This window comes from Magnolia sinica, chromosome 10, assembly GCF_029962835.1.
Source record: "Magnolia sinica isolate HGM2019 chromosome 10, MsV1, whole genome shotgun sequence".
NCBI lineage: Eukaryota > Viridiplantae > Streptophyta > Magnoliopsida > Magnoliales > Magnoliaceae > Magnolia > Magnolia sinica.
Window position 1 is genome coordinate 71779616 of NC_080582.1, and position 72089 is coordinate 71851704.

The 72089-nt window shown below is 40.1% G+C and overlaps 1 protein-coding gene across 2 annotated transcripts; it reads right to left on the reverse strand.

Moving 5' to 3' along the window:
• Positions 1–10587: 10587 nt before the first annotated feature.
• On the reverse strand, positions 10588–44342 carry LOC131216962 (FIP1[V]-like protein). Of its 2 annotated transcripts, none has more exons than XM_058211609.1 (9): positions 43212–44337; positions 41037–41275; positions 33525–33651; positions 33356–33424; positions 33118–33267; positions 32783–32884; positions 32353–32699; positions 18852–20559; positions 10588–12108 (listed from the first exon to the last, which is right to left on the reverse strand). In XM_058211609.1, exons 1-9 carry the CDS (start codon positions 44196–44198, stop codon positions 11404–11406), a joined length of 4434 nt encoding a protein of 1477 aa, XP_058067592.1. In that variant the 5' UTR covers positions 44199–44337; the 3' UTR covers positions 10588–11403. The 2 variants fall into 2 exon arrangements, with proteins under 2 accessions (XP_058067592.1, XP_058067593.1); XM_058211610.1 differs by lacking the exon at positions 10588–12108 and adding an exon at positions 12135–12347 and having other exon boundaries at positions 43212–44342.
• Between the last annotated feature and the right edge of the window lie 27747 nt (positions 44343–72089).

The following is a 72089-nucleotide window of genomic DNA, read 5'->3' on the forward strand; positions in this document are numbered from 1 at the left end:
ATGTCATCAGTTGAGACATTCTTTGTTTTTTTTTTTTGGTGTTGCTTTAATATGTTTTATTCTTCGTTTCATTTGTCAGGAATGTTACGAGCGGAATCCAGGTATTCCGGCAATTGTATGCACACAAAGAAAGGATAAACGCTATTAACTTCCGATCACGAATCATCTTGCATGACATTTCACTTCATAATTCACATGTAAAGTGTATATTTCATATTCAACTATAACCAATGACCATTTAATAATCAGAAGAAGCTACTAATCATATACTTTATTTCATAATTCAATGAGAGCAAGTACCCCCCACCCCACCACACACACACAGAGCAAAGAGTATGTGGTATGTGTTCTTTCCTTGCTGTTAGTTTTGGTATTTTTGGATAATGAAATTCATGTTTTTTGTGTTTATATTTTGGATTATTATATTCATACTCTTTTAGTTATTTATATTTGTTTCATACTTTCATATGAGTTTTGATGGATTTGAATAGTTCGTCTGTGGGTTTAATGATTTTTTTGGAATGTATTTATGTTTTAATTGGTGCTACTAATCATATACTCTATCTGCTTCATTGAATAGGAATTATGCACATTGCTATTAATTTTCTTAAGCAAGAACATGTTAGGGAGATTGATGTCATGTTTAACTGAAAAATCTATACTACTAGCGAGTCTATATTGAAATGATTGATTGATATCTAATCGCGAACAACTTTTATTTATGCCACGTAAGTCTTAGTTCGTTGTCATAAATTATTTCTATGATTAATTTAATGTTTGTTGATTTATTCACTCATAAACATTCTGTTCCTTATAAATGTTAGAGATAAAGAGTTGAAATGTATAGAGTAATCCAGATATTTATTTATGTCGTTTCCAATTAAATATATGCTTTACTTAATAATAAGTATTTATGTCTAACGATTAATGGGTACAACCGACATATGTAGTGAATAAAGTAGACATGTGGTAGGAGGATTACTTGCGATACGTAGTAGGTGACGACCTCTTCGAAATATATGAATCACTTGTTACATTATACGGGATGTATTTTTACAACCATTGTATTTTACCTTATTTCACAAATCAATGATTATTCGATGTTGAGGCATTACCTATGAAGTGGACTTGACAGTGCGTTATACGTCGATGAACTTAAATTCAGGGGACTTCATATTCTTGCGCAAGAAATATAGCAATAGAGGTCTTTAACGATAGACGGAGCTTCAAAAATGTTGTCAGGTCACACATGAGAGTTGTTCATTTACATGTTTGAATTTTTATTTCTTTGCATTATTTTTTTTGTAAGGCTCATTTGATGTAATGATAGTGTGTGGATGTTTTGTTAATACAATTGAAGAGTTCTTGTGAATTGTATTTTCTTCCATCCATTTTCATCGTCTCTGCAAAAATTCAGACTCTAATACACGCACATGTAGTTTGTGTTACACAAACTACTCAGTTGACCATCCTTGTATGATACACTGCGGAAGCCAGATGCATGTACGCAAGATCTCGGATGTATGTTTTACACACAATGTCCAATATTAGTAAGCATTTTTAAAATGATGGTGAGTCATCTAAAAAATGTATAAAAGGCCAGAACTTCCAAATTACTTACCTGATTGGGGATAGAGCATAGCACAACAATTATTAGTTCATAATTGGATTTTGGAGTACTCGCCCGCCCATTTTCAACCAGCCATTTCATAGACGTGTAAACTTAGGTGGCAATTGCACATTCAGTTTGAAATGGATGGGACAATCTATCCACCATGTATCACCATGTTGTTTGGATGGTTAGGATTTCTGTACGCATGTGGCAAGTCTTCGTAGCATAATTCATCAACTTTTCAAAATCGATGGTCAACTATTACCCACAGGTAGTGAGGATACAGTCATATGTAGTAAATCAAGTAGTCACTGCAGAACCACACATTTCAACTAGCCGAGTTTCCAAACAAAACGTAAATTTGATTACAAAGTTTGATGACTTATGCAAATCAGTTTCTAAAAAGCCTCTTCTACTGTCTTATGTTTTCCAATGCAGCACACCTCCACTCCAAACGTGACTGCATGCAGAAGTCTCGTGCATATATGACTTCACTTATGTAATCCAAACATGAATCATGCATAACTATATTCCAACAATTTCACGACAAAGCCTAATAGGTAACAATTATATTTTTTAAACAATTCCATCACATCAAATCCCACTGTAGTTGGCGCGCCAAACATCTCTTAATAGCTAACTAAAACCTTTACTTAAATACATAAATTTAACTTTAATTAAAACGACTTTGGTCAGCCTTCTTTGAAATGATTCCCTGTCTGCACCATCGAATTCAAGATATCTCCATCATAGCCACTCATTAAGTAAGCCACACAGGTGCAATGAATGTGGCCCATTGAAATATCTTTAAATAATTTATTATTTTATTTAAGCATGACCTTACTAATTAGGTACTATCCTAAATTTTTCATATGCTCATCTTAAAATTGGGGTCATTGCAAATACTCTCGGAAGTGATATTTTGATAGGTTAGATGTGTGTTGTGAAAGTATTTGTACATAACAGAAGTGAAATTAATAAAATTATGTTTCTAAGCATATATGAATGAACATGAACTTAAAACCAAATGTACCTTTTATTAAGAGCAAAAGATGATTGACACTTGCTCTTTCTCTAATTCTATTTTCAAATCGACCACCTGTAGACACCCCACCCAGGCTAATATCTTGAGAAAGCTAAGGTGATCTGAGAATCATGATCATATCCGAACCAAAACCCCAAACCTTAGCCTAAACCTCAAGCCTTACCCTAAACCCTAAACCCAGCCTAACCCTAGCTTAACCTAAACCCCAAAACATCTTCACAACCGAAACGTACATACAAATTAGTACAAAACTACATCATTTGAGCCCAAAAGCCCGAAAGAAGACTTCCTGACGAGCCAGAGCACCAACGAAATCCCACCGATCAAAGACCAGCCCGAACCAAGCCCAGGCGGTAGTCAGACTACCGCGGGCGATAATCTGACTGCCGCTCCAGAAACAGACAGGTGTCTCCTTCGAGCAACAGTTGTCTCTCGTCCTAAAGTCAACTTTCATATAGATTTATCCCTCCAGCCTACCTTATTTACCGTTTTACCAATCCCCAAGAGCCAATGAGAGTGCGCCACATGACAATCCCCTCTCCTCAACCAATCCCAAGCTGCCGTGTTAACTTTTACTGCTCTCAAACTTAACAATCACAGCAATACCATTGGAGAAGGCCATAAATAGCTTCTTCTCTTCACATTTTACACAACAAAGAGAAACCCAAAAGCCAAGTGAGAGAGAGGGAGAGAGAGGAAGAGAGTGAGGGTGAGAAGGAGCTCCCAAACCTCTAAGTTCAGATTTTTCAGCCACCCTTTAGCCTCCTTCCAACTTTCTTAACCCCAAGTCCAACCCGAATTGATCATGGTGCAACCCATGTCTTAGCTTACTCAAGATCAAGCCAAGGATCTTTTCATTTTACATACAAACATTCATCATCATGACATCTATTCCCTCCTCAACCCCCCTACTTCTCTAAATATCTAGTGAACATATGCTTTGTGACTTGCCGTACCTCGGATCCTTTTACATCAGAAATTCTTAGTGTCTAGTCCATTTTTCTTTACCTTTTTGCGCAAGCATCATCACATCTGCTCTCTGGACACATCATTGGATGTATGCCGTGGCTTACCAAAATTTTGGATAGCGTTACATCAGAAATCCACATATGCCTAGTCCTATTTTGGCCACATCATCCAACCATTGAGATTGCCTTATCATGCTAAGTAGAGATCGTACATTTGTACGGGCAGAGAGGGTAGACTGAGGTTCCTTACTCAGAATCTCTAAAATCGCAAATCCGGAGTCAACTTAAAGTAAGAGAGTATTCAGATTCTCTAACTTTACACATTCCGTAGGATTTTGAGTCAAGTGGCTAGTGGCCAACTCCAAGTCCACATCACACCACCAATCCAAATCATCCAAAACACCCCACCATAAAACATAGACCAGTGTGGGCACCGATTTCCAACGTTCACACTACCCTAGCATTTCTACTTTATGTATTATGGAAGCTTTCTTGGAGTATGAAACTCTATAGGGCTTCATAGGTTGCTTTTATGTATTTATTGACTTGTAAGTCTTTAACACCAAGCTTTCTTTATTATAGAGGAATCCTTACAGGTTATTTAAACTGTAAGTAATACCCGTAATATATTTTCCTAAACATATAAGAACTTTAGCTAAGTTAAATTCATCCAAGACATTTTCATGTGTATACTGGACAGATGTACTCGATCACTATCTTATGTTATCATACACATATCCTTTTACATACAAATTTAAGGTCCATTGTCCTAAGCTTATCGTATCACACGAACATGATTGATCATCCAAAAATAAATTTGAATCGTTAATTTTACAAGACTGCATATAATGATTTTGAAATCAATTATTTAATCAAAACGATTTGTAAAGCTAATTTGGCCGGTTATGTTGACCAATCATTTTGATGCTTGATATAAGATTAAACCCATAAGGGTAGTATATCTTTTGTCGAGAATTCTAATCCTTAAAATAATATGATCAATCAACCAATTCACCACAATCCACGTAAGAGGTCCATATATTGATGAATCAAAACAATCAATTAAATCTCCACTAGAACCTTAAGTCCCCTCAAGTCTAACAATAAGCATAACAAGCATAAGAAGTGTAAGCTGAAACTGGACAATTACATCCAACTTGACTTCCTAAATCTAGTCAATGTGTACATATAGACATACTTACATTTGAATTAGGACAATGTCACACAGTAGAGACTTACCATAGGCTCCTTACTCTTCCTCTGATGGTAGACTCTAAGGAGTTTTAACACCCGGTCAAAGGTTCGAGTACCTATAGGTGGTGAAATCCCGCTACATTGTGAGTGTATGGGGGTGTGTGCGCGTGTGTTAAAAAAAGATACGAAAATAAAAATAAAAATAAAGACTCACCATACACACAATAGTCATACCATGTATGGTGACTTATGGATTAAGCTATCCTAACTTATCTGTTGCCTATGACAATATTCTAGGCTTGTGAAGAGCCAAATAAATTAGGGTCATAACATATTTTACATTAAACTTGTCTTGCTTCATTTCTTAAGGATATGAATGAAAACTCATAAATAATTCATCTTAATCATATTCATTTCATATATATAGCATAACAATGAGCAATAAACAAACTATCAATAAAGAAAATATATATAATTTATTAAACTAAAAAGACATACATTCAAACATATTATGTATAAAGATGCAAGTAGAGATAGCGAACGTATGGGTAGTATTTGGAGATATTGAGGAAGTATAGTGGAAGGATATAAGATTTTCTAATCAGAATGTTTTAGTGGAGAATGAAAAATGGCATCTCAAATTAAAAAAATAATCATCTTTTTCACTAAGTTTATTCTCCTTGTGATATGGAAGGCTTCCAAACACATTTCAGGTTTTAATGATAACCCCTAAGAATATAGTGACAAATCTTATTCTCGAAAATTTCTAGAATTGAAATTTTCTCATTGCTATTTTCATATTTAGATGTTCTTCTGGTAACATTGTTGGAAGATCTCGTTAAAAATAAAAATTAACGAATAATTTTAAAATTTTAAATTATAATTTTAAAATGAATCTTTTAGAGTATAAGGGCTTGTTTGTTAACTTTGAATTTTTGCACTTAATGCGGAATTTGGAAGATGTTTCATGTTGCTCCATTTTATGCCGAAATCTTTTCATGATAGGAGTCTATCTTAATGGGAATCAAGAATGCGCTCTGTGCTTATTATTTTTAATCCCAAATTGTCCTTTGCGACAAAGAATTTCTTCTTTGCATTATATACATCCCAACTTTTAACATGGGATACTTCTTTGAGCCCACCATGATTTATGTATTAGATCCACACCGTCTATCAACTTTTCTATATCATTATAAAGCATGAACCGAAAAAAGATGCACATCCAAAGCTCAAGTTAACCACAACACATAAAGTACTGGGATAGGAACGACTTAAAACCTTCCTGATGTCCACTGTAAAGCTTATTTGCCATCAAATCTCTTTATAAGATCACATAGACTTGAATGAAGGAAAAACACAAAAATCAGCTTGATTAGAGCCTTATGTGGCCCCAAGAAGTTTTCAATGATAGGCAGCTAATTCCCACTGTTTCTTATAGTGTGGCCCACTTAAGCCTTATATTTGCCTTGTTTTTTGTCTTAATTTCTAAAATAATATGAAAAAAATGAATGGATGGTATGCATAAAACATATATATCATAGTAGGCTCCACAAAGCCCTTAACTGTTTATATTTAGGTAGATCTTAGTGGGGTAGTAAACAATACCCTCCCAGATTTGGGGTGCGAATTATGTGTAAATGCCTTTCACATGAAGTTTCTGTGCTGGAATATTAGGTGGGGCCCACCATTATGTTTATGATAAATCTAATCTATCTATCTGTGTTTTGAAATCATTTTATAGCTCGATATAAAAAATGAAGAGGATACAAGAGTTAAGTGGGCTGCACTAAAGGAAAAGTTGGGTAGGAAAATTTCTATCATTGAAACCTCCTCGAGGACAACAGTGATGTTTACATGCTATCAATACTGTTCATACTATCATTCATAGTGAGATGAACTCAAACCACAAATATTAGCATGATTGAAAACTTACATGACCCCATGAATATGTTAATTATGGGAGTCCAATCCTCACATTTTCAGCCCATTTGAGTATTCGATACGGTTCATTTTTAGCACTATGTCCTAAAATGATCTCACAAAACGGATGGACAAGGTGGATTTCACACAAACATCATGGTGGGCCCCACCTAGATTTCCAGCGATGTACTTCATGGGAAAGGCTTTCCCATGAAATCCGGCTCACACCCGGGGCCTACTGTGATATATGTGATACATCCATATCGTCCATCTATTTTGAAAGCTTAATTTAAGGCATGATCTAAAAGAAATTAGCTTCAAATCTTAGATGGACATTAGCTTCAAATCTTAGATGGACATTTGTATAGGAAACAATTATGATTGACCATTTAAAAATTCTTTTGGGCCACAAAAGCTTTGGATCATGTTGATATTTGTGTCATCTCTTGGATGACAAGTAAACATTTTAGTGAAATTCATGGAGTTTTTAAACGTAGGGATTCAATCACAATTGTTTCATATGGGTAAATGTGTCAAATTAATATATTTCAAACATTTTAGATGTTAGTTAACAAACAAGTTATTCTAGATTCACAATTAGTTTTCTGACTTCGGATTTCAGATTTAACAAACAGGCCCTAAATATTTGTTTAGCAACAAGATTGTAAAAGTTTAGAACTGTCAAGATTTGAAAATCTAGGGATATTATAATTTTTGATATTATTGCTATAATATAGTTTGATTACTTTTTTTGGAAAAAAATAAAAAATGAAAAGATGGTAAAATTTTATTTGTGGTAAGAAGGTTCTACATTCCAATTTTCCCTCTCATGTCTTTTTAAGGTTTGTTTGATGTTTAGGAAAAGTTTCTCCAATGAAATTCCCAGAATTCCAAGAAAAAAGGTGTTGACGGCCACTACCTACAAAGTTTCACTTAATTAGTCCATTCTCTTGCTCCTTTTGAGCACGTGAACATCATCTATACTGACTAGGTGGGCCTAACTATGAAGGGTCCACAACTAATATCACAATGGCCACATGATCTAGTTGTCCAAATAAAGGTGGGACCCACCCGATGCATGATCGAGATCAATTCTTGGACCATTTCTACTATAAATCAATATAGGTCATCCATTTCCGTGGTTATTGATTGGATGGGTAGGATCATCCGACCAAAGTGATTTTTTAAAGGGATGGTATTCAAAGGCAAGATCCAGGTAATGCATGATTGAGGTCAATGATCACATCATTTCTAGTAGAATAAGTATGGACCATCCATTTCCTAGCTAATGAATTGACATTTAGAGCATATGATCTAATGATGGATGATCTAAATAAATGTAATTTGATTTTTTAGTGAGATGGTCAATCAAAGGTGGGACCCACATGATGGATGATCTAAATAAATGATTGGACCATAGCTGATAAAATTAATATGAGCCACCCATTTCCTTAGCCAACGCATGGACAGTTAGGTAGTCTAATCAAAGTGATTTTTGTGATTATGGGCAGTTGGGAGGTGAGACCCAAATAATGGATTATCTATATCAACAATCAAATGATTTCTTCAATCATCGTGTGGGCCACCTGGACCATTCAGGTTTTTCATACATCTAACACACTGGCTCACCTGCAGAGAGATTTAAGAGGTGAATTGCACTAGACATGTGCAAAGTAACGTGTGTGCCGGGTCTAGGCATTTTTTTTTGTGGGGGTTTATGGTAACATGCTCTGTCCCAAAATCTAGGCTGGTCCGCTTGTTAGGTGGGCCACATTTGTACGTTGGATATACAATGGCAATTTTTTATTTTTTTTATTTCTAACTGTTCATTAATTAGTACACATCCACGTGACTAATAGACTTTACATGTACTAAACGCACCTGCGGATGACCAATATTGGGAGCAACACATGATGCACTTTTATAGCGACTGTTAATGAAAGATATAGCAAAGTTTGCTTTTAGATATAGGAATTTTTAAGAAAAACTCTTCCAAATTACCAAAATGTCTTACACCCTGTTTGGCACCTTGGATTTGGTGGCAAATGGGGGTATTTTGAATCCAAATAGCTGCTGCTTCTTTTTTTTTTTTGTTTTTTTTGTTTTTGCAACCTCAGATTTGGAGGTAAATAGAATTAAAGGTATTTCAAATCAATTTTTTTTGGTGTTATAAAATCTCAGTAAAATACTGAGATTCCAATGTAATCCAAATGAAATGCCATTTTTGGCTTGTTTTTAAGAGTAAGATAACAAAGGTGTCTCCAGGCTATTAACTCATTGGACACGTGACACACTAATGATACCCCATATCGACTATAACACTAAAATCACATCAATACGATGATTTGAACCATCCAAATGTGAGACATTTAAATGTACGATTAAAAAACATCAATGAGTCGCGTATTTGTGATCCTTGAATTTCTGGCCCACCCATGGCTCACAATTTCCTCTTTTTCTTTTTTTGCCAAAGTATGTATTTTAATGGGCTTATTACAACCATTCTATCAAATATGACTAATATATACTAATTTCGAATATGAAAGCTGATTTAGTTAATCAAATTTAAATCTTATCAATGTACCAAAGAATTACACTGCGCTCCAGATACAAAGCCACCAAACATAAGATTTGGATTCTAGTGCATTTCAACCACAGATGATTCAGAATCACTTTGATTCCAATGTAATTGTGATTTGGATTCCAATGCACTCCAAATCCAAGCTCTCAAATGGGTAGTTATTAAGTTTTTTTTTTTTTCCCCCTTTTAACAAGCAATAAATTGGAGAATTGCAAGGGCTGCATGATTTGTGTATGATGAGAACATAGTGATCACCTAAAATAAATAAAGTGGGCGTATTAAATCATTGGATGAGTTGGAAGTGGATTTGGATGCTTTTGGGCAGTGTAAATTATTTTTCTGGTGTGGCCCATCCAGTGATTGGATCCACCATATTTACTCTGTGCGTGCTGCTGCACTTAACAAACACATACCATAGTCTAGCCCAGCCCAGCCCAGCCATGAGGTAAAATAGCTATTTGATTTTGGTGGGCCCTATGCCTTCCATGTAAGATTAGCTGGGAACTGGATTCAGAGAGGCCTGGGAATCGGGGAGTTCGGTGAGGCAGTGACATGGCAAGATTTTATTGGTTGGAGCACAACAGGTGCCCCAATCAAATCTCGCCACATTAGGGCCTCATCCGATTCCAAAGGTGAGAAAGGAAACCCCGCCTAAATGAGTTTTGATTTTCAGCCACCCCGGACATGCAGCTAAAAAAGTGAATAACCCGGCCAAATTATCCGCCTCAAATCAGATATGAGAGTGCATCCAAACACATCCTCACAGCAGAAACCATGCCATGATGGGCTTCTATATCTTTGCGTCCACTAGCTTTGTTTTCTTTCTTCCCTTCCTTCTTGACAAATTCCATTGCTAAAGGAGAAACATCCAGGGCTAGGGAAGACTTCCCATACAAAAAACTCCTGCTCATTCCATCTTAGTGAGTCACAGATTACCAATGACGAGGCAGTTTCTATGGCTCGGATTGCTCCTTCAATTGCCATCAGACGACGTTCCCCGAATCCCCTTTCATGATCAATGGCTCAAAAGTATTCACCCCAATAAGAAAACCTCATCCTCCCCAAAGTGAACTTCGGTTCCATTTCAAATAATCAAAACGAAAGGCCCCTACGTCCAATAAATCACAGCCCTGTAGCTTCTCGGAACACTACAAACACCCATCCTGCATTCTCTTTAACATTCCTGGAAGATTATTGGAGTATTGAGTTCTCAAAGGCATCCAATGCACTCGCCACAGTTTCATATTTTCAAGCAAAGATTTCATGGTTCTCATCCGAACATTTCTAATCCTCTTGTATTTCTCCTTTGATCATCGTAACAACCTTATTCTAGTATAGGAGTTTCCCCTACGACGTGCCTTTATCTTGTAAAGGAAACAGATGAAATAAAAAAGCAAAAGAGGAAAAAAGGAATTAGATCTCGTAAATACAGGCCTTGTCTGTTTAACTCTCGAGGGCCATTGGAGCAGATAGCTGTTGTCTTTTTCTTGCATCAGCCTCTTGATCTTCCTTTTCGATTCCTGAACTTCCAACCCAAAGCAGATGATAGGGAGGCTTGTCTCGCTTGGCAGTCTGGTAAACAACGAAAGCCATGGCTACTGCATACAGTAGGGCTCTTCAGAACCCTGTCTTTGACTGTAGCCTTCTTACAAGCTGCGCTCTGTAAATAACTCTTCCTGGAACCTCATGCATGGCAATGGAAAAAAGGCCGCCCTGCATAACCTGCGTGATACAACATGCATGCCGCTATTCTAAAGTAGAAATTCAGTTTTACGGGCCACTATGGGGACTGTTTCCAGTGTTACATTTTCAAGTATACATACATTGGAGAATAACATAAATCGCAGCATGTGAATGGGAAAGTAAACCACCGCGACGCTGCATGGTTGGCCCCACAGTACTCCAGACGACTGTCTGATTAGAATGCCCCTCTCAAAAAGCTTGGAAACGCATTCTAGAAGGTGAAAAGATGATAACCGTCGGAGTTTAGGTAACTATGGGCTGAGCAAAACATGAGCCCAAAGACCCATAATTACAAAAGCAAAAACAACCCATAAAAATCTTTTGTTCCTAACCTTTTGACTCAGCTACCAACCCACCTCCGCTTCCGAGCGGGTCGTTCTTGTTTGATCTCTGCATCAATGGTGGCTTCAGTCTGGGCTGGCACCGGCTCGTTATCCACCACCTTCCTGTTCACGGGGCTGTCCTTCTCACTAGGCATGGGTAGCTTGAAACGCTCACTTCGCTTCTTAAGCTTTGCAACAGTGTCCAGGTGGCGATCATCTCCAACCCTCTCCGAGTCGACATGCTGACCATCTGCTCCAGTTGCCATTTCAGTATCCTTAGGCTCCAAATCACCAGCATTTTTTTCAACACCAGATGGATGTTGGTCATCAACGGGCCCACCTATCTTGGTGGATCCATCATCAGCTTGTTCGCTGGCTAAGGAAGATCTGCTATTATGGTTCCTTCCACCAGTCTCCTTACCCTTCGATGAAGATGATGGTGATAGAGCATTTGTATTGGTGTCCTGGTCTTTGTGGCTTGTCCAACGTTCCAATTTCGACCGGCCCCTTCTCGAGTCCAATAGCAGCTCATCATCTGAGGCCGCATCTTCCCCATGCTTTCTGGAAGAGTGGCGCTGAGCCTCGTGCTGCTCATGATGATGGTGATGAATCTTCCTAGGAGCAGCAGATGAAGACCGTGATTGGCTACGGTCACGAGAGTCGGTGTGACCCGTCATCAACACATTACCACTTTCTTGTTCGCCCTTGCTTTTAGTGATAACCTGAACAAGGTAAACATTTATAAGCAAAATCTGAAACGAGGTTCTAGTCCGTGGCCCATTTTATAATCTGATGAACTTGCTTCATTTGGAATATACTTGTGATAAACAGTTGACAGCTCCCACTAAAGAGAGTACAACCCAAAACCGGATATAGGAATTATAGAGGTCCTGGAACATCAGAGATTTAGTGTCAGATACACCCGCCCTTCCGAAGAACTTATGCCCATCAGATCAAGAGTCTGGATCACCACCAAGCCATAGATTAGAAGTGGCGCATCAAGACAACCTACAGGTCCTTTTGCATCATTACTATATTTACTCAAAAAGATAGAATGGACCATCAAAATTCAAGGTCAGAACTTTCAGGGGATAGCAATTACACTCAGAATTTATCTTACAACAGGCAAAATATGGTATTGTCATTAAACCCCGGATTCAAAAGGTAAAAAGATGGCATCAAAACTTCCTCTTCTTATTGTTTATCAATACTTTTTACATGAGAACCCCCACAATAGGAACCAATTTGACAAAGCGAACCCTGAAGAAGGCCAGTGAGACTTGTCCTAATAAAGGTATTAGCCTTGATCATTTATATTTCACCATCTGAATTCTGGGTAAGATTAACAGATCCGGTGGTTCAGAGATTAGCAAGATGCACTCTAGAGGAAAGTAATATCAGCAAATATGGGCATGGGGATAGGGGTTGAGATAGTGTTAAGCTTGTTAAGGCTTCCACACACGCACACACGCTATGGTGACTTAGAATCTGGGAATGTTTACCCAAGGCATCTTAGTCAAAATAGCGATTTTGGCAAAGTAAGAGTATGAGCCTAACTACAGGATCCAACAACATCGCTATGTGCAACTGGGAACAAGAGGAATGAACAACATCCGATAGGACTATCCAAAATATCCTAAAGGAGGGCAGAGCGTTCGCAATGTTGTTCTAGCTAAGCATGTCAAGATTGAGATTCCAGATTACGATGGTAATCTGGATCCAAGGTGTTCAATGACTTGATAAAGTCAATGGAGTGGTATTTTCATTGGTACGAAATGGAAGAAGTCATCAAGCTACGTTTTGCCACCTTGAAACTTAAGTGCACAGCTCAAGACTTGTGGTATGCTATCGAAGAAGACTTGCAGTGGTGTGGCTTTCCTCCCATAAGAAATTGGGAGGAAATAACGGTGAGATAGAAGCAAAGGTTTCTGCAAGCTAGATTATGAGATTTCTTTCCATGAGCTCCTCATTCTGGGGCAAGACAATCTGATTATGGAAGAATACACAACATTATTACGACTATGTTATTTGCTACCACCTAACGGAGACCAAGAAGCAACAATTGATGTATTATTGCAATCAACTATGGTTCGATATTCAATAAGAACTGGAGACTGTTTGGCTAAATAGTGTGGATGAAACATACTAGACAGCTCAGAAAGTGCAGGAGCATGATTTGAAAGGATGCAGTAGCCCTCATGTCGGGAGCTAGACTGCTCAGAAATGCAGAAGTCATCAACCTGCAATACTATTAGTGGCTCCACAATGCGTTTGCAACCAATCATGCCCCACAATAATTTTACTTGGGATTACAAAACTAGACAGAACTCTACCTCTAATCCTCTCTCCCAAAGCGGTGACACAAAGGGAAAGTCTATTACGATAACTTAGGGGAAGTCGACCAACACTTGTTTTGAGTGTGGTGGTCATATACATTATGTGACAGAGTATCTGATGCAATCGTCCCACATCCCACACGTGCATGCTCTGCATGTGTGTACAAGAAAAGGACCACCTTCCTTTTTTAGCCATCATCACTTTCAACTTTTTCAAATCTCTAATTTAGGAGATCAGGCAGGGAATAATTTTAAATATTTTCTTATCCAAGTATCTTCTTATTTTAGGCATTTTCTTAATTATAGAATGCTTTGTAGGTACTTTCCTATTTCATATATTTTTAGACTTCATATCTTTTATTACAGATTGTAAGGTTGATTATAAATAGGACCTATGTCCTATGGAATAACACAAGTTGATCAATACTCTCTTTATGAAATTTTCTTCTTTTCTCTACAGTGCCTGTTGAAGGGAGGGAACGTGGTCTCTAGTTCTAGACTAGAGGACTGTTGAGCTTGCTTATAGTCTTGCATTTGTGATCTCTAGCATTCGGATAGAGGATTGTTGGATCTTTCCCACAATCTCTTTCTTTTCTTATTGATTTATTTGTTTTCCCTTTCGGGTTTGCATCAGTATCTTTTGCAATCTCCAGTTTTGCAAGGAACAAGAGGGTGAATGGTACAAAGAGAACTTTGTTGTTGACCAAGTGGAAGATGAAATATCAAATTACCCAAAAGATGATGATCAAGAACCAAAGGAAGGCATAGATGGCCTTAAGGAAAACAAGTTATCGTTGATGGTCAAGAGGATTCCAACGACACCAAAAGAGGAGGCCCAAGAAGACTAGTTAAGAACCAATATCTTCTATATACAAGTATCATGTGGTGAAAAGGCTATCAAGGTCATAATTGATGGAGGCAGCAATATAATTGTAGCTTCACAAGGCATGGTGGACAAGTTGAAGCTGAAACCTCATAAGTATTTCGAGCCATATAAGATTGTATGTGTGAATGACACGTTCATCCCCGTGACCAGGTGGTACTTAGAGAACTTCTCTCCAAGTTGTTACGAAGAATCATTTTGGTGTGACATCATTCCAATGAAAATCACACATATTACTGGGGCGCCTGTGAATATGCAACAGAGATGTGACTCATGAGGGTCGCAAGAGCACGTACAACTTTATATACAAAAGAAAGCCCATTACTCTCAACCATATGAAGGACGACGACCCCAAAGAGACAACGTTAACTTCCAGTGTTGAGTATGGCCCAATTTATGGAGGAAAGTTGGGAAAGAGGGGTCATGTATGCTCGAGTAGGATGCAAAATCCGTTCAACTAGGGATGTTGTCCAACCACCTAACATACCACCTAGCATTCAAGACATTCCATCCCAATTTTAGGATTTAGTCCCTAATGAATTATTGAGTGAGCTTCCACCCATGCACAAAATTCAACACGCAATTGATGTGGGTACCCAAAGCGTCATTACCAAATCTTCCAACATATTGAATGAATCCAACATAGCATGCAAAGCTTCATCGACAAGTAGAGGAATTGATAGCCAAGAGTTTCATTCGTAATACCCCCTGCCCGTGTGATGTGTTGCCATTATTGACACCAAAGGATGGCAATTAGTAGATATGTGTTGACAATCGCGCCATCAACAAGATAACTGTAAAGTACAGTTTTCCCATTTCACGACTAGATAGCATGTTGGACATGATGGCAGATGCTACAATCTTTCCAAAAATCAATTTGCGAAGTGGGTACTACCAGATAAGAATTCATATTGGAGATGAATGGAAAACCGCTTTTAGGACAAAAGACGGATTTGTCTGAATGGCTAGTTATGCATTTCGGCTTGACAAACGCACCTAGCACGTTCATGTGGGTTATGACGCTAACTCTACGACCATTCATGGGCAAGTTTGTCATTGTTTACTTTGACGACATCCTCATCTATAGCAATTCATGAGAATTATTTGGTTTATCTTCACCAGGTGATGAGAATATTGCGCCATGAGAAACTCTACATTAATTTAAAGAAGCGTATATCCATGAGTTCCAGCATGGTCTTTCTAGGGTTCGTTGTTTCAATAAAAAGTGTGCGGGTTGATCCTGAAAAGATAAGGGCTATTGTCGACTAGCCTACCCCCACAAAGATTCATGAGATTCGCAGTTTTCATGAGTCAACGCCGTTTTATCGAAGGTTTACCTAGAACTTTAGTTTCGTAACAACGCCAATTATTGAATGTATGAAGGCAATTCCATTTGAGTAGGCCAAAGCAGCGACAAGAGCATTTCAAGAAATCAAGCAAAAAATGACGAAAACTCCAATTCTCCGACTTCCTAATTTTGAAAAGATGTTCAAAGTTGCCTGTGATGATTATAGGCACAGGAGGTGTCCTCAGTCTTATGGACATCCAATGGCCCTATTTAGCCAAAAACTCAATGAGGCAGGGAAGAAGTATTCAACATACAAAGTGAAGTTTTACGTAGTTGTACAGGCTTAGAAATATCTGTGTCATTACCTCATTCATTGGGAGTTTGTGCTCTATTCTAATCATGAGTTGCAATATTTGGATTCTCAAAAGAAGTTGAGCGCAAGGCATGCTAAGTGAAGTGCTTATCTTCAAGAGTTTACATTCAACTTGAAACAATGGGCCGATGTAGAAAATAAGGTAGCAGATACCCTCAGCTGAAAATCACATCTATTGTCTACCTTATTAGCCTCCATTGTTGGGTTTGAGAAAATTAAACGAGACAATGTGGAAGATGATGATTTTGGGAGGGAATTTTCAACACTCTTTGCCAACTCAAACATAGTACCCACAATACAGCTTGCACAATGGGTACTTATTCAATGATATGAAGTTGTGTCTTCTTAAAAATTCATTGTGATAGCTTGTTATATGAGACCTTCATTTGAGTGGCCTCAATGGTCACTTTGGCATCAACAAAACAACAGCCTTAGTTGATGACCGTTTCTATTGGCCGAATTTGAAGAAAGATGCCGGAATCATTGCAAACTAGAAAAAGGTAGCAAGCAGAATGCTGGTCTTTATACTCCACTGATTGTGCCAGATGCTCCACGGAAAGACATCAACATGGATTTCGTCCTGAGATTGCCTAAGACTCAACGTGGCTATAACTCTATTTATGTTGTGGTTGACGGGTTTTCTTAGATGGCCCATTTCATCCCTTATATGAAGACATCGGACACCTTACACATTGCTTATGTTTTCTTCAAAGAGATGGACATCTACATGGTGTTCCCAAAACAATTGTATCAAATCGTGATGTCAAGTTTATGAGCTATTTTTGGTGCGCCTTGTGATCTAAGATGGGAACTAGAAGTTCTCAAGTGCTTATCAACCAGAAACAGATGGGCAAACTGTGGTCGTCAATTGCAGTCATGGGAATTTGCTTCAATGTTTACTTGGGCATCACATCGGTTCACAGGACATCGTGTTACCACAAGATGAGTTTGCCTATAATAGTTCTTTGAACCGTAATACAGGACTCCCTTCGAAATTGCAACGGGCAAGCGACCTCAACAACTTATCGATTAAGTCCCACTTCCTATTGCGACTCGATCAAGCCAAGAGGCCAAAGCTTTTGCACAACATATTAAGGAATAAATGAGGAAGTCAGGCAAAAGATCATCCATGGTAATGAAAAATAAAAGAGAAATGTAAATGTTCAACAACATTTTGTGCAATTTCAAGAAGGAGATAGGGTCATGGTGTGGCTCACACCTAAGATGTTTCCAGCATGCTCTTATAGAAAGCTCGAGCTTCCATCGAAAATGAAGATTAGCCCAATTTTCAATGTGGAAGACTTTACAGTCTATCTTCAACATTATAAAGGCAAGAGCACGGGAGAACCGGGGGGGGTTCCTTTTTTAGCTTCTTCCTAATTTCCTTTCTTTCATATTCCCAAGTTAGGAAAATATCTATTTCTTAGAGTTTCTTGCTTAAGGGTTTCTATTTTCGAGATCCTAGCTAGCAAGGGATCCTAATTTTAGATTCCTTAGATTAAGCTGGAGATTATCTAAAAGAGGAAATCTTGTTAGCACTCATTATAGATAAGGCATAGACCCTATGAAATAAAGCACAGTTGAATGATATTTTCTTTGAGCAATTTCTCTTATTTCTCTACGATAAAGTGTTTGAGAGGGGGACGTAGTTATCTCTAGTATAAGACTAGAGGACTGTTGAGCTTGCTCACAATCATTGCATCTTTCTCTTCTGTCCTTCGAACTTTTAGTTTGGTACGCTGAATCTTACAGCAATTAGTTTCTTCCTTGATCTAGTTGCATTAGGTATAAGACCAACTCAACCATCAAGAAGCAATTGCAAATATTTTAGGAAATACATTGTTCACTTGTCCCTGTAATTTTAAGACTTACAAAAATTCAGTGACAAGGTTATCATCTAAAATGCTTAAGATTTATAAACCATACTCATAACAATCGTAATTTGATTATTAACATGTCAAAGGAAATGCCATCTCACTCATAAATAATCATCCCATGGAGAAGAGGCTAACTTTACAACTGAATATATAGTGAAAGAAAAACCTTCCCTCATAATAACACAAAAGAAACCGCACAGCATCTTCTGCCACATGTTTTCAGTGTTGCATGGATTGATTGCTCTAAGAGCAAAGTTCTTCCCATGTTGGATTGCACGGATCTTAATAATTGGATATTGTCATTAAGGTTTATCTAAATTCACATCACATAAACTTGTATGTAGCAATATAATGTTTTGTATGAAGATTGTGACATTACATTTCTATAACCAATTAAAGCCCCCATTCTAGAACCAATTGTAACCCAAGGACTATATTGTAACATTAACTGCTTAGAACTGCTTAATGTTTTCCAGCCGAGCCTATAGACATGTTTTTTTTCCCTTCGCCAATCGGATACTCCACATAAGTGACGGATTCCAACACTCCTACCCATACTCATGCAAATTAGGTTTCAAAGATTTGTAAGATGTTTCATCGTTAATGTGTAGATCTGCCTTTTCTTGTTGTTTTATACTCTTCTGCTTTTAGGGAGGCTCACCTAATTTCAACAGAAATTTCCATTTGAGTATCAGGTACCAGCCATACCTTTTCATTCCGGTGGGTGCTGTGGTCATCATGCTTTCTCTTGCTGGGTAACAAAGTACTTTGATCACCCCCGTCAGATTCTTTACTCTTCCTTATATTGTCCTTGTGTCTCTCCTTGCTTAACCGTTGGTTATCAGAAGTGCTTACAGAACGATCATTTTGCGTGCTTGATCTTTCATGCCTTGGGTTTCTCTCCTCATTACCAAATTGATTCTCACGTGAATAAGCATCATCGCGTCCCCTATGTTGTGAAGAAGTTTCTTCATCCACCCGATCTCTTCTCTTGGGTTGCTCACTCTGCCGCCGTTTATCTTTAAGTTGATAGTCTTTCTCAGAACCTAAACCTTTTGACTCATCTTTAGCCCTCGCATTACCAGCCCATTGTTTATCATCTGAAGCTCGCCCACTCCTTGTTGCACCTCGCCCTTCTTCTCTGTCTCTGTTCGTTTGTGTATCTTCATGAGGTTGTTTGAGCCTATGCCTATCTTCCCTCTCCCTCAGACGCCAGTTTTCATCTCTGTGCCTAACAGAATGGTGATCGTCAGGCTTATCTCTTGCCCTTGCCTGGTCCTCCCTCCTCCTTTGGTCTAGACCATCATCCCTTTCCCGCTTTCTTCGGCTGCTATCTTCTCTAGATCTGTACCCATGCAAGGTGTCTTCCTTGTCAACATGCTCTCTCCTTGGAAGCTCTTCCTCTTTCCTTCTTTTATGGGGATCGTTCAAGATTTCGTGTCTGCCAATCAAAACATCATCTCTTTCCCTCGGTCTTGGCCCTCCATCTTTATCATGCCGACCTCTCCAATCACCATCATCCACCCGTTTCCTCGAATGTGGATGCTCGTCCTTGTCATTCCTGTCATTTTCGTTAAGCTTCCTGTGCCTTGATCCCGTTTCTTCAACACGCTCCCGCCTCCTTATGTCGTCATCTTTCACCCGTCTACCATGTGCATCCTCATCTCTCCTTTGCCAAGCTCCAACCGAATTATCCCTCTCCTTTGCCCTTTCAAAACCATCAGTCCTTGCACGTGCATAATGAGATGATCCAGAATCCCAATCTCTATAAGGATAGGAGTTATACGGATCTTCCCTTCCTTTTGTGACCATGCGGCTTCGGTCCATCTCATGTCTGCTGCCTCGGCTATAATCCTCTCTCCTACGATGAACAGATTCATCTTCTTCATGGCGCCTTTTATCATCTACTATTCGTCTTGACCGCCCATCTTGCATCACTTCTTCCTCTCCACCATCATGCCTCTTCTGATAATCCCTGCTGCTTCCTGATTTTGCTTTGCTGTTATCACTGAGTGTGGTCCTTAAATCATCTTCATTGCCAACATCTAGAACTGCCGGTTGTTCAACTCGAGAACTTAATTTTTGTTTCTTAACAGTATGAAGCGTGCTATCATCTGCAAGCGTCTCACTTGGAATTCCCATATCTGAACCCATTTCCTCCCCTTCAACACTGTCAGCCAAAGCAAGCTGCTCATCGTCATGCATGTCATCTTTCTGCTCAAGGCTCGGATCCCTCACAGCCTCCACTGCAGCAGGGGATGATGCTTCTGGTGTATCTTTGCCGTCAATGCTGTCCCCTGATTTTTCACTTTGGCGAACCTCAGATCTGTTTCGAGCACTTTGGCTTGGGATGATATCATTTTTATGGTCACCACTTGTGTGAGAGTATCTCTCACGTGCTGTTCCTTGTGCCCACCTGAAGTTACAGGGAAGATTCAGGGTGTTTATCAGTTCATGTACAACGACGTGATAGGATGTAGGAACAACTAGATAACAAACCAGAGATCAGTACAGAATGGGAAAAGAAAAGGGAATTTACTAGGGAGAGACCCAGACTCTGAAAACATGGCTCCTTTAGATGAACAGTTTATTGGGAAAAGTGAATCCGACATCTAAACCACCATATAAGATACAAATGGAACAGGAAAAACATTGATGCATTGACCTATAATAAAATTCAATCAGCCATTCCCCAATGGATGAATTCAGTAGGAAGAAAAAGAAAGTAAATAAGGGTCCGACATTTCACAATTTAAGTCTGCGTGTCCTACTTAAGGGATTGTTTGATATGCAGGAAAAGAAAGGAAAAAAGTGGAAACTGTAACGATCATTTACTACCCGGTTGGATATAGGGTGAATCCAAGAGGTGAAAATGGATTCCCTCGGTAAAATTACTTCCCCTCCATTTCCCTACCATCATCCATTTCATTTGTTTGGATTAGCATGTAAGAGTGTGGAAATTTTATGGTATTCCACAACAACCATATTTATATGCCATCCAACCCATTCATCTGATGTGCCCTCGTCAGGATGAAAGAAATACCATAAAAACCACAATATTTCAAAACTCAGGAGGGCCATACCATGTGAATCAAGAGATTTTATGTATAATTTTAAGGAGTGGCTCACCTGAGTGTTGAATCAGCCTAATTTTTGGGATCAAGGCCAAAAAAGGGGTAATTTGATGGATGATGGATTTCATGCATTAAGTTGTGTTCCCCATGTCAGAGAAAGTGAAAACGGTAGAAACCTACTCAAGGTACGCAAGCATTTTCCTTTTCACAGGTAGAAAGGAAAACACATTTACTGGGTGGTTTTCATTCCCAATCAGGTGTAACCATCCAATCAATGAAACCCTTCTTCTTTTTTTCTTCATTTTCATATGTAAAAACTATTTTCACCCTATCCAAACAGGCACTTCTTGATTAATTTCATTGGTTTCCATTGGTACCATTGAAAAATGGATTCATGTTCGTTTTGCAAGAGGAAAACTCCAATTCATGAGATAATGATCACCTTGAATCTTGAGATTTGCAATGTTGGAAAAAGCTAACGACTATTGCCCAAAACCTAGACCTAGCTTTAGATTTATATTGAACATTAAGGGTGTGCTTGGATATATGGAATCCATGTGGAAAATTGGAAAATGTTTTCCACTGACAAGACAGTTAGGTTATATTTGGATCCATTTTTGGAATCTTATTTTCAACAATGATCAAGGAAATTACCATTAGGTAATTATTATGTTATACACAGAATCCAAATGGAAACCATGTATCCAAACATGCCCTAATGATGATACTCGTATGCCAATAGAATCCCACCTGGCTCTAATCCACAGCCCAACTCACACAAGCATGCCCTAAGGGTGGGCATGCAAACAAGGGAGGGTCATCGGGGGCATTTGTTAGAAATACCACTGAACACATGCTCGTTCACACACGCACAGATGGAGGGACATGCTCGAGTAGTTGGCTGCACAAAATAGCAGGGAGACCCCACCAATACATTTCACATCACAAGAAAATGTATTTATTTATTTATTTTCGGGTGAATCGATCACAAGAAAACGATTCCACTGTTTCACCAAAAGATCAGTGAAATGTTTTCTTTTCTCCGTGTGTGTGGGGCCCAACGTGGTGTGTTGATCACATCTGACCCATCCATCACCTATTTTGAAGTATCTGGGTATCATAGCTCTGGACATCCGACCCATCCATCACCTATTTGAAGTATCTGGGTATCATAGCTCTGGATATCTGACCCATCCATCAGCTACTTTGAAGTATCTGGGTAACATAGCTCTGGATAGCTCCAAGAAAGCTATCCCAATCTATGTCATAGAGTAAAGGGCTTAAAGCTACAGTAATGCAAGCCATATTTGCTAGTTCATTGTGATGGGATTTCAGTAGCATTCGGTCATTAATTCTAGTCATCTGGAATGCCACTATTTTGAGATACACATGACAAAAACATCACGAGACGATTACCCAAAACCTCTAAAATCAAACTCACTCGATATATAAAACCATAATCTTGTCATTGACTCGTTGAAATCCACAAACTCAGGAAATGGTGCTTATATCATGCAAGCCAAAGATGTACCGGCCACAATTTCTCAGTTCCAGGAATAGAGAACTTCATTAAAAGAAGAACCTCAGAAACAAGCCTACATACATCTTTGTTGAGGCGGAAAACAACCAACCCAATGAGATGTTCAGTTACTAGTTGCTCTGAAATCCCATCTCTTGTAAGAGCTTGCAAAGTAAATAAGCATTCAGATTGATATCAAAGGCAACAATAGAGTTCTGATTTCGAAATAAGAAAAACGTGGACAGTAAAATAATTCTCATTTTGACACTCTAAAAAGAAAAACCAGATGTTCTACTTATCCAACCACCTGTACTCAAACTTGTGGGCGCACAATCCAACAGGATTCCAATCATAATGGTCCATACAAAACCATAGTATGGCTATATAACCCTATTTAATGAATATAAAAAACCACAAACAAAGCCTTAGGAGGTGTTTGGTGCATGGAATTAGGTGGTATTAAGTGGGATGGAACTTTAAATCCCTTGGTTTGAAATATCATCCCTGTTTGGTTCACCATAGGTTTCCAACATTGGATCCTATGCACGGAGTAGGAAGGGCTTTCCCCAGTTCAACTAGGATTTGCAAAATCCATGGGATTTCCTCCTAAAAGCATGATTTAAGAAGTTCTTACGCTAGGAAGGGAGGTGGGGCCCACCTTGATATTTGTGAGGAATCCACCCATCCATTTGTTTTATAAGATCATTTTAGGGTAAGCGACCACAAATGAGGTAGATTTAAAACTCAAGTGGGCCACACGAGAAAATAGTGGGGATAGAGTGACCACCATTGAAACATTCATATGCCCGCAAAAGTTTTGTATCATGATAAAGTTTTCTATGTTGTCAGTTCATCCCGGCAGGAATGAACTTATAAACGGTTGGGATGACATATAAACATCAAGGTAGAGCTCGGGAAGGTTTCAATGGTAGGAAATTATTTCCCACTCTTTCCTCTTGTATGGCCCACTTGAGTTTTGGATCTGCTTGACTTCTGGTACCATGTCCTAAAATGATCTCACAAAATGGATGGATGGGGTGGATTACTCACAAACATCAAGGTGAGCCCCACCTTACTTCTCATTGTAGTTATCAAACACAATTTTCGAGATTGGTAGTTGTTTTCCATATACAACCAAACACTGCATGAATCAAAACATGTATCTAAGCCCTATATCCTACATGATCCAAACACCAAAGTGAATAGCTCACTCCCATGGCATTAAGAGACAACCCACGGACAAGTGCATTTATTGCAAAAAAAGCAATTCCATCTCATTTAATACCATCTAATTCCATGTGCCAAACACCCCCTTATTGGTTACATAACTAATGAGAAAAACCAAGAAGCTAATCCTGTCAGTCCATCTTTCTTTTCCTAAGCATACCCAAGCTTAGCCAATAAAGACTTGTAATAAAATAAGGAAAGCTAGTAAATAGCAACTTTAACAAAGTCCATATCTACACAATTAACTTATTTGAATACCAACCATATAGAGGGTGTACGGTCAAGCCTCCTTTGTGTATATGATTTGCATGTAAGTAGGGCTGTTCACGAGTCAAGCTAGCTCGAAAAGCTCGCTCAACTCGGCTCGAGTCAGCTCGGATTGACTCGGCTTGAATGGCCGATTCAAGCCGAGCCAAACTAATTATTTGAAGCTTGAGTTGAGTTCAAGCCAAGTTCGACCGGGGGGCATTTCGACTCGACTCGAAGCTCGAACTCGACTCGAACTCGAACAGATCAATTCTTACAGGTTTCCTCATCCGATTTGAAGCTTTGTTTGGTTTTTTCATCGAGTTTTGTTTTGATTCTCTTAAGATTTTTGAATTTTTCATCAATGAAGGAGGATCAAGAACAGAATCCATTACTCTCTCACCCAACAAGCTCGAGCTCAACTCGACTCAACTCGAACCACTAGCTTGACTCGAACTCGACTCGACAGCTTTGGCAAACAAACCAAGCTTCAATGTTGAGCTCGAGGCCAAGCTCGAGCTCGAGCCCGAACTCGAGTACATCATGGACAAGCCAAGCGAAGCTTGGCCCACCTCGACTCGACTCAGCTCGATGCCCACCTCTACATGTAAGGCCCTAAAGAACGGTGTGGTTGGACTTGGCATGTCCAACAATCCTACCGGCTGTCAATTTGTTCCATCCGATCGCATGCAGTCCCATATTCAAATGGGACAATTGAATCTTTCATTGAACGACGATCTGGACAATCCAGACCCTGATATGGTCCGAATCACCAATATGTGATCCATAACTTCAACCTTGATGGTTGGATTTGCTAGATCTTTGATCAAAACCCTTAGTACTTAGATAGGTATGATCTAGCCCTGATCTAAAATTGGTTGGCCTGACCTTTGATCAGCAAGCAAATGGGACCAATTTGTGGCCTCCCATTGGGTGATTGGACCATCCGACATCATTGGTTGTGGTCAAAATGTGTTAGGCTCCCACCACCAGAGCTAAGATTAAACAATAGAGATCACATTAAAGGCCAAACCTGGTTGCTTCTCCCTTTCCCCCCTTTCTTTTCTCTTTTTTGGCTTGCAGAAGAACCCAAAACTTCACTAGATTAGTTAAGAGTTCAATTTTGGCACCAAAGGCCCAATGAATGATGTCACGGAAGCTCACCCCAAAACTCCTTTACACTAAGGGCCAAATGATTTTTTTTTTTTTTTTTGGGAACAATGCTGATTTTATCGAAATTGTTCCAAAGCCTAAAGAATTACAAAACAGGAAAGGAAATTTACAAATCAGACCATAAAACAGGAGAAGAGACTCTAGAAAGAGCTACATTTGATGTTATTGCCCATTTCATTACATTCAGTTCAGCCAAATCAATGATAGGTACTTTGATTTAGTGCTTTATGTATTGCAAGTCGCAGCTGATATTTTGGTTTCGTTGGGTCAGTGATACAAAACCATTCCGGAATACAAATTACCAAGCATCGTCAATAATATTGAATGCATTGGCCGGGGTATATCGCGATAACGGTAAGGGTCATGTTATGTAAATACACAATATTGTTTGATACTTTTGATGTTTCACAAGTAGTGTTCAGAGTATTTTTATCGTTACATGCACCGATAACTTAGGATACAGAAACATGTATCGATATCATCGATACATTTCAGATACCATGGAATGTATCGCTGCATGAAGGAAACATTGGGGAAAAGGTATAATTTTTAAGTGAAACTACAAGAGATGTTAAAATACACATGTTTACACACTCAAGACTCAAAACATTACAAAGAAACAACTATACATAATAGGCTTCCATTGTATAGGGCCCCAAACTATGCAAGTCAGACAAAAACGTTTAATTAATAAAATATGATTTGAAAGCACTAATTTTAATAAAATATGATTTGAAAGCACTAATTTTAAGAAATAATGCAATAATTCAGCACATAATGGACTAATTTAAATGCCCCTAGGGAGAGATCCCCCTAAAAAAGTTCGAAAGAAAATGGGTTTTTTGGTTTTTATGATCTTTTATTTGCTGGAATTTTGCGGGAATTAACGCTCGTATTGTTGATAATATTGGCAATATTACCGCATGTACTGACAATACAATGTAATTATTTCAAAGGATTTTAGCCCATATTTTGTGATATCAAAATTATCACACGATCATTATCTGTAAATATCGATTCATACGATGTCTCTCTCTCTCTCTCTCTCTCTCTCTCTCTCTCTCTCTCTCTCTCTCTGTGTGTGTGTGTGTGTGTGTGTACATACAAATATATGTGTGTATATATTAGTTGTTATTCTAACGTTCTCATTGTCATTTCCAATTCTGCAAGCAATCTAGAATGTGGGGAGGAGAAATGCAGCCTAACATCCAATTGAGGGGAATAGATACGAACCAATGTGTAATTATTGTAATCAACTTGTCAATGAGTGGTAAGTGTCCCAGTTAAAGGAGCATTCAGCAAGGGGTTATTGCAACATAAAGGACTACCCTAATGTTCCAAAGGGTGTAATAATGCAGATGAAGGAGGTGTTGCATTTTAGTGTTGCAGGTAGAGAAAAGTGGGAAGTGCACGACAGCTAACAAGGAGATCATGGAACTTGTTTTAGGCCCTTCTATGGACTTCTTCTGACCTCAGTAAACCCAGCAACTTGTTGCCACACTGGTGCGCTTTGGTTCTAGGAGTATCCTCGAAGGTTGCGGCTTTTGGATGGCTCGTCAGGAGGAACAGAATCTTAACTATCGACAACTTGAAAAAAAGAGGGATGGTCCTCCCAAATGTTTCTCCTATGTCTAAAGGAGGAAGAAACAGTGAACCATCTTTTCATCCATTGCCATTTCTCTTCAGATCTTTGGTGGAGCGTCCTTCGTTTGGTGGGAGTGTCATGGACAATGCCATCCTCCGTTGACCACCTCTTCTACAACTGGCACGCAGAGTCCAGAGGTGCTCTTGGAAAGAGAAAATGGTGCATTCTCCTGTTAGCCGTCTTCTGGGCGGTGTGGATGGAAAGAAACAACTGGTTTTAGAAATCAGAGTCTCCTCAGCTGTTGTGTTTTCAAGGGTCCTTGTTTTGTTCCAGGATTGGGCACCAGACAGGTTGTTTGTGCCTATAAGCAGACAACATGAAACAGAGAGCAGACGCAACAGGCCAAAGAGTCTAGAACTAGGTTTGAGGGCTCTAGACACACAATTGGTGGTGGTAGTAGCAGGTGGGAAGATACGACTTCAGGGGTTGGGACATTGGGGGGCCTGGTCTACGTCGCATTCAGAGCACTAGTGTGCCGGATCCATGATTACGTTATTGTATAGGAATGAGGGTTTGAAGCAGAAGTGACAGAAGGCTGTTTGGAGTTAAGGGAAACGTGAGATTGAGGATGGGCTCGTTTATTTTGAAGTCTTTTATATTCAACCACGTGTCCACCAATGCAGCTGTTAATCCACATTTTAATCACATAGTTAATGTGCAGCGCAGGCTGGGTGTGAAGCCTACAGCATCACAGGAGATTATGGGTCATTACTTAAATGACAAGGTAATGTTGATGAGGGATTACATCACTTTGATGTTGTAATCAGACATATGTCATGGACAAACAATGCCCACAAAATTGTTGAAAATAAACTTTATAGTATACTGTAGAAGGACGACAATATTGTTGAAGTCAGCCGATGTGTCCAACAAAATTAAGAATGCAAACAATAAACACACGTGCACACGCAGCCACACCCACCCACCCACACATTGATGGAGGATGCTATACACAAGTTAGAGTTGAAGAATGCCATCTTGATTGCTGTAGGGAATTGCAGCATATTTAAAGTACAACTTGTACTAGACCAAACAATGCAATGAAGGATACCACATCGTTTCAGTTCTAAGTGTTTTATCGTGTCTTTTAACATCGCCCAAGGTTTCACCAAAAAAAATCCACCATTTTCTTAAGTTCTTTAGCATTTCCCTGAGACTATGATGGTGTTATGCAATACATGTGATATCTCCCAATGTCTCCCATGATATTTTCATATCCTAAGGGTGTGATATCAATACTTCGGACACTGCTTTGATTTAATCAGCTCACTTTGAGGCCTGGAACACTTCATCACTAAACGTTCTATTGTTCCTTTCATTCCAACTGCCCCCGCACTCGTAATGGATAAGTTGCAAAGTTAAGAATGAAAGGGGTTTCTCTCATGGTCATCTAACAGTAAAGAAAATAACATACTTTCACCCAAGTGCTTCTTGACTATATTTCTTAAAGACAAAATCACTAAATATTCTCATATCAGAGATTCGTAGAGGCAAAGTTGAGAACCAATTGGCTCAAGGAAGAGCACAAGATTACTTTGTTTACAAACTGCTCACAAATGATAGGAGCAGTGTTTTGAATAACGCCCGTAGCGTAGCTACGACACAACATAGCGTTAGCAAATATCATAAATCCCCTGCAGCGTACACTACAGGGGTTGTAGCATATGTGGCGCATGAAGCGTTTTAGCATACGCATAGCGTAAGGTACGCTTTTTTATAAATGATAATTGTATTTTGCATTTTGTACTTAATACTCTCAACTTGTGAGATTTTAATTTATTTTCATACTTGTGACTTGTTGTTTCAATTGGACATTATTAATTAAAGTGGTTTGCTTAGAAAGTTGTTGATGTGATAATAATTTGATTTGGTTTATATACGTGGATTGGCAGTTGATAAATGATAATTAATAAATTGTTTGAAGATGCTTATACTTGAAAAAATGAATCATCTTTTTAGGCATTTATATATATCTGTGTGTGTGTGTTCTTCCTATGTATCGTATTTTTCCTATTTTTAAATTAAAAAATAGAAGTATCATGTAGCTTACGCCACACACTACAAAGAGTTGAACAATACGCAACACACTACCTCTATTTAAAACAATGGATAGGAGAGAGAATTGTGTTACCAAGCTTAACATTGAGGAGAATCTCGTCAAAGAGACTATTGTATTGGAACCCTTTATATTGTGGAATTTGTCAAAAACTCTACAGGGAGTTTAGGTTAAAAGAACAATCCTCAATGGCATTGCTTTTAAAGCTTTTTGGCTGTCGAAGTTGCATGCTTGGAGAGAGGATTCAAAAGAAATCAAAGATAGATTTTCCATGAAACATTATAAAGAGCTACGAGCCTGGAACCAAAACGGTTTTGCTTTTGCTTTTTTTCACGAGCGGTTGTTTTAAGCGCCAATACCCTCACTCATCACAGGTTAAAGAGAAACATTTAATCATTATGAAAATAAAAATAAAAATCAACTCTATTATAAAGCATGTCATGCATCTATATGCCTTCACACGCCGATTTTCCTACTTAGAATATTAAACAAATTGTTAATAGCTAAGCAAATCTTGATTAGAAAGGAAACTAACTAGAAATAGGAAAAGCTGCTAAGCATAAAACCCATGCACGCACAGGTGCAAACAATGAGTGGATGCAAACAGTGCACACATGTGAGCAGTGCTACTGCACCGATTTGTGCACCTTGTTCGTAAATCATGTGAGTCATTGTATCAGGAAGTCAGTTGAGCCCTTGGAATTTGAAGACCGAAGATACAAGTGGGCATGAGAATCAAGGAGCAAAGAACATGTATATGAGGTGCATTGGTGACCTAAAACAACTATAAACCTCTACATGATCCTAAGCTTAATAGGTAAACCTTGTGTGATCATCCTTTAGCCTTATAAGCCTAATTGGAACATGATAAGATAGGCTATAAGAGGTCTCCGAGTTGCTAGAAAATTGACTGCCCAAACCAACACACTCAAGGATGTGCTCGAGCAAAGCTTGATCAATCGAGTCGATCAACCGAATATAGTCAAAAACGTCCAACAAGCATTTGGCCCAAAAATCAATTTAATTCGAGCGCTCGAGACACAAGCTTGATCGATCAGGGGATCCTAATCCCTCTTGAGTGATCGAACATGGCCAAAACAGTCCAGCGAGTTCATTGGACCATTTTCGGCCTAACTTGATCGATCAAAGGCCGAGTTCGATTGCTCGAGCCTCTAATTGTTGGAGATCCGTTGGAGACTTTTGCTATAAATGTTACATTCAAATCTTTGGGTAAAGAGAGGGATTTTCGGTGTAAATAGAGGCTGGGTGTTTTCCCACTCATACCACACATCCTAGACCTCCATCCAAAGAGTTTCATGCCAATCTTCTCATGATCCTTCACTCTAATGAGCATTCCATGCCCCTATTCGAAATTGTGAATGAACTCTCACCTTTCTAGATGTTAGATACTATGCCTATAGTCAAATCCTTGTCTAAACTTTCTAGAAGACCGTTCTAGGTGAATTCCCTAGGATTACAACATTCCCATGAGTTGTAGAAGATTCACCCATCCTCCCTTGCCTTGGTCACCTCATTGGCACTTCATATGCAAGGCAAACGAACGTAGGAGCTGAAGCATTGGCAACGCATCGGTATCAACAATCGAGGGAGCAATTAAGGAGCGGATTCAAGCTCAGGAGAGCTTTGAAGAAGCAACTCAAGATCGGTGCTGCGAAAAGGGCTCAATCCGACAAGTTGTCAAATTGTAAGAGTCAACACACCTTCCTTGTGTAAGGTTGAGTGTAGAGTTTGTAACCCAAACTCACGTAGGTTCATGCGTAGGACTGTATCACCATCGACACAAGTGAATACATGCGTGAGTCCTCATGTAGGCCATCGAACACGAGTGTGTACGTGTTAGTCTCGGTGGGAGCCTCCGACGGGAGTAAACGTAGGTCCTTGGACTAGGACTGTGGTTGTTAGTTAGTCGATAGAAAACCAATTAAGGTCTCTTGCAGGAGCCTCCAGCGGGAGTGTATGATGGGTGGATCCTTGTGTAGGGCTGTAAAGGTTAGAGGTGAACTTAATTTAAAACCTCCGATAGTGAAATCCGGCACACTCGTGGGTTGAGTGCGCCCGCCGAGAGTGGAGTAGGGAAACAAAGCCACTATACATGTTTGTGTTTTAGATTGTCATTTGAGCACTTATTTAATTATGCTTATGTAATTGATTGATGAATTATATGTATGCATAATTAGATGAATGTTAGGATTTGATAGTTGGCACATCCCACACATGTACACTATCATATATAGAATGGTTGCTTAGCATATTGCGTCATTTGTAGTTTATGTGATTGGACTCTCTATTGGCTTGGAAGCCTTAGAGTTAATTGCCTTACTTAGATTTAATTGGAAATTAGTTTTAAGTAAATTATTGTGTTAAAAGGCATATACCTAATCACCCCCCCTCTAGGACATAGCCTTTATTCTACAGCTCCAACAAGCTTTTGCGCATAGCCTGTGGCCCACCACCACACGGAATTTCAAGCAATACAATACCACTAAGGTATTAAAAAACGGTTACGTAACAATAACGGTGGGAACCGTTACATGTTATGAGGCCGTAGGCCGATACAATTTTCTTTTAAAGGAATGTAACGGCTGTCACAGGCACATATCGTAACACTAACGGTGGTGGCCGTTACGCTCACCGTTACCGTTATTGGATACCTTGAGTACACCCGTGTAAATAATGCATAACCTGATCATATTACTTGTGGGGCCCACCAATCCGATTGTGTCACCTGTGGGGGCCAGTGATCTACCATGTATGTATTTGGCACCATTTCCTGATCTGAGATCCAACGGTGGGGAACTGGTTCCATCCATTGCAAGGTAGCAGAGGATATACGGTCTTCCTTTTCCGCTAGTTTCAGATATCGTGGGCCCTTCCGGGATTTATTTTGGACCTTGTGGAAAGATGGACCAAGGGCACATCTGGAGCAAAGAGGCAATATCTTTTTGTGCATAAAACCATTAAATAGCAGCCATTACTGTTATACAATAGTAACACCAGTATGCTGTTATGGGGTCATAGAACTGTTTTCAAAACCTTGCATGTAAGTTAGTCTCCTTGCCTCATCCATAGATCAACAACGATGGAAAAAATACTCTTAACATGTCACAGCAAATTCTGGGCATGAGTTTGAGTCTATTGAAAGAGTCAGTAGCACAGCCTAGATAGTGATATATAGTCATTCACAAAAATCAAGGAAAATAACCAATAAACAGATACTAGAAATCGTTGAAATTATAAATATGCAATACCTTCCTCCCTGAGGAGCAGCAAAAGGCCCTCCAGGGTATATAGGGCCCCGAGCTTTAGAACCAGGATGGTATTGAAGGGGTGCCTCCGAAGGAAAGGGCAATATCCCATCACCTTCTTGTATGTTATTGTGAACAGAACTGACGAACGGAGCTCTTCTAGGCACAAGTTCCCTCTTCCTACCATTATAATTTGGTGGGAATTGGTCAAAATATTCAGATTCAGGCGGCCTACCATTTTCTTCATTGTCACGGCCCCCTCGGGGATCTACTTGTAGCCCATTCTCTGGTCGGTCTACGGTACCATTAGATGTGACGGAATCATCATCTACAGAATCTTGCAAGACAATCTGTACAGACAAATACTTTAAGCATGCATAACGTGGCCATGTATATGCATAGAAAGTATGAGTTTAGAGACAAGAAGTTTTACCTCTATGATTGCATCTGAATCACGGAGTCGTGGTTGCCTGGTATCTATGGAGGGAAGGCGTTCACCAGAACCACCTTCAACCTGTATTGCTCTCCCTGTAGGCTGGGGACAGAACATTTTTAAAAAATTAAAAAATGAAAAACATAAAATCAGGAAAGGTACAGCCTGACAAAGGAAATGGAAAGAGAAACATCTCCAAATGATCACAAATATAGTTGCATGATGGGACAACCATGAAAGAAAAACTGAAGAGAAATTTCTGTAAGGAGACTTCAAAATAGAATCACTGAATCAGAAATGAACAGCTTGATCAAGATGTGAAATCAAAGACATACTAATGGTGGCCGCATGCGACTAGCTCCCCTTCCCTGACCCATTAGATCAGCTTGTCCACTATCCGTCTTTCCAAGAGTGGCATTTTCAATATTAACATCATGAAGGCCAGCAGCAGCTGCAAGTTCCGGGGGTAAATCTGGATCATAGTCCTGAACCAAAAGGAAACAATATGAATATTAGAAGACCAATAAGAAAATATCAGCCAGACACTTATCAGCAGTTCAAAGATTTCTTTACTTGTTCAGATCGCCCACTTTCATAAACTCGGATTTTACTTTGCATGGTAGCCTCCAAACGAAGTTGATCCTGCACAGTCCAAAAGACAGTTCCTTTTTTTGGCACACGTAAATGAAGTAAAGCATGGATTTACCTTTAATAATGTCTATTATAATGAGCAATCACTCACCAGCTGCTTGCAGTACTCTTTCCAATTGTCCTCATCCAACCCAAAGTTGAAATAATCCGATGTATCAACACCAGGATGTCTCCATGGTTTTTCCTCAAATGAATCGATGTGGATATCAAATACTGTCCTGAAAAATAAAAAAGGTGAAAAGGTGAATTTAGATATAGACAATCAAAACCATGCCTTTTAGGAAAAGATTACCATCATCTTGCACGGAAGACATCAAAACCCAAATCATAGAAAAATCTAAACTACGGTCATATGCAATTGTGGGGGTAAAATCTTAACCATGGAAATTTAAAAGAAGAAGAAGAAGAAGAAAAGTTTCTTATGTTTCCTATCCAAAAATAGTATCAATCAATTAGTGTCAATGAGATAACTAAGACCAAAGAATGTTAATAACTCATCACAGGTCAAATGACAAAAAGATCCCTATGACTTAGCCATATCCAATTCCTAAAACTGAGTCAAGACAACTGGTTTGGTGAAGAGCTCGAGTCAACAGGGTAAGATAATCAAAACATCACACAGGCCACTGGTGATTGATGATGATAGTTGAAAGAAAACATGACAAGAAAGCAAAAGCACAACTATTTCACTGTTCTGAGCCATTAGTAGGTCACATGGAATATTCTCAGAGTTTTTAATGCAGCCCTGATCCATCAACTAGAAATTCACACTCATACATCTATTTTTCACACGAGAGTAGCCCTCACATCCACTAAAGTGGAGTTCCATTTCAGTGAATTTATTTTCACCAAATTCAATAGTTTAAATATATTTTATAGGGTTTAGTTTTGTTGTAATAATTCGAGTGTAAATCCTGTACAGATTTTACAAATAGTTTCTAATTGGTCAATTGTTTCAAAGAACATCCTCATTATGGTCATTTCTAGGAAGATTAAAATTATAATTCCTCTGAATCTTATAAAAACTTGCTTTTGGGGACCATGTACTTCAGTTTTTAGTATAGGCATCAATGTTGTCGAATCGCATAAGCGATCATGTACGATCGCATACGTGACCGCATATTTTTTTTTTTTTTTCCTTTTTCCAAAAATATGAAAAGTTTAAAAGAAAAATGCAAGAAATTAATGAAAACTTTTCTAAGTTAACAGATAACTAATTTTACATATTTAAAATACATTTGAGAGATAAAATCAATTAAACATCAAGTGCTTGAATCTTGATCTTCCAACTTCCAAGAGAGGAATGTAGGGGAGATAGAGATTAAGACCACTTGGAAGTAGGAAATGTGTGAGAGAGAGAGAGAGGGAGGGAGATTAAAACCACTTGGAATGAAGAAATGTAGGAGAAGAAGAGAGTAAGAGAGTTTTGGGGTGAGAATATTGCAAGTGGATAAGGTTTGGAATCCTTTTTATAGGCATAAAGTTGTTCCAAAAAATAATTATAATAATGGTGCCAACCGTTGGCCAATATGTGATCGCATATGTGCCCTGATCACATATGTAATATGCATATGGATATGAGCATATGTGATCGCATAGGCATAGAATTTTATTGCCATGGGGCGTCTCTCTCTCTCTCTCTCTGCCATGGCTGCCCAAATCAAGGATGGGTTTTTCCCCTGATGGAGAAGAAGGAAAGAGAGTGTTGCCAGTGGGTCCATGCAGCTACTCCTGGTGGCGGCAGCAAGGGTTACTGGTGCTACAGCTGCAACGTAGGGCAGTGGCCATGGTTGGCTGCCATGGCTACTGCCAATGGCACGAGTGAAGGGAGAAGAGGAAAAGGAGAGATGATAAAGAGAGAGAGGAGAGAGTAAAAAAATTAAAAGCCAAAAAGCCTCTTCTTCTCTTCTTTTTTTGGCTCAAGGTTGTTAGTCATCGTACAGCCTTCAACGACTATTAAATTGCAATTTGCTAAACTAAAATTTGTAACATAAGTAGTTGATTTGTTGTTGCCAGTAAAATAAGTAATCTATCTGATGTAGGACAATTAACCACTTGCTCTAAAAGCACGAACTGTTAGAGCATGGCGAATTAATTTCTTTATCTCATAGCCGAGGCCCCACATCGCATGAGTTAGGACCTCAGTCGAACCCCCCTCGCGTGCCCCAAATCATATGAGTACTGCCTCACACGAGCCACCCACTTCACATGGGTGGGGCGGGCCTCACACGGGCCACCCACCCCGAGTGTGCCCTTGTATCCCATAGGCAAACCCACTCAAGCCCGGTGTGAAAATGCCCCTGCATTACTATCAATGTGTATCCAAAAGTGACCTTCAAGAAATAACTCAAGGACCAACAAACTGAAAGCCTTGATAGGTCTAGACAAACTTCGGTTCTCAAAAAGAAAAGAATAAATGCAAAAAAGATAACCAGCAAGACATTGCTAAAATAACAACAGAGGAAAATCACCATACAACAAATAGAATCTAGAACTGCGAACTAGCATTCCCAAACTCAAATTATGAGTGAATATAGATAGGTAAATGAGGATGTTGAGATGGATGAGTGGCAAGACGAGAAAGGATAGAAATAGAATTGAATGCATTCGATGGAGTAGCACCAATAGATAATAAGACGAGGAAAATTAGACTTGGAGTAGCATGTGCAACGAAGACCATGCCAGTTAATAATGCAGGAGCATTTTTACATTGGGCTCAAGTGGGGTGGCCCATGGGATGCAAGGGCACACTCGAGGTGGGTAGCTCATGTGAGGCGAAACCCATGTGATGTGGGGCCCACTGGGGTGGGTGCGTTCGGCCAAGGTCCTAACTCATGCGATATGGGGCCTGGGCTATGAGATAAAGGGATTGATTCGTCATGCTCTATTAGTTCGAGATTTTAGAGCAAGTAGTTAATTGTCCTGCATCAAAGTGGTACAGAGCGGAAGGTCTCGTGTTCGAGGCTCCTCACCGAGGCTCGGGGGTGATTAATGCAAGGGCATTTTCACACCGGGCTTAAATGGGGTGGCCTGTAGGATGCAAGGGCAAACTTGACGTGGGAGGCCTGTGTGAGGTGAAATCCATGTGATGTGGGGCCTACGAGGGGGGTTCGGCCGAGGTCCTAACACATGCGATGTGGGGTATGGGCTATGAGATAAAGGGATTGATTCGCTATGCTCCATCAGTTTGAGCTTTTAGAGCAAATGACCTGCGGTCCATCTAACTAGAATCATGGTCTGTAATAGACTGGAATGTGGAATAGGAATAATTCATCGAACCCTAATTAGTTGTAATAAGGCTAAGAAGATGTTGATGAAGCATCTCTCCGTAGAGTCACCGTCCCTATCTAAAGCATCCACATCCTCATTTGCATCTCTAAGGACAAGGTGAAAGAGATGTGCTTGCCATTACGAACATCAGAAATCTCTTCCATAAAGCTAGCAATGCAAAAATCTCTTCCATAAAGCTAGCAATGCAAAAATCTCTTCCTTGAAGTTAGCAATGGATCATGGCTAGATGCCAGAATGAGCCAATCTGATTGTGTTGGCAGGACCACCGTCCATGATCAGATTCCCCATTTGCCACTCAATCACAAACTTGATACCCCTCAAATAAAGTTGCCACGTCCGCACAATTTGAATTGCATGCCAATTGGCCCCAAAAAGGGGATGAGGCGGCTACCCAGATGATTCCTTATACCACCAAGCCCTTCTAGCTCTGAGCTCCCCAGCAAACTATCATCTAAATATTAAGCTTGAATCTACCACTAGGAGGATGGATCCTCAGCATCAAACAAGACATAAACCCAATTTAATAACCTCCTTTGGCTAGATCTAACCATTTGGCTCAAGATACCACATCAATTTCTGTCATCCTTTGCCAATCCAAAATACCTTTAAATCACCTTCCCAATCACTCTTCAGCACTAGAGATTTTGCCACAAAAAAATTCCAACCTTCCACTGAGAGAACCCAAAGGAAGCTAGAGCACTGCACGACCAGCTGAAGAACAGGCTCCCAATTGACCCAGGAATAGTCAAACTAATGCCGAAACAGTTGAAAAATCAGCCCATGTCCTACTTGAGAAATCACAATTCAGCAATAAAAAAGTAACATTCTCCTCATGAGAAAAAACACAGCAAGCATCTGTAGGAAGCAAATGCCCTCTACTTTTTAAGCGGTCTAGCATGAGAATTTTATCCATAGACACAGTCCAACCTTTAGCAGAACTGATGAGTGCCAGACAAGAAAATGAAAAGGCTCCACAGGGTAAGAACCCTGAACTAACCTGTCAAAGAAAGATTTTACTAAGAAGATCACACTATTGCTTCTCGAAATTGGAATATAAATTGTGTCCATCATTTTGAGCATCTCAACTATGAGGATGATCTCCTCTTCAATAAATAAAAAATCTTATAAGACGAGGCCCTGATATGACATTCCCATTACTCTGACAAAAGAGATTTTGAGCCACAACCTCTTTGAACAAAGTGATTGAATAGAGCAGAGAAAATTTCCTGCATAGCTGCATTTCACTGCACCACCAGTCTTCCCAGAACCTTACTCCGTCACCTGACCCAACTCCGAACTTGATACATTTGTTGAACTCTTCGCCCGAAGAAATAGCCCTCCAACTTTAGGATCCCAACCTGTGGTTAGCACTATTAATGCACCAACATTTGGCGATGTGCCATATTTTGCAGCAAAGACATCCTTCCACAGAGCATTTTCCAAAGCCCCTATGCGCCACACCACCACTTACCCAACAGGGCCAGGTTTACCTGTCTGATAGATGATAAATCTGATACCCAGTCTGTCTTCCTTCTTGAATCTACACATCCTTCTATGCAACTAAATGATACTTATGGCAATCATATCCTGATCATTCTAAAGAAATTACCCTTGGAGGGGCTCAATCCTGTTCGCTACGCTAGCCGCACATTTGATGAGGGATAGAAGATACATGGACATTTGCAAGGTAGCCTTCAACAAAATAATCCTCCTCCCCAAAGACAGAGTTCTACATTTCCAAGGAGCTGATTTTATATTCATTCTATCCACTAGCTCATCCCAAGATGATAGGGGTGGCTTACCTATACAAAGAGGGATTCCCAAATGCTTCAAAGGGAGTGATTCCACTTGACAGCCCAAGCAATCCCCCAATGGGGTCAGAATTTCATCCTCCAAATTCAAGTCAACAACATTGCTTTTAAAAAGATTCACCAGTCGCCCCAAAACATCTCATAACAATAATGACTATCCATCTCATGCCCGGATTAAACCACTGCCAAAAAGTTGCCTTCCACCAAACCAGATGCCTCAACCCAAGAAAGAATAAGGGAGGATGCTCCTCTTCTTCAAATTCTTGGTCCTTTCCCACCAAAAGGTAGATGCTATGGAATTATGCATATGAAGCTATTGTTAGAAGCCTTTGGAAAAAAAAGGCGAGAATAGAACCTTTTGAGGGAAGAAGGCAATTTTAATTGGCTTAAGAGAAAGAAGAAAAACTTCTGAGCAACCATGCAAAAGGAATTTCATTTTGTCACAAAGTTGTTCCATTCTACGCTTGTAACCACGCAACGATGCATGCAGACATGCATGTGACATTGCATCATCAAGCTATGTTATCAAAGTATGTGGCAAGGTCAAGGATAGGATACAAATGCGAGGACCACTAGTGGAGAGAAGTGCATTCTCAATTACTGCAGGCTTACACCAAGGGTTAGCATTGAGCCTATACCTTTTCACATTGGTTATGAATGAATTAACAAAGCATTTGTAGGAAGAGATCCCATGGCTTATGTGGTTTGCAAATGACATAGTTTTGATCAACAAGATGAGGGAGGGCATAAACACAAAGCTAGACTTATGGAGGGGTGCTTTAGAATCAAAAGGGTCTAAAATTAGTCGGACTAAAAAAGAGTATATGGAATGCCAATACCTGGAAATGCAGGGAAAGATTGAAGGAACACATGGCATACGATGGAATTTTTTAGTGAAACTTCAGGAGATGCTAAAATAAACATATTTGTATATTTAGGAATAAAAATTTTGTAAAAAGAATGCATACATAATAAGTTTCCACTTAATGGGGGCCTAAAAGCATGTGTTGTTGTAAGAAATTAGTCCAACAATAACCAAAATAAGTTTATATAACACAAATGCAAGTACCATGCAATAACTAAGACATGTAAAGTAAATTAACTTTAAAAAAAAACCTATCTGGCCATCCATCCAACCATCCCATTCACTCATCCATCCATCCATCTCATTACACACACACACACACACACACACACACACACACATCCATCCATCCATATACACACATACAAACATGCATTTTATCATACAACCATGCACCCGTAAAAAAATTGAAATGGAAATTTTTTAATAAAATAAATTTTTGCCAATATTATTGAAATATCGCCAATACACTAGCGATACAAGCGACACTTGGAATTTACATAGTCGAAAATATTGGTGATACAAGTGACACCCGGAATTTTCACAGTCGAAAATATTAGCAATATCAATACATCAACGATACTTAGCGATGCCGTCGATACCTAAAATTTTTGATACTACCAATGTTATCAGTATCGTCAAACTGGAGATAGGGATACTATTGTAAGATCGGGGATACTCTGAACAATGGTAACAATAAGAGTCAAAACAAAAAAAGAAAAATTTAAGATTCCTAACCAAGAAGTTTCCCAAAATGACCACTTTCAATATCTTGGGTTGATAATTCATAAGAGTGGAGAGATTGAGAAGGATGTTACCATTGAATTCCAAGCTAGGTGGGAGAAATGGAATGTGCCTCTAGAGTTCTATGAGATCATTGTGTACCACTCAAACTGAAAGGGAAAATTTATAGGATAGCTATAAGACCAGCCATGCTTTTATGAGGTAGAATATTGCGCAATAAAGGAACAACATGTTCATAGTATGTGACTAAGTGTAGCTCGAATGAGGATGTTGAGATGGATGAGTGGCAAGACAAGGAAGGATGGAATTCGAAATGAATGCGTTTAAAGGAACTTAGGAATAGCACCAATAGGTAAAAAGATGTGGAAAAGTAGACTTGGATGGTTTGATCACGTGCAACGGAGACCAAGAGCTGCCTTGGTTAGGAGTGAGTTGATACATATTGAAGGCTCTAGAAGGGCAAGGGAAAGGCCCAAACAGACGTGAGTGGAGGTATTAAGGAAAGACTTGATGGCCTATGTCTATCAGAAGTAATGGCCCTTGATAGAGTGGAATGTGGAAGAGAATTTCACGTAGGGTGACCCCAATTAGTTGGGATAAGGCTTAGATGATGATGATATACATGTGGATGGATAAGTTAATTATCAGGATACACATGATTTGCATGACTAAGAGATACTTGTAAACCTCAATTATTCAGTTAATTTACAAACATTTCAATATTCTCACAATAAGAAGTAGGAACGCTTGTGGAATGGCATAAGTAAACCAGGATTACTGGGCAAGCAAATTAAATACAAAAGGCTTATCCAATCCTACCCCATATACATGCTTGTGGAATAGCATAAGTAAACCAAAACAACATAAGTTTATACAAGAATGCCAAGCTTACTTGTGAGATGGCAGAGTGAAATCCAATCCATTGCGCCCTGATGAATTATTGACCCAGCCAGGGAATACAAAGCCTGAATGGAAAGGTTTTGGTATGATTGGAATATTCTTATTAACCCCTATCGGTCTCCAATCACCTCGCCCACGACCAGCAACTAAACTCATGGTGGCAGGAGGTCGAACTTGACCTGGAACCCCAACACCAACTGCAGCACTTACAGCAGCACCAGGTCTTACATACTGCATGTAGGAGAAGGGCAATATAAGATGTTTAGCCTAAATTCTTACATCCAAAACAAGTGGTGTAGACAATCAAGAAACCAATAAATGATGTCAGAGGGAGAAGATTTTTCACAATGTTACAAGCTCCCAAAACACACAAGATCTCCAAACTGGAGAGGAACTCAGTTGATACTTAATAATCATATTTAAGATGACAATATATCAAACAGATTATGCATATTAATCAGAACTGATAAATTATCAGTAAAATAGCATAGATTATACACTTCTGGGGCAGAGGCAGCCCCCCATTATGGTGGTGGATTAAGTTGGGATAAATGCCCACAATTACATGTGATATCATGTCGCCCGTTATATTGCATTAACAATATTTGTGACTGTACTCACAAATATGCTGAGTATGGATAATCTGTGGTGATTCCCATGATGATTGATTAAAAATTTTAAATATGTTGTAAGATTAAAGTAAGAACTAATGATCAGACAAAGAATTTTTAATTCCAAAATGCTTTCAAACAAAATTTGGAGATCAAAGGCTGAAAGTCAGACCTGCAGATAGCATTCTTACCAAAGAATGGTCCGATGCACCATTGAGTACATTTCAAAAACAGAAATAAATGATAGACTCTTGTGTTTCCCATTTTTTTCTTACTGAAGAATGGTCTAATACACCATTTTTTTCTGGAGATTTCTTTTTTTTTTTTTCCCTCACTTTTGATGGATAACAAAGACTTTGTTGAATAAAAGGAGAAGGGAGGTAAATAACAAAAACTAAAATAAGGTAAGTCCATCCCCAGTTCAAAGCAAGGATCATCATTGGGTTTCTTTTTTTCTTTTGATCCATAACTTCATTATACTCTCTCTCTCTCTCTCTCTCTCTCTCTCTCTCTCTCTCTCTCTCTCTCTGTGTGTGTGTGTGTGTGTGTGTGTGTGTGGTTGAGAGAAACATCTCAAATCAGATCGACAAATATAGTGAATCTCTCTCTGAGTGATTGAGAGAAACATCTCAAATCAGATAGACAAATATAGTGAATTCTCCATTGCCTCATTCATAAGCTTCCATCCCTGAGAAGACAAAGTTCAAATGGGCCTGCCATTGACGTGGTAGAGAGATCAATTACCTGCTCTTCTCTGCGAGCTTTTTTTTTCGGAAAATAGAAGGGGAAATCCTAGCCTAAATGGGTCATGTTGCACAAAAATAGAGCCCATTTATTGCATGTTATGCAAGGCATTTTAATTCTACTGATGCCATGATTGCCGGAAAGGAAGCTATTACATTGGGCTGAGAAAAAAAATTACCAGCTAGGAGCATCAAATTCCTATCGACCAAATGTAGTTGAATGGTAACAGAGAGCATGGCATGTTCCATGTTATAGCAACAACAGCATAGTTTTTATAAAAGCTTGGAGCTCCCATTCTCTTAAATGTGCTCAAAATTCCACATATGAATAGGGAGGAAAAAGACTGGATTATATGACAACTAACCGCGGTACAGCATGAAGGGTTTTACTCTAAGGCCAGCTTCCACTCCTTGCATGGGATTTTTTTTTCATTTATCATATTAGCTTCCTCTCTTTCAAATGAATGCATTTCAAAATTTCCTATTTTTTGTTTAAAAGGGTCCCTAAACGGAAGCAGAATAGAAACGGTGGATACAAACTGGGAGATTTTCTGTGGACAAGAAAACCCAGTTACTGAGATCCATATACAATCCCAAACATAAAGAAACTAAAAAAGAAAAGGAAAAAAGAAAAAGAAAATCGCATTCAGCAACTCAAATAAAAATTTACATTTTACAGTTCAATCAATCAAATAATTCACAAAAGACAGAACAATTCCTCAAAGAAGTTACAACTTCCACTCCCATCCAAGAGGGGATAGAGAAGCAAACAAAACTACTCCCAAAATCTGACTTTTTCACCAAAAAACTGACCTTGAACTGAGAATGGTGGGGATGATACCCATGGCCGCTATACCCGATCCTCGCCCCACCTGCCACCATCACACCTCCATTCACTTTCGCCGCCTCGCCGATCTCCTTTCTCTCCCCTTCTGCCACCGCCTGACCCGCCTCCTCTCCCCAATCCTGGTCCTCAATCTCCGGACGATGCTGATCCCCATCCGCAACAATAACAAAATCTTCACCATCCTCATCCTCATCATCATTCCGCTCCAAGCCGATTGGCCCAGAATTATCATTCAGTACGATCTGAATGTCATCCTCACTATCATCGCTATCCCAATCATCATCCCCACCGCCACCGCCGCCGCCACTATCGTCCTTTCTTGAAGAACCCTTCGCATCTCCATTTCCCACGCTGCCATCGAAAATCCCAGGTATGGATGGCCCAGTCGACAGCCCCGGGATAATCAGGTCCGAGTCCAGATCGCCAATCCCAACATCAATCTCCGAAGCCCCAGTCCCACCGTCTTGAGGCAAACCCAAGGGAGGTAGCGGCGGGGTATCAGAAACCCTAGCTGCATGCTTCTCATCGGTAACAGGAACAGGAGAGCTCTGATTCAGATGGTGCTGAGCCGCAGCGGAATCATCAGAAACCCTAATCCCGTCATCTTGAGGAGAACCAGGGATCGGAGAATTCGAAACCCTAGGCGGTTCTTTGTCTTCGGAAGTTAGAAGAGGGGAGACCTGATTCGGGTGGTGCTGAGGCGCAGCGGAGGTATCTGATTCGTTGCGGGTGGATTCTAGGGTTTGGGAAGGAGGTGTAGAATGGGAAGAAGGGAGGGGTAGATTGGGATTGGGAGGGGCGTAGAGAATGTCTTCGTCATCGTCGCTGGGAGGGGAATATTTCAGGGGTAGTTTGGGAACGGAGGATGGATTTGAAGCGAAGGCAGGGGTAGAATTGGATGGACGGAGAACATCAGTGTAAAGATCGCCGAATTCGTCATCGTCGTCTTCCATTTTCTATGCAGGAGGATAGATTTGAGAGGGTTTGGGGTATAGACGAGGAGCCTGCGTTTTGCCTTTTATGGTTTGGTCTTGCGAGATTTAGGTACTCGCGGGAGTACGCGTCTGAAAGATCCTACTCTCGTCTGGTGCCGCCCAGTGGAAGATGGGGGCCTGCCCGTACGCGAGAGTTTTCCTGTGACCCAAAACTGTGTGGGCCCCACCGCGTTGTCCGCGTGACGGCCATTCAGTCCATTAATATTCGCTGGATGATAGTACGGTAGCCTGAAATTCGAGACAGATCGTAAATTCAAGTGAGCCACGCCACAGTAGACTCGGATATGAGGATGCGGGTGGGTACTTCCCTGCAGGCTGGGGCTTTTATCCACACCATCCGTACATTTTTTTACCATTTTAGGATATGAGCTTAAAAAATAGGCAGATATAAGGCTCAAATTGGCCATACCACAGGAAGCACGGGAAGCAGAGTTGAAAATAATACCCACCGTTGAAACCTTCGTAAGGCCCACTGTAATGTTTATTTGCCATCTAACCTCGTCGTAGGGTTACATAGACTTGGATGAGGGCAAAATTGAGGTTTTCAACCGTAATTGTTTACTCCCCACTGCATGGTCCACATGAGCCTTGGATCTGCCTTATTTTTTGGACTTATAATCTAAAATTACGTGGCAAACCATACATCATGATGGCCCGAAGCATGTCCCGGGGATAGGTCGGGTGGTACACAAACCGTATCCCACGGCATGCATACTGACGCTAAAGTTGCAATAGACTTGGATGAAGGCAAAATTAAAAGATAGCTTGATTTAGAGCTTGTTTAGCCCTTGGGAGGTTTACAACGGTAAGCGTTTAATCCCTACTGCAAGGTCACGTGAGCTTTGGATTTGCCTCATTTCTTGGGTTTATAATCTAAAATTACGTGGTGAACCATACATCACAATGGCCCCGAGCGTGTCCCAAGGATATGCCGGGTGGTACTCACACAGCGTCTCGTGGCTTGCATACCGATACTAGAGTTACAGACTTAGACAAAGGCAAGATACAAAGATAGCTTGAGTTAGAGCTTCTGTAACCCTCGGGGAGGTTTTCAAGGTGTTTAGTCCCCACTGCATGGTCTGCATGCGCCTTGGATCTGCCTCATTTTTTGGGCTTATAATCTAAAATTATATGGTAAACCATACTAACACAATGCCCCGACCCTATCTGCTTGATGGTGCTTTGTGGGCCCACCGTGACATATATGTTGTATCCATGTTGTCCATCTATTATTCCAGATCTTTTAGGGTATGATCCCAAAAATGAAGTACGTCCAAATATCAGGTGAACCTAGCTACATGAAACAGGGGTGAGTTTTTGGATAAGCTGATATTTATGTTTTCCCTTCGTCTAAGCCGGGATCTAATTAAAAGGCTAGATGGCATGCAAATATCATCATGGGGTCTTGAAAGTTTTCAATGGTGGGCATCCAATCAGGTCCACTTAAGATTTGGATCTACCTCATTTTTACCATCCTGCTATAAAATAAATACTCAAAATGGTTATATAGTGCAGATAAAACACAAATGATTGTGGGGGCACACTAAGCACCACCAAATTGATTATACGGTGCGGATGAAATGCATATATGATTGTGGGGCACACGGAGCACCATTGAAACCTTCTTGGGATTCACAAAAATTTTGGATCCACTGATATTTATCCCGGTGGGAATCACCTTGTGAATGGGTTGGATGGCATATATGGCCCATAACACGCCTAGGGAGGCTTCAAATTTTCGATCACTTCTGTTTGCAAGTAGATTGCCCGTGACCCAGCCATAGAGATATTCCAATGCCTAGGGCTGTGTGGGGCCACTGAGATGTCCGTAACAGTTCCAATCCATTCATATATTCTGTAAGACCACAGTAGGATGAGAGTATAAAAATCAGGTAGATTCAAAACTCATGTGGACCATGCGACACGAAACACCACCGGAGATTGAAGGCCTAAAAATAATAATAATATATTGGATGATATTTGTGCCTGCAGTTTTATCTGAGTGGTAATAACTCCATGAATAGTTTAGATGGCATATAAACATCATGGTCAGCTCTAAGAAGGTTTCAATGGTGGACATTTTCATTCCCACTATTTTGTTTGTTGGACTACTTGAGTTTTACATTTCACTGATTTTTAGACTCTCATTCTATCACAGTCTTTCAAAAAAATGGATGAAGTGGCTTTATCACTGACATTTCTGTAGCCTCACCGTAGACACTGGATCATGGGTAGATCATGCTCACATGTGACTTTTCAGGGGCATATGTACTTTGTTTAAAGTGTGAGGGTAACATATTTGACTAGAATTGCCACTAGCTAATTATTCTACTTTCATAGTCAATTAGACCCTATAGAAATGTTAGGAGAGGGATTTCGAAGGTTCTATGTCCTAAAATGACTCATTTATCTACAATCAAATATTTAGAGTAAGAGACCACAATTACAAAGAGTAAAAGTGTTAGGCGCCCACTATGGTCGTACAGTTGTGCGGTCTCTACTTCAAATGATAAAACGAATTGTTATGGATTAGGATTAAATATTGTGTATTGATGAATGACTCGGGTCAACTCGAGTTTTTGATGGGTGAGATCTGATATTTCGGCAAGCCGCAAAGCATACACTCAAGTTGACTAGGTGCTTAAATGCAATGGATGCAATGTGATGCTGATGGGCGAAGTAAGCGGGGGGGTAAATGAATGTTGCACAATACTAATATGAGTTTGGATGGGGTTGATCGAGGTTAGGTGGAATGGTGGATAGTTGTAATGCACCAAAACCTGGCACTTGAGTATGAAGACTCATATCCTGAATTCGATGATATTGGTTAAATAATTAGCGAATGCTTTAATACCAACTCTATAACACCCTGATTTTCATTGCTCAAGCACAATGCTCTCGTAGCGAAAACTCGAGTGTCACACTCATGGAATAATCACGCGTGAATGTATTTTCCACATGTCCACATAGTCAAGCTAACATTTATCCTTGATAAATAAGCAAAGTAGCATTTAATCATACAACGAGCATAAAAAGAAAAATCCATCACCATACAAGTCCAAAATGGTGCCCATATAGAATATACAAACTACAAGTAAACAAAATGTACATTATAACAATTAGTAAGAAGGAAAGGATCTATACATCTATTGGTTGAGCTAGTATAGCTCGGCCCCGCTACTAAATGGCTCAAACTCTATGCTCCTTCCTAGGCTTTATGGGAGTGTCCCCAAGCGTGCCAACATCCTGAGCTAGACCTAAATCATATTTATAAGTCAAATGGAAGCTGTTAGACGTCAACACAATGATGAAATCCTACCAAGATTACATGCATTACATATTAGCTAAGCATAGTTTCAAATAAAGTAATAATTCGCAACATACACTTGTACATGTTAATCTCATCTACCAAGAGAGTGTAATAACATAATAGGTAGTTTACATGTTAAGTCTTAATTAAATGCATGAAGCTATGAAATGGACTTAGACTTGGGGGTGCACATCCAACTGAAAATTGTGGGTAAAACCCTCAATATAAGTGGACTATGATGTCACCGGAAATCATGAAAAAATCCACAAAATGACTACAGAATCGTAAACGATGAATAAATTCCGCAAGATGACTAGGAAATCATTAATGAACTCCAACGCCATCCAGAAAATCATAAAAGACATGTGAGCTCTGAAAGGTGATTATAAAATCTTGAAGGAACTCCAGCTTTACCCGGAAATCATAACAAACAAATGAACGTCACGAGATGAGTAGAAAATCTCAAAGGAACTCCAGCTTCACCCGAAAATCATAACAAATAAATGAACTTCATAAGATGACTAGGAAATCCCAAAAGAATTCTAGTTTTACCCAAAATTCATAACAAACAAATGAACTCTGCAAGGTGACTAGGAAATTCCGAAGGAACTCTAGCTTCACCTGAAAATCATAATAAATAAATGAACTCCATAAGATGACTATGAAATCCCTAAAGAACTCTAGCTTCACCCGAAATCATAAAAAATAAAACGGGCCATCTGTTTACAACCCCAAGTACAAGGTCGCGATGTAGTAATAACTCAGTGAGACCGAGGTTGTTGAGGGTCAAATATTGCATATTAGACTCCAGTTATTACCTAATTTTATGAACATGATACTGTTTAACGTCCTATTTTAATTATGTTTGTGCTGCAAGGTAATTTTAGGAGCCTGGACTAAAAAAGGGTACTAAAAGCATGGATTTAATGCTCTCAAATCACCAAGGCAAGGGACGGACCCTAGGGGACCGAGATTGAAGAATTTACATGCCAGAGATATAAGAAAATCAAGTCAAAGAAGCCTAAAAGTTGTCTTGAATGCAAAATCAGAGGGTTTCCACCATCCCTTTGGCTCGAAACTTTATATCTGACATGAGGACCCTAAATTAACCGTACACGTTAAAATTCAGCCATTGGATCCCTCTTAAAGTAGCCCAACAGGCAGATCAGCCCACATATCAGCGATTTGTGGCCCACCTGATCTCTGGATATGCTTCAATTTTGGTCTCAACCCTTTAAATTAAATGAGAAAAGAGATGGACGGAGCAGATTTCTCTAAACATCAATGTGGGACCCACTTTGCATGGTGTGCATGTGCACAACACACGTGCATTGGAGGTGCACTGGACGCAAAGTCGAGTCAAACCGACTTTAACCCGACCCGTTTCGAACTTACGCACAGTGTTCATGAAAAACAGACGTTGTGATGGTTAGTGAGCCACCATTATGGTCCCTGGGCTCAATCCGGACAGACCATTAGATCCAGGGGTGGCCAAGACCCTTGCCAAGGTCTCTTTTTGTTCCCATGCGTGCACACACAGGAATATTGCATGCAAACGCAGGATGAACGGCGGGAAGATTTGATTCACCGGGCCACACCAAACTCAACCAAAACCACTCCTCCCTGACTTGTTTTTCGCTAGGAATCCAGTGAACATGGTGGATTTATTCGGAGACATCACTAAGGGGTCCACAGAACACATCAGCGCATGTACGTGCGTAAGCAGCGCACATCCGTAAGATCCAGGATTTTCGGGCAATTGTGTGATTGTGATAGTGATCATATCAGTGATCTAGACCGTTAAAACTCATCAACAGGGGGCCACGACCCCAACCATGAAGGCTAAACAGAGTTTTGGGACTATCAGCATACCAAATCTCACTTCAAACACAATTCTCTCTCGTTTTCTGCGCACTCTATTACGAAACAGAGTCGGTTCTGCACCGATCGACTTCACTAGTCGACTACAGACCTCGCGCCTATATAAAGGGGGGAGAGAGCAACGTGAAGGCCATCCTTGGAGCTGTGAACGAGCAAGAGAGAGAGAGAGAGAGAGAGAGAGAGAGAGAGAGAGAGAGAGAGATCCTGGGGCGTGGGCAACCAAATGATTTATTCTTCCTCCTTTTCTTGATTCTTGTTTATGATTTTTTTAAAGAGATTTTTAGCTTAATTATGTTTATGAGTGGCTAAACCTCTTAGCTAGGGCTAAGAGGTGAAGCTTGTAGTGTGATGGATGGTTTTTTATGCTTTGATTCATATTTTAGTTGAACTATCGTTGATTCTATTTTGATTATAAGGAATGCTTTCAGTTTTTAATGGTTTATTGTGACTTAAATTACAATGGATCTGTGATAGCTTTGAGTATGTTCTTTTCATTATTAAGGTTATGAACTTAGGAACCCCTATTGTTCACCATCGTCCCTTGGGCATGGTAGGGTGATGGAATCCTTCCTAACGTTCATAACTGTCACGCCCCAAACCCGAAAATCGGATTCACAGGAATCCCGATTGCCGAATCTGGTGCCGACAGCCTCCATAGTACCCCATTCTCGGCTCCTAGCGTTCATACGCCAGATTCCGATCCTGGGATCTTATAAGGAGGATTTTTTTTTATACAATATATGTTTAATTTGTAATAAGCATAACCACAAGATTACCCAATTCACAAAGGCAACATCACCATCATATATCCACTAATATAATCATTTGAGTACAATGCTGAAAGGAAAATACATCAATCAAAAATCAAGCTCCAGAAGACCGCTGCACGCTCCAAGCTCAACACTGTTGTAACCTAACATCACCTGCACGCATCTATCGTGCATAAGCTTATAGAAAGCTTAGAGGGTGGTGTAAGTGTGTGTACAAGGTAAGTGCCTAGTATTCCATATCAGAGTAATCAAATTAAGCGGAAGTACTGATAAATCCATAGATCATACGATATCAAGGTACATAACACAGATCAACTGTGCAAATAAGGAATTAAAGCGAGTCAAATATTAGATGCCGAGGATGCAATGTCATAAATCACACAATATCGAAAGTACTTGTAATCCATAAATTGTATAATGTCGAAATAAGCGGAAATATTGACAAGAGCATGAATTGTCATAGTAAACAGAATATCGACATGATCACAAACATACGATAACAGAGTAAGCGAAAATACGGACAAGTCCATGAGTCAATCAATGTCAAAATATGCAATGTAGAACAACTATACAAGTGAGGAATCATAAATAGCCAAATATCAGACGTAGAGGTTGCAATACAATATACATTTCTGATGAGTAACGCAAATAGCATCAGTCGTACCTAAACCATATAAATGCAGGGTCACAATAACCCAAAATGTCATATGCCGCGAATGTCATGCAATATGCGGTGCGAATGGAATGACCATACTGGAGTGTGAAGTCGGGATGATGGTACGTAGTATCGCAAGCTATGGGGTCCATCACAAGGGACTTCTATCCAAACCAGTCCCATACCTAAATTTGGATAGTTAGACTCAATGTGGTAAACTCCTAATCTCAGGTTAGTCGCGCGCCCTAACCGAAATCCTGGCCATTGCGAAAGCACTCGTAACAAATAGTTGCGCACCACCAACCTGAGTGGATAGTGAATGAATTAATGCATGAATGAGTATGCAACTCCTACTCACTAAATCCACATATCAGTACAGTTCATCTCTGGGATCATCACCGGGGTTTAGTATACTCCAAATGGCACCGCCGCTCTCGCACACAACCCAAGTGAGCATAAGAAACCTCACTATCCGCCGCAATAGTCCGCCAATACCTATCCGGAGACGTCGATAGCGGACCCATTCACGAGCTGGTCAAACTCAGCCTAGTATTGCCCCCTACCCTCGGGCGAGTAAGGCCACACCCCCTCCCAACCGACCACGACACAGTGGGAGACGCGGCCTCCTGGTATTCGGCACTCGGGCGCTCATGTATCCACTCGGTCAAGACGTTGGGGCGTCTCCTGGCCACGGAGGTTTAAGAATTTTCACCCAGGAACATCTATGGCGCCCATATGCTAGAACCAAACATTTCCGGTGTCCTATTTGGCCATCCACGATATGCCTGTGGAGGCTACGGCCCTGATGTCGCTAGGGCATACAGTAATCATAATGCGAGATGCATGAGTCATACAATCCAGTCATGCATCAGTCCTGCACATGCTCATGTGAGATAATCTCCACCTATCAGGAAGTCTCATAACAACATGCTCAATGACATATGCAATGATCAACCACCTCTCATAACAAACATGTAGATGATGCGTATGAGCATGTATCATGATGCTATGCCGCCATATACTCACAACTGGTATCCACAACCAGCATCGATAATCGACCTCGACCATGTGGACATTTAACCAACATTGCCCCCAAGGAATGGCCTACATAGAGTCAAACATATAATGGGCCCACGGCCTCACACAAGGGCCTAATATACAACACAATGGGTCTTACTCAAGGGTCACATATACACAACAGGTGGTCCCTGCTCATGGGCCTAATACATATCACGATGGGCCTTGCCCATGGGCCATGAATACATCACAATGGGCCTTGCCCATGGGCCTCAAATACAGGACATGTGGGCCCTACACATGGGTCTTGAATACATCAAATGGACCATGCATCATAGGCTTAATACATATCACAATGGCCCTCAACTACGGGTCACATATACATCATATAGGTCTCGACAATCGGCCTCGACAAATCGACACTGATAATCTACATCGATAATTAGCACCGACAATCAGCATCGATAATCAACACTGACGACTAGTCATATAGACAAGACTGGGTCCATAGATGAACATCTGATCAACCATAATATAAAGATCAGCCCTCGGCCGTGGTTATATCAAATCCGGTAGCATGGAGCCATCCGTCCATGGTAAATGGAGCCCACTTATTTGGGTTAACCCACTAAGAGAATGATGAGAATGGGCCTGATAAGGCCTAAGGAAGGGTCACAATGTGGACATCCAACCATCACTGCCCAGCAATGTGGACATTTAACCAACATTGCTCCCAAGGAGTGGTCCACATAGAGTCAAACATAAGATGGTCCCAAATATCCAACAAGTGGGCCTCAAATAGTCATCACAGGTGGGCCTTACACATACAGCACGTGGACATACACATCACGGTGCGTCGATACATTGGGCCACACGCCACACCAATGGGCCTCAATTCAACAAGTGGGCCGCATCAATGAGCCAGAAATACATCTCAATGGGCCTCATCACAAGAGTAGGAATATTTCATAATCGCCTCACTAAATGGGTCGGAAACACATCTCAATGGGCCACGACGTATGGGCCGAGTATATATCACAATGGGCCACGACCCATGGGCCGCAACCCGTGGGCCTCAAATACAAGTGGGCCACATTAATGGGGCCCATATATAAACCTCAGGTGGGCTCTGCTCATGGGCTTCAAATACATAATATGTGGGCCCTACCCATGGGTCTTATACACATCAAATGGGTCACGCGTCATGGGCCCAATACATGTCACAATAGGCCTTGCATCAATGGGCCGCCCTAATGGGCCTCGTACACATCAAGTGGGTTGTATCAAATAGGCAGCACTAATGGGCCTCGACCCATGGGCCCTGATATATATATATATATCATAATGGGGTGCCTGCCCTGGATGGCGTGGATAAAGATACATCAAAGTGGGCCTGACAAATGGGCCACAACATACATCAAAGTAGGTCTCATAACATGGTCATACATACATCAAATTGGCCACATCAATGGGCCCCATGTATGTCAAATGGGCCACACTCAATATAAGTGGTGATAATGATTTCCACTACTAAAATTTTCAAGGTCCGCCATAACATTTATTTCCCATCTAATCTAATCATAGGGTCTCAAGATTTCAAAGATAGCCGTTCAATCCTCACCGTGCACTATGGTCCACTTGATAAGTAAATCTGACTTATTTTCGTCCCAAACCTAAAAAAAAGGATCATTTTCCAAAAATGGTTGGACGGTTGGATGAAACACATGCATCATAGTGGGTCCCATAGGGATGGAAGGAATAGATAAGTCACATGTTCCATGATGGAGGTCCACAGTTGTGGACACAACACATACATAAATAGGTCTTAAGTAAGACCCACCAAAATGTTTATTTTCCACCCAACCTAGGGCCCAACATACTGTCCATCCAAAATGAGGCCAACATGATGTTTATCTTCCATCCAAACTAGTCATAGGGTCACATGGGCCTAGGGCCCACTGTAATATTTATTTATCATCCAACCTGGGCCACTATAATATCTATTTGCATCCAACCTGTTGATAAGGTCTTATAGACCTGGGGCCCACCATAATGTTTATTTCCATTCAAACCTGTTGATAAGGTCATACAGACCTGGGGCCCACTACAGTATTTATTTATTTTTATTTTTATTATTATTATTATTATTATTTTTAACCTTGTGATAGGGTCACATGATCATGGGACCCACTGAAATGTTTACTTGCATCCAATCTGTTGATAAAGTCGCATGGGCCAGGTGCCCACTGCAATATTTACTTGCCATACGACCTGTTTATAAGGTCACGTGGGTCTGGGCCTGGGCCCACCGTGATATTTATTTCCCACCCAACTTGTTGATTGGGTCATATGGATAGGGAGCCCATGGTGGTGTGGTTCACAAATCCAGTCCACCCATTATCTGTGTCCCACCTGGCTGAGGGTCCAGACCAAGTTTCAGCCTCATCCAAATTTCAGGTAGGCCCCACCAAATATTTTTATATGTTTTAGGCATGTCTTCGCATGATTTTAGATGATATGGCCCACCTAAGTTCCGTATACGGCTGATTTTTGGGTAGGCCATAGCCGGGAGGGAGACCCACCAAATGCACGGTTCTGATGTTCACACACATCACGGTGGGACCCACGGCTGGGACCCGTGATCCCTGCCCGTTTGGCGTCCGCTCGGCAGAGACGCTGCTGGCGTCAGCGGCAGCAGCAGGCGTTGCTGCCAAATCTCCTTTTTTTTTTTTTTGAATTTCCTGTCATTTTTCATATATAGGGCCTGGATTTGAAAAATCTAACCCGTCTATTGTGTTCTACGGCCTCAAACCAACCTATTAAGACCAATATGCGACATATTTTTGATGCATAGAAGAATCACGGTGGGTTTTAATGGCAGTACCACTATTTCCTATGGTATGGCCCGCTTGATTATCAGATCGGTCTCAAATCTCGGTTCAACGCTTAAAATAGGCTATGGAATGGGATGGACGGTGTAGATTAGTTCTATGAATCAAGGTAGGGCCTATATGAGTGACCCACCCTAAACTTTAAAAGCAAAGCATTTTTTTTTTGTACAGATAGTACACGCCAATGCCAAAACACACACTTCACGTTAGCCACCCTCACGTCCAGCATCCCTGGACGCTGGACGGCATGCATAAACACAGTGGTGGGTCCTATGCCGATGTGGCCATATTCCATCAAAGTGGGTCCTCACATGAACGAGGCCTACCTGATTTAAATCAAACCGATACTTATGTTTCCACCGCCATAAGGTAGGGCCCACATGACTTGGACAGTTTGGATAAAACATACCTCAAGGTGGGGTTCATCCAAGTGGGCCACACATCACACAAGAAAAAAAGAAAAATGAGAAGGAGAGAGAAAGAGAGAGAAGCACCCACCTCGAGATCTCTTCTTCCTTCTTCCGCCAATGCATGATAGAGCCCCAAAGAAACAATTTCAATGGTGGAGATGATCATTGGATGGTGGAGATGGGAGATAGGGAGGTGGGCCACACTATCTCTCTCATGGGAGCCATGGACGTGGGTTGCTCCATGGAGGGGTTGCTTGGAATGGAGAGAAGTGAAAGAGAGAAATGATGTAAGGGAGTGATGGGAGAGAGGGATGGTGAGGTAATGGGAATTAATGAGTTTGACTTATGGGGAAAAGGGAAGGTAAGGTGGTAGGGTAGGGTGATGTCACCCCTAGGGTGACATCATAGTAATTATTTTTTTATAGGGAAGTACAACAATAGGGGTAGGTGGGTCCCACGATCAAGCGATCAACGACCTAGATAATGCACGGGCCGGATCTCATAATCTGAGCATCGCATTGACGCACGAGACGCGTCCTCGAAACCGCGGCGATGCCGTGGTCGCAATGACATAGGTCTCGTTTTGAGTCGGCTTGGGTTTACAGGATGTAACTCAAGAGCGTGCGCTAATGTTATCTACGCGTCGCGGGTCGTCGAAATTCAACTGGGAGGACCGCAGAAGTTTATGGAATGGTACAGGCTAGGATACGGGTCTTACAATAACTCTCTTAAATTGGTTGTGAATTAGTTAAATTTTGTTGTTTGCTTTGTCTCATGGGCATGGTTTTGTGATAGAATCAATTCTAATTCTCATACCTCTCATCTCTTGAAAACTAGATTAAAGGAAGTTCAGAATTGATTTTTAATGAAATATCTTCCAACTGGATGAAGATGGGACTCTGATTCCAGTTGTGTTCGTGAATTAAGCATAGATCCCCCTGATCTCTATAAGTGGATCCTTGGCACCCTAGTTTGCCACCTTTGAAATTTTTAATTTTTAGTTAAAGTGTTTCACCATTATTCTCTTAATTCTCCCTGATTATATTACATCTTTGCCCAGTTCTAGTTCAAGTTATTTTCAGATTACGTACAAGGTTCAGTCCCTGTGGATTCGACCTCGGTCTTACCGAGATTATTACTACATCGCAGCCCTATACTTGGGGCGTGAACAGACGTTGAATCCAGATGGAATGGGGAACAAGGTCTAGTACTAATCCAAATCTAACTTGGTTATCTAGGTTTTTAATCCAGCGAGATAAAAAGAGTTTTGAATAATAAAGATAAAAGACTAAGAATTAGAGTTGGGCATCGGTCCGGATCGGCTTGGATTGGGTCCAACTCGACCCGATTGAAAACTCAATGGCCTGACTCGAACTCGATTCAATCTGGGACCGAGTCCGGGTCATCTGACTCGGGACGATCCGATGTATGTTTAGCCTGACCCGAACCGAGTCCGACTCGGTCAGGGAAGCCGAGTCGGATCGGGTTCAGTAGGATTCGGATCGTACGAATTTAATCTAACTGTTTCATATAGTGTGGTCCACTTTAGCTTTTAATATACTACCTTTTTATGCTCAAGGCCTAAAATGATATGTCAAAATGGATGAACGGCTTTAATAAAACATATACATCAAGGTGGGCCCCACATGGCTCTGAAAAAACTATTCGTCACCGCATCCATGTTTTTACCCAACGTATATTGACGTGCACTGCACAAAAGCACAGTGAGTGGTGACTTGCTATAACAACGTTGTTATATGGGTCTGATCATGGGGTATGTGTTATATCTAAACCGTCCATCCATTTGGCGAGCTTGTCATAAGGCTTGAGATGTAAAATAAGACATATCTAACTATCAAGTGGACCACACGAAATATTTAACGGTGAAAATCATTTTCTGCTACTACTTGTGGTGTGGTCTAGATAATCTTTGGATATTATTTATTTTTTAGATAATACTCTACAATTATCTTTAAAAATATATGAACGATGTAGATGTAATAAATACATCACTGTGGGGCCCATATAACTTTAATCTCCTTTGAACCGCTCGTACAACTCGGAGCTCGAGAAGTGTCAGTCTCGCCTTCGCATGCCACGTACCTAGCCAATAGCCTGAGGCTACAGCAGTAGGACGCGGATTTCCTGCAAAAGCCTTTCACAGGAGGTTCCTGCACTGGGATGCTAGGTGGGTCCCACCGTAATGTTTGTGATAAATCAACACTGTCCATACGTTTTGGGAGATCATTTTAGGCCATGTAGCCAAAAATGAAGTGTATCGAAAACTTATGTGGGCTGTACGAGAGGAAACGGTGTAAATTCAGTGGCCACCGTTTGAAACATTCGCATGGCTACAAATTTTCATATCAGGCGAAATTTTTGGTTTTTTCACTTCATCCGAGTGGTAATGACCTTATAAATGATTTGGATGGCATATAAATATCAAGGTAGAACCCAGGAAGGTTTCAACAGTAGAAAACTCTTTCTTCGGTTTTCCCTCTCGTCCGGCCCACTTGAGTGTGGGATCCACCTCATTTTTATTAGAATATACTAAAATGACCTCCCACAATGGATGGACGGTGTGGATTTCTCACAAACATTAATATAGGCCCCACCTAGCATCGTGCAGGAACTTCCTGCGAAAGGCTTTCGTACGAAATCCTCGTCCACAGAGTAGGCAGTAGTTGGCGTGTAGTACTAACGGACCACATGGTCCATGTCCGACTTCCAAGAGGCAAGTTTCAGCGGGAAACATACCAATCAAGGAAAATACTACTCGACTCTCGCACATGCCAATCGGGCACGTGTATGCAGCAAAAGCAAATCATCAGATGGACCCCATGATCAGATGATCTGCGTCAGAGTCAAGGTTCCGGGTCGGGTCTGGTCGGTTCGGGCCGGATCCTTTCGGTTCGGGTATCCAGGTCGGATCGGTTCGGATCGGCCTCTATCCGGACCCGACCCGAAATATGATCGGATCTGGATGGACATATTCGATCAGGTTGATTTAAGCCGTCGGTTCTGTTTGGAACGGTACCGAGTCGAGTCGAATCGGGTTGGATCCACCGGATCGAGTCCAAAATGTCCACCTCTAAGAATCCAGGAATCCACTTATAATAATCTCAATATTAATCTATTTAATTCAATGATAACTCGATTGGAATCAAAGTCCTATCCAGTCCAATCAGATGATAAAGCAGTTAAAACAGAATCTGAACTTTCATTGGATTAGTTCCCTCATGAAGCACCAATGTGATAATCGTAGGGAATTCAACCACCTACCATGCCTAGGAGACGATGGTAAATTATGAATTTTACAGATCACACAATTGCAAAATAGATAATAATATATCAAAAGCTTTCCAAACATCTACTATAATTGGAGTCACAATAAACCACGAAAAAGTGAAAATATTCCTTTATTCAAACTAAAAATCAATGGAAGTTTAACCATAAACTTGAATCAAAGTAAGATAAACATCAAAATATACTATAAGTTTCATCCCTTAGCCTTAGTTAAGAGATTGGCCTAACAAAATTAACATCATATAAGAAAAACAAAAAGATAAACTAGATCCCATGAAGAAATTGAAGTGAAAGAACGTTGTTGGCGCTCCACCTTGGTGTTGAGAGTCAAATATTGCATATCAGACCCTAGTTATTGCCTGGATTTACGAATATGGTACTATTTAACGGCCCGATTTAATCGTGTTTGTGATGCATAGTGTATTTACGAGCTTGGATTGAAATAGGATGTTAAAAGCATGGATTTAATGCCCATGAGGCACCAAGACAATGGACAGACCCCAGGGGACCAAGATCGATGGATTTACATGCCAAAGATCAGAGAAAATCGATAAACTGAAGCTCAAGTGGCCTGAAAATCGTCCAGAATGCGAGGTCATAAGGTTCCCACCATCCGTTTGGCTCAAAACTACATACATATCCTGAGGACCATAAATTAACCGTACATATCAAATTTTAGCCATTAGATCACCGACGAAATGACCCAATGGATAGATCAGCCCCTAAAATCCAGATTCTGGGCTCATATGTAATCTGGATATGCCTCAATTTTGGTCCCAACTGCTAAAAAGATATAAGGAAGGCAAATGAACGGTGTAGATTTCTCATGCACATCACTGTGGGCCCCATACCAGTGTTGTGAGTACACATGAGGTATGCACGACCGCTGCATACCGTGACAGCACAGATGGTCAAACCGTCTTTGACCGAAAAAAAAGGAAACTCCTTCATTCCCGCTGCGAAACTTGAAATAGGGAGTTACGAACGGATTCGGGTGGGCCACCATCACGATTCAAAGGTCTGATCTGGACCGTCCAGTAGACTCCAAAGGACCCTGTGACCATCTCCTAGGTGACAGAATCTTAGAAGATAGTAAATATCGGTTCTCACCCCTTCAAACGGAAGACCGACGGTGGAGTGAAAGATCAGGTGGACCACACTGAATGTGAATGAAATCACGCCATTCCAGACCGAAATTTTGAGAGGAATCCGATGGATGGAATGGATTTCTCAAAACAAAATCGAAGTGGGCCCCACTGACTTCAAAAGCGAACCCATCTTGTGTAAGCCCTGCTTTCCGCGTCTGGGAAAACTGGGACTTCCAGGCCATTCCACGATCAAGATCATGATCGGTTCGTCGATCTGAACCGTTCAAAGTCTTCCTATGGGGCCGCCTTCCGTCACCAAGGAGTCTGAATGGCTCAGATCTCGAAATCAGCTACTCCATCGTCCCAAGATTCGGGCCAAACGCAAGTGAGTTGCGTTTCCTTTCGTATGCAGATTCTTCTGCATAAAAGAGGCCACCGACTCCAGCCTCTTGTGACGCACTCCATTCCACCGGCCTAGCTTTCTTTTGTCTATAAAAGGGAACATGAAGAGAGAGAAAAGGATCATCCAATCTTTTGAAGGAAGCTTTGGACGTGGAGTGCAGCCGTGGAAGGGAATTCAGAGCCGGCTATCAGTAGAGTTCTTTTCTTCCCTTTGTTTTTAATTTCAGTTTATGATTTTTAAGAGACTTTAGTTTAATCATGATTATGAGTGGCTAAACCTCTTAACTAGGGCTAAGAGGTGAAGCTTGTAGCGTGATGGGAGAATTTATGCGTGTGCCTTTTGTTTAGATTGAATGGATTTTGATTTAATTTTATTATGGGAATATTTTTAGTTTTTAATGGTCTGTTGTGACTGAAATTACAATGGGCCTGCGATGGCTTTGAGTATTTCTTTTTCCTTATTTTGATTATGACGTCAGGAAGCCATGTTGTTCGCCATCGTCTCCTGGGCATGGTTGGATGTCGGTACCCTTTCTAACCTTCATACATTATTGATTGGTTAGTAATTAGTTAATTCTGTTGTTTACTTTGTCTCATGGGCATGGTTTAGTGATGAAATTTATTCTAATTCATACACATTTCATCTCTTAAAAACTATATCAAAGGAAGTTCAGTCTTAATTTTCATGAAGATGGGACTCTATGTCCAGTTGAGTTCTTGAAACAGGCATAAGATCTCCCTGATCTCTACAAGTGGATCCTCTGAAATCCTAGTTTCCTACCTCTGAATTCTTTAAGTTTTAAATAATTATTTCATCATTATTCCTCAAATTACAGTTGATTTTGATTTCATCTTAGTCTAGTTCTAGTTCTACTTAGTTTTAGATTACGTACAGGTATCAGTCCCTTGGGATTCGACCTCGGTCTCACCGAGTTTATTACTACATCACAACCCTTTACTTGGGGAGTGAACAAGTTTTTGGCGCCGTTGCCGGGGATTGATGGTTACGTTTTTCTGAAATTAACTAGTTTTAGGATTAGTTTAAAATTAGGTTTACATTTTTCTGATTTCTAAAAACTAACCTGTTTTCTTGTTTTGTAGGATCCTGACATAAACTTCTAAATTGGTAATCCTTTTTTAATTCCTCTACTTTTTCTAATTTTAGAATTAGGGTTTGAGTTTTAGAAATTTTCTAATTCTAGTATTTTTCTATTTTTAGGAAATAGTTTATTTTTAGAAACTTTCCTCTTTTGTTTTTAAAAACTAGGTTAGTTATTTTCCTTTTAGAAATTCTTTCTAATTTTAGAAACTAACTCATCTTTCCTTTATTTTATTTTTAGAAACTAATCTCATTTGTTTTCTTTTGCAGGATCTTAACATAGGAACTTCTCATTTGGTATCATCCTTCTGACTTCTCCTCTTACTTTCTGTACTTTTCTAATTTTAGATTTAGATTCTTATTTTAAGTAACTTTCTATTTTCTAGTTTTAAAAAATTTTTCCTTTTTTAACAACTAACTTTCTATTTTTTATTTTTAGCAAGTTTCTAATTCTAACTCTTTTAGAATCTAACTTTGTTTCCTAATTTATTTTTAGAAATTTTTTTTTACTAATAGATTTTTTTTTAGAAACTAACCTTTCTATTTTGTAGGCTTTTAAGATAGAAATTTTTAATTTAGTAAGCTCTTTCTCTACTTTCTATTTTTCAGATCTCTTTTAGTAACTTACTTTCTAGTTTAGGACTTTCCTAATTTATTTTAAATTTCCTCTTTCTTTTAGGGATTTCTTCTTTTAGAAACTAGTTTACTTCTATCTTTCTTTTTAAGGATTTTCTCTTTAGAAACTGACTTGTTTTGTTTTCTTTTGCAGGTTTTTAACTTAGGGACTCCAATTTGGTAACTTCTTTCCAACCCTCTCTTTCTTTCTAGATTTTCTTTTCCTTTCTTAGGATTATATTTCGAATTTGATTGAGGGCTATGAGTGTTTCATGCCCAAGTGGGCCCATGACAACACTCGACGTCTCTTGACTGAAGGAGGATTGGTTGAGGGGTTAACTATCCATCGCAGGACTAAACACCACTCGATATCTCCTGAGCTAATTGAAGTGATGGCTGAGAACCAACCTCTTCTACCTCAACTCAGGGTGGAGGATATTCAGGATGGGAATAAGGTGCATTAAGCACCCCCGCCTTGTACTTTACGAGATTATTTACAACCAGCGGGGCTGAGTACGCCCTCATGCATGATTTTTTTCAAAAATACAGGACATATGGACATCAAGCCAGGGGTTATTTGTTGAGGGTCAAATATTGCATATCAGACCCAGTTATTGCATGGATTTACAATCATTGATACCGTTTAATAGCTTGATTTAATCGTGTTTGTGATGCAGAGTGTATTTACAAGCATGAACTGAAAAAGGGTGCTTAAACCATGGATTTGACGCTCTGATGACACCCAAGGCAAGGGACGGACTCCAGGGGACTAAGATCGATGGAATTACACACCAGGGATCCGAGGAAATTAAGCCATTCACGTTAAAGAGGCCTGAAAATGGTGAAAAATGCAAGATCACATAGTTCTTGCCATCTGATTGGCTCAAAACTTTATACATGGCCTGAGGTCCATAAATTAACCGTACATATCAAATTTTAGCCCTCGGTCTACTATCGAAGTACCCCAACTAACAGATCAGCCCATAAACCGTTGATTCTGGGCCCGCCTGATATCTGGAACTGTCTCAACTTTGGTCTCGGCGGTTTAAATAAGATGAGGAAACAAATGGATGGATCGGATCTTGCATGTACATTACAGTGGGCCCCGTATATACAATGTGTGTACATGAAGTACACACGTGCCGAGCCGCACCGAACCAACTAACGCGGGTCAGCAGTCTTCTTCCCAAACACGGCAGTTGCCGTTTTAGTTGTGTAACGGACGGACGCTGTCCATTTTGTGGACGCCAGTGGGCCCCACACATTGTCCCAGTGGATAATCCAATCCGTCCATCGTGTAGAGGGCCTCGACTACTATAAAACCTTGCTAAACTTTTGGACCCATGCAAGCACACGTGCGCAATACATAGGCCACAAACAGGTTGTCCTGCGACGTTCAAAACAATTTTTAGGGTGATTTCTTCTCTGGGCCGCGCGTCAATGGACGTTCAAAACCACCCATTCTTGATTGAAATTTTGTCCTGAATCTAATGGACGGGGTGGATTTTCCTGAAAATACCTCTGTGGGGCCCACCGATCACGTCAGCGCCGGACGTGCGAAAGGCTACGCACGTCCGCGAAATTGAATTTTCCAGGCAGTTGTGGCCCACCGTCTTTGATCATATGGCAGATCTGAACCGTTCATCGTGTAGGCCAGCCAAAATACTTCCAAGAGACGCTGATTTTACAGAAATAATGCAAGGAACGCAAGAGTTATGAAGCCCCGAACTTGGCTGCGAAAAGGCTTTCGCTGCGCGTGCGATAGCTTCCCAAATCCGATTTCCATCACTCCAAAAGCTATAAAAAGAGTTCCAAACGTGGAGAAGAGGGTGTGCTTGAATAGGGGACATCAGATAGAGAGAGAGAGGTGGAGAGAGAAGTGTTTGAAATTTTTATGTATTTTTTCTTTATTTTTCTTCTTTTTCCTATGATTATGTTAGGCTAAATCCCTTAGCTAGGGCTAAGAGGTGAAGCTTGTGGCGTGATGGAAGCTTCTACAAGTTTGATTGAACTGAACTGATTGACTTTGTTTTGATTTAAGAAATTCTTTTAGTCATTAATGGTTTGTTGTGATTTAAATTACAGTAGATCTGTGATGGCTTGAATAATTCCTTTCCTTTTATTTTGATGTTTGGAAATTCTGTTGTTCGCCATCGTCTCATAGACATGGTTGGATGATGGAATCCTTCCTAACACTCATACATCTTTTAGTTGGTTATGGATTGGTCTAAGTTCTGTTGTTTACCTTATCTCTTAGGCATGGATTTGTGATGGAATCATACCTAATTTTTATACCTTTCATCTCTTGAAAACTATATCAAGTAAGTTTAGTATAATATCCATGAAGCAGGCATAAGATCTTCCTGATCTCTATAAGTGGATCCTCTGAATCCCTAGTTCACTTTCTTTGAATTCTTTAAGTTTAGATTAATATTTCACCATTATTCCTCAAATCACAATTGGTTTAGATTTCATCCTAACCTAGTTCTAGATCTGGTTATTTTCAGATAACGTACAGGTTTCAGTCCCTGTGGATTCGACCTCGGTCTTACCGAGTTTATTACTACATCACAACCCTGCACTTGGGGTGTGAACAAGTTTTTGGCGCCGTTGCCGGGGATTGACGGCTACGTTTCCTGATGATAACTGGTTTTAGGATTAGTTTAAGATTAAGACTTTTCTGCTTTTTAGAATTTTCTAATTCCAGGTTTTTCTTTAATTTTTAGAAATTTTCTATTTAAATAACTTTCTATTTTTAGATAGTTTTCCTTTTTTTTAAGAAACTAATCCAACTTTCTTATTTTGTAGGATTCTGAGGTAGGTTTCTAAATTGGCAATTTCTCTCTTCCTTAATATTTCTAGATTAGGATTCCTTTTTTAGTAAGTTTCTAATTCTAACTCTTTTAGAATCTAATTTTGTTTCCTATTTTATTTTTAGAAATTTTCTATTTTAAGACTTTCTATTTAGAAACTAACTTTTCTGTTTTGTAGGCTTATTAGAAATTTCTAATTCGGTACGCTCTTTCTAAATTTCTACTTTCTAATTTAGGAATTCTTCCTTATTTCTTTTTATTTCTATATTTCTCTTCTTAGAAATTTTATAGGCTTGCTATTCTTAGAAACTAACTTGTTTTGTTCTATTTTGCAGGTTTCAATTTAGGGACTCCAATTTGGTAACTTCCTTCCAACCCTCCTTCTCTTTTTAGATTTTTTATTTCCCTTCTAGGATTAGAATCAGAATTAAGGTTCACCATAGAAGCTTGGGTACGTGTCTATGCTGAGTGGATAAGCAGTTTTGGGAAATGCCTGAGGGTTTTGGAATTCAACGTATACATCAAGATTTTTCTCCATCGAGAACCGACATTGAGAACCGACTAGAACGTTATGCTCCATTGGCTAATAGGTCTGTATACGATCATAATTATGGGAATGAGGATTATTATCAACCATCATGTTCTCCCATGTATGATCAGTATGACTATAACCAGTGGAACCATCAAAACTGGGAAGATGAACCAACAACATGTTGTAATGATTATTCTCTTGGATACCCTACCTTTGAGAACCAACCAGAAACGATCCAAGAGAATTCATTTCAGCATAACATGGAGTGTCTTGCTGAAATTAGAAAAGCAATGAAAGCACTCAATTCGCGCCTCGATAGGATAGAGGAAGCTCGCTCATCCCAACTACAATCCAATCCAGAAATACAATGTGAGGAAAATGATCCTCACTCGCTTTTGAAGAAATCTGAAATTTGGAATGAGGAGTTGGATTCCATTAATGAGCATACGGTTCAATTCCCCGATGAGTCAATCTCAATGACTGTTCAAAAGAATGGTGGAGATAAATGGGTGTCTTTCAAATATAATGATGATGATATACTTCACTCACAGGATACACTAGATTTCAATGATGAGTGAGAGGTTGGTTTATGTGAACCTTAACCCAATTTGGGAATAGAATGCGAGGAAAGTGATCTCATCCCAAATGTGCACTGCACTGAACTAGAATATGATGAGTATTGGGATGACGATCATGAATGTGCAGCCCCAGTTCCCCTGGAATTAATCTCAAATTTGGTCCAGGTCAATGATCAAGAAGTGCATGAAGTGAGTGGTCATAATGAGCTACTCCACTCACCTGACATATCTGATTTAAAAGTGGATGAGCTCATTACAACCAACCCTTCTATCTCTTGTGAGACATGTTTGGACCACTCCCCTGAATTACATGATGACATGATTCGGGAGATGGACGATTCACTCGATACGACTCTGGAATTTAAAACCACCCAGTTGAGGCCACCATCTGAACTATTGGATTTTGACGATTCACTTTCTCTTCAATAGAGTCCGCACATCAATACTTCGTCTACTGACCCTCTATCTGTCTGTGTAGGGCTGGAGCAAGAGAGCATGCGTCCATCCACTTCAAAAGACGATGGGCTCATCATCACAGATTTCGATGCAGGAGACGAGTCACTCCCAGCTGACTTTTCTACATCTTTGAACTCATGCTTGGCACACCTTGTGGATTCCAACGACCTCATGATACAAGAAAAGGTGGACTCCTTGCATGACACAATCTCGGTGGTTGTCACAGACCAAGCGAACCCTTACTCTGAAGCCCCTTCTTCCACAGATCCTGAATGTTTACCATTAAGGGAGGAGGAACTGAAAATTGAATCGAAGACTGACACTTCGGAATATGTTGAGACTACATTACTTCTTGTGAAGTTTTCTAAACTTTATCTACCTATAATTTCTAATTCACTATGGGATATTAATGATGAAACTTCTTCTGTCACAGGTGAATCATATATGCTATGGATACCTCAAGCACTTCAAAGGAAAATTTCTTATGAGGTACATAAGTTTCTCTGGAAGGTCATGCTCCAAGGCGTCCAAGCCTATTGCAAAAAGGGCTTTTGGATGATCTTATTGAGGAACTTACTGAGAAACTTATCAAGATATTGGCCGAAAGAGGAACCTTGCGGCTTGACTCAGTAGTTTTTCCTTGCTTTCTTAGGACTAAGATAGTTTCCTTTATGTCGTTTTAGGATAGACGGTAAACTTAGCGCTCATAGGAGCCAATCTAACTTTTCATTCCATTTCATTTTTCTAGTTAGTTAGTTCAATGTTTGAGGGTAACATTGCTGCAAACCCTCACGAGACTACAACTCGTCCACTAGGGGCAACCTAGGGGTTTAAAGGCTTGTTGCATATGCTAAATGCAATCGAGAGCACCTGCGAAAGTGGAATAGGTAGGATCTGTTTTGTGATTTCATTTTTGTTATTTTTATTTTACTTCTGTTGGTTTCTCTCTTGTGCTGACCCGATCTTACGTAGATATCCGTGGAAAGCCTTTTGATTCTTTCGTCCAGGTACTATCTTTCCATCACTCCTCTTATATTTTTATTGTCCCAAGTACATTGCATGCTTATTTCTTTTACATTGAGGACAATGTAGATTTTAGGTTGGGGGTGGGAGATTAGGTTTCCTAATCAGCATTTTCTTGGTCTTGAGCAAAAATTGTGAAATTTTTTTAGTTTTTCTGGACTTTCTGGTGAATTCGAAGGGATTTTGACGGTCATATAGGGCACTTGAAATTTCAAGATATGTGATGTTGGTAATTTAAGACGCTTGGATTCAGTATCTGTTGGATTTCATAGTTAAGTTTGAATTGTTAATCCAAAATTAGAAGTTGTAAACATTGATTGAGTTATGATCTCACATGTCACATCTCGCTTTCACATTAAGGCTTCAGTTTGATATTGAAGGATTTACTTGGTACTCATTAAGCTTGAAAGGAACCAACATGAGAAATTGAAAGGATTGGGTGAATGGTCTACACCATAGGTTTGCTCCCTATAGGTGTAGATTTAATTCCCTATGAATGATATGTGAAAATTTTGGGTGTACAGTCTTCATCATAGGTTTGCTCCCTGTAGGTGAGGATTTGGTTCCCCTTCTTGGTGTCACTTTTAATGAAAAAATCAAAAGCTGAAGGAATGAAAAGATGATCTGTGAGGCAAGTTTTAGTTATCATGAATCTTCTTATTGGTTACCAGTGATATCCTGAAATAGAGAAGTGAATTTTAATGATGATAAGCTGAGATTACATTGTACGCTCATAGATCTCAATGATTAGAATTTTTCTAATTAATGGAATAATACTTTGAACTTGATTATGAAGTTTACCGTGCACTTGAGTCTAGGAGAAAGTAATATCCAACATTCATGAACCAGGGAATTCTCATATCTGGATTATTCTACAAAAATCACTCGAGTTTATAGAAATTGTTCTGTAATTCTCAACTTACTTTTCGCATATTTTGCTCGGGACTAGCAAAATGCTGGTTGGGGGTTGTGGTGAGGGTCAAATATTGCATATTAGACCCAGTTATTGCATGGATTTACAATCATTGATACCGTTTAATAGCCTGATTTAATCGTGTTTGTGATGCAGAGTGTATTAAAAGCATGAACTGAAAAAGGGTGCTTAAACCATGGATTTGACGCTCTGATGACACCCAAGGCAAGGGACGGACTCCAGGGGACCAAGATCGATGAAATTACACACCAGGGATCCGAGAAAATCAAGCCATTCACGTTAAAGAGGCTCGAAAATGGTGATAAATGCAAGATCATATAGTTCTCACCATCTGATTAGCTCAAAACTTTATACATGGCCTGAGGTCCATAAATTAACCGTACATATCAAATTTTAGCCCTCGGTTCACTATGGAAGTACCCCAACTGACAGATCAGCCCATAAACCGTTGATTCTGGGCCCGCCTGATATCTGGAACTGTCTCAACTTTGGTCTCGGCGGTTTAAATAAGATGAGGAAACAAATGGATGGATTGGATCTTGCATGTACATTACAGTGGGCCCCGTATATACAACGTGTGTACATGAAGTACACACGTGCCGAGCCGCACCGAACCAACTAACGCGGGTCAGCGCTGCTGACCCGCGTCTTCTTCCCAAACACGGCAGTTGCCGTTTTAGCTGTGTAACGGACGGACGCTGTCCGTTTTGCGGACGCCAGTGGGCCCCACACATTGTCCCAGTGGATGATCCAATCCGTCCATCGTGTAGAGGGCCTCGACTACTACAAAACTTTGCTGAACTTTTGGACCCATGCAAGCACACGTGCGCGATACAGAGGCCACAAACAGGCGGTTCTGCGACGTTCAAAACAATTTTTAGGGTGATTTCTTCTCTGGGCCGCGCGTCAATGGACGTTCAAAACCACCCATTCTTGACTGAAATTTCGTCCTGAATTTAATGGACGGGGTGGATTTTCCTGAAAATACCTCTGTGGGGCCCACCAATCACGTCAGCGCCGGACGTGTGAAAGGCTACGCACGTCCGCGAAATCATATTTTCCAGGCAGTTGTGGCCCACCGTCTTTGATCATATGGCAGATCTGAACCGTTCATCGTGTAGGCCAGCCAAAATACTTCCAAGAGACGCTGATTTTACAGAAATAATGCAAGGAACGCGAGAGTTATGAAGCCCCGAACTTGGCTACGAAAAGGCTTTCGCTGCGCGTGCGATAGCTTCCCAAATCCGATTTCCACCACTCCAAAAGCTATAAAAAGAGTTCCAAACGTGGAGAAGAGGGTGTGCTTGAATAGGGGACGTCAGATAGAGAGAGAGGCGGAGAGAGAAGTGTTTGAAATTTTTATGTATTTTTTCTTTATTTTTCTTCTTTTTCCTATGATTATGTTAGGCTAAATCCCTTAGCTAGGGCTAAGAGGTGAAGCTTGTGGCGTGATGGGAGCTTCTACAGGTTTGATTGAACTAAACTGATTAACTTTGTTTTGATTTAAGAAATTCTTTTAGTCATTAATGGTTTGTTGTGATTTAAATTATAGTAGATCTGTGATGGCTTGAATAATTCCTTTCCTTTTATTTTGATGTTTGGAAACCCTGTTGTTCGCCATCGTCTCATAGACATGGTTGGATGACGGAATCCTTCCTAACACTCATATATCTTTTAGTTGGTTATGGATTGGTCTAAGTTCTGTTGTTTACCTTGTCTCTTAGGCATGGATTTGTGATGGAATCATACCTAATTCTTATACTTTTCATCTCTTGAAAACTATATCAAGTAAGTTCAGTATAATATCCATGAAGCAGACATAATATCTCCCTGATCTCTACAAGTGGATCCTCTGAATCCCTAATTCACTTTCTCTGAATTCTTTAAGTTTAGATTAATATTTCACTATTATTCCTCAAATCACAATTGGTTTAGATTTCATCCTAGCCTAGTTCTAGATCTGGTTATTTTCAGATAACGTACAGGTTTCAGTCCCTGTGGATTCGACCTCGGTCTTACCGAGTTTATTACTACATCACAACCCTGCACTTGGGGTGTGAACATTATCCAACTCCTTCCTAAGTTCCATGAGCGTGAATCTGAAGAACCATATCTATATTTGAAAGAGTTTAATGAGATCATAGCCACTTTATATTTTTAAAATATGTCTGAGGACACAGTCAGGCTGAAACTCTTTCCTTTTTCCTTGAAGGAGAAGGCTAAGACATGGTTACATTCACTACGTCCTAGATCCGTTGGCACATGGAATGATATGCAGAGGGAATTCATAAAGAATTTTTTTCCACATCATAAAACGATTACCCTTAGAAAAGCAATCATAAACTTCACCCAAAAGGAGGATGAAACATTTTACCAATGTTGGGAAAGGTTCAAGGATTTGGTCAGTTCATACAACACGGCTTTGAAACGTGGCGCATTACAAATTTTTTCTATGATGGACTGACATCTTCCATGCGCCAAATGGTCGAGACAATGTGTAATGGAGAATTCATTAATAAAAATGTCGACGAGGTATGGGATTACCTCGATAGTCTTGCTGAAAAAACACAATCATAGGACTATTACCCAAAATCGAACACCACGTCTAGGCCGACTCAATCTAAGGAGAAATGTGGATTGTATCTCTTGAAAGAAGAGGGTGATCTCAAGTATAAAGTGACTACGCTCATAAGAAAAGTTGAGGCCATGGAAGGAAAGAAGGATAAGGTTAATGAAAGTGTTTGCGGCATCTGTGATTGCAACATTCATACAACTGAAAATTGTCCTACGATACCCGCCTTTCGAGAAGTGTTGAATGAACAATCCAATGCCGCAAATACTTATCAAAGACCTTTCAATGGACCGACCTCTAATACGTACAATCTTGGTTGGAAAAATCATCCAAACTTTAGTTGGAGAAATGGACAAACTGCTACCCCTCAAAGTTTATTCAATCAAAATCCAAATCAAGGGAAACCTCAAGAAGAACCGGTTCAAAATTCCATGCAAGAGCTAACCTAGGCAATGCGAGATTTTATGCAAAAGATGGATTCACGTATGACGGTTATAGAAAAGGGGATGCTTCCTGTACAACCACTCCCTAATCGTAAACCACAATACGAGATAAGTAATCCCAGCTCTTCAAATCAAATGGAGCACGCTAAATCCATCACCACTCTTAGGAGTAGGAAGATCATTGATAAAACCCTTCCGGTTAGGCTCGAAAAGCCTCAAGAACCAGAAAAGGATAACAATGATGGATCTAGTGAGGCTCCACAAAAATTAGAACCGGAACTTCTAGAAAAGCTAGTTGCTCCATTTCCCCAACGGTTGGTCGCACCAAAACCTCTCTCTAACTCTCAGGATATCCTAGAGGTGTTGAAACAAGTGAAAGTCAACATTCCTCTACTTGATGTCGTAAAACAGATACCTTCATATGCTAAATTCTTGAAAGACTTATGCACAACCAAACGACGACAGAGTATTCAAAAGAAGATCTTCTTGACCGAGAAAGTGAGTGCCATCCTAAAGCAAGACGTACCATAGAAATTTAAAAATTCCGGTAGCCCAACCATATCATGTGTAATCGGGGACCACCGAATTAATCATGCACTTCTTGACTTAGGAGCGAGCGTCAATCTGATTCCCTACTCGGTATACAGACAGTTAGGTTTGGGGGAATTAAAACCCACCCTAACTACACTACAACTTACCAATCACTCTGTTCGTGTAACAAGAGGGATAATTGAGATATGTTGGTCCAAGTTGATAGATTTTACTACCCTGTAGATTTTATCATCCTGGACACCGAACCCATCAATAACATGAACACTCAGATTCCTGTCATTTTTGGTCGCCCATTCCTTACCACTTCAAACGCAATTATCAATTGCAGGAATGATGTCATAACTATGTCTTTTGGGAATACGACATTGGAGTCAAACATCTTTTTCAATAATGGTAGAAACTTAGAGGATGATTACGATTTCCGTGACATTAACATGATTGACTTTTTTGTGGAAGATACGACACCTCTGACCTTATCCTCTGACCATCTAGAGATGTGTTT

What these genes read in the sequence shown, in the direction of transcription:
- LOC131216962 (XM_058211609.1), bottom strand. Translation starts at nt 44,198, where the DNA reads ATGGAAGACGACGATGACGAATTCGGCGATCTTTACACTGATGTTCTC. An exon ending in GTCGCATGCGGCCACCATTA is followed by an intron (nt 32,885 to 33,117) that starts GTATGTCTTTGA and finishes TTCTGTCCCCAG; the next exon opens with CCTACAGGGAGAGCAATACA. An exon ending in GCACCCACCGGAATGAAAAG is followed by an intron (nt 12,109 to 18,851) that starts GTATGGCTGGTA and finishes TACCTTGTTCAG; the next exon opens with GTTATCACTAAAAGCAAGGG.